Source organism: Ranitomeya variabilis, chromosome 5 (assembly GCF_051348905.1).
Source record: "Ranitomeya variabilis isolate aRanVar5 chromosome 5, aRanVar5.hap1, whole genome shotgun sequence".
Lineage (NCBI taxonomy): Eukaryota > Metazoa > Chordata > Amphibia > Anura > Dendrobatidae > Ranitomeya > Ranitomeya variabilis.
Genome location: NC_135236.1, coordinates 518211636 through 518283724, shown reverse-complemented (window position 1 = coordinate 518283724; position 72089 = coordinate 518211636).

The following is a 72089-nucleotide window of genomic DNA, read 5'->3' as shown; positions in this document are numbered from 1 at the left end:
CACCATAAGATGCAAAAACACCTTATTACCTGTTCCCTATCACTTCATCACTCAGGGCCATACCATTGCCCAGTTAAGATTCCAAGTGATCGAGCAGGTATCACAACCACGTAGAGGGGGAGATAGGGTAGGCCTCCTTAAAAAGAGGGAGGCCTACTGGATACATGAATTACAGACTTTAGCCCCAAGGGGCTTGAACAGAGACTACGATATCCAATCATTTCTCTCGTAACATATGATGAACTTATACCTGTGGAATACATCTAATGTGATCCTTACAGTGCTTTCTTTGCTTATGGAATATATCAAATGTGACCCTCGCAGTGCCATTTCTATTGTAATATATGCTCATGGAATATATCTAATGTGACCCCTGAAACGCTACCTCTGTTGTAATATATTGTGATATAATATGCTGATATCAATCTGTGTTTTTCCAGTCTAATTCCATTATCTTTCATTCACAGAATCGGCTTTATTAATATTGTCTGGAACATAGATCACTCCTGCTTATCCTCACTGCTTATGGTCACCAAGAACGATCACGTCTCACCATCTGACAGCTAGAACCACTTTTCACCACTTTGGAGGATCTGATTATGCATCCCAGAACGTCAGGACACCCCTCCACTGCGCATGCCCGCAGTGGAACGCACGGCCCCACCTACTCTAACAATAGTGGAACGCAACTTAGCCATACCCACGCTGCCGGGTCACTTCCGGTTAGGCACTTCCGGTAGCGCGTCTTTTAGCGCGCACTTAAAACGGCACAAGCACAGCAGCTTCCCCACACCGAGGACAAGCGGTGGACACCGCGTCCAGGACAGGAACTCCCTAGGTAAGCCAGATACACCTCTACCCACGGCTCACCCCCCTGAGGTTTAATGCAGGACTTCGGCATCAATTTCATTTCTCCCCACAGTACCTGATTAAGGGTATAGCCCAGAAATCATCACTACCAGATACTACAAGGGGTATGTTGATTTTGATTTCCCAACACCACTCAAATGTGCGTTACCACATGCCTCATGATCCTGAGATCCAGCATATATTTACAGGTCTATTCTCCTTAAAAATCATTCTACCAGACATTATCTCTGAGAGAGGGTAGGTCTTCTTGTTTCCTTCCCTCATTACTCTCACTCCAACGGTCACTATTTAATTAGTTTCCCTTCACAACCTGTGCATGATTATTGGCACGTTTCTTCATGATAACTGCATCCCACTAGAGACGGGTATATCCAGTACGTAACTTTCTTCTGAGCAGTTGTATTTTCTCAGCCATGTGTACTTATATGTGACCATGCATTCATATATTTATTGTATATACTTTATTTATATTATCATTTATCATTTTTTGTTTAGTACATTGAAGAAGGTCTATGACCGAAACGTTTGTATGTACTCTCTTTATTAAATCACAATAGCATCTGATCACGTGTGTGCCAAGTTACTTTACAAGATTATACGGTTTGGGCACCTACTTGTGCACCACTCACAATAGTAGTGCCTACGGTTACCTCTCATAGATTACAACCCTTACGTATGAGCACACTATTCTGGTCATGTCATCACTCACGTTTTCATACAATACAGAAGAAACGACTAATATCATTGCACAGTCCACAACATCCACTGAGTTCCTTAGAGTTCCTCCCAAAGAAACAAGGGGACGAGACCTGGAGAGGGAACTAAGACGGAGTACAAATTTGGAATTGCACTGTGCAACCCTTACGGAGTACCTCAAAGTTCAGAGGATTCCAAGGGGACTACGGGTCCCCCTCCGTCCTACCCTCTTCAGTGACTCTCCTGATTTTTGTTCTCGTTTTGAAAGAATCCTAAACAAATGTTCTTTTGATCTCATGACATTGACGCTGGAACATCTACACCAAGGGATCGCCCAGAGCAAAGAACGCATCACGAACATTGAACAACAGCTGACATCATCTTCCACTCTAGAAGAACTCCAGGACCTCAAAACTCGCATCAACACTACCATCGAGCAACATAGACGGGACACGGAAGCAAGGAAAAGGTCAAAATTTATCAGGGACGCAGACGACTACGAACAGAACAAAGTGTATAAATGGCGAGACAACTCGAACTCCGGGGCTTTCTCCACACGCTCCAACTACAGATCTACAACAGACATCTCGACGTCAGGATCGGATCAAGAACGACGCGAAAGACCATCAACAGGCCGTTTTTTAGGACGTGGAAGGAGACAACCGAGAAGAAGAGGACCCGTAGAGGAAAGAGACGGACAAAGAAACACGGACTTCACGCGCATAACCCGCTCTCAGGTACGAACCCCCTGGTAATAAATATTTCTTCCAAGTCATTAAGCATCGCAGAACACCAGGTGCTACAAAAAGGACTATCCTTCTGCCCAAGCTATAAACTAAGCACTTTCAACTTAGAGATGGATCTACAGAGATTTTACAGATCTCTTAGACTCAAGCTACACTTTGCAGATTCTGACACTAGTGATCCACCTCCTAGCATCACAGAGGACCGCCTCCTCACTTCAAGGAGTCTAGGCCTGAGGAACAAGAGCAATTATAGACCACCAACAGGTTCCCCGGCACTAGAAACATTCATCTCCTTTGTGAATGATTCATTTCACAAATTAAGGGATGACTTTGATAGAGGCAGACTACATGCTCCATCTAACCTCACTGCCCTTGATCTACAAGCACTCAACTCCCTACAGGCAGACAAAGATATAATAGTCAAACCGGCAGACAAGGGGGGAGCCATAGTCGTACTAGACAAGTCCGCATACAGACAAGAGGTCTACCGCCAATTGAATGATAGCTCCATCTATACACCCCTAGAGAGGGACCCGACCAACAATATCAGGGAAGAAATACAAAATACACTTACCAAATACAGAGAATTAAAAATACTGGACCAAAAAACATGTGAATATCTAACCAAACAAAATCCCATCACGCCAGTCCTTTACGTACTACCAAAAATTCACAAAAGCCTAGCCAATCCACCAGGAAGACCCATAGTGGCTTCAACAGATTCAATTCTCTCACCCCTATCGAAATATTTAGAAAAAATCTTGACACCCATGATTAAACGAACTCCCTCCTTCCTACTAGATACAGGAGCCTTTTTGAAATTGATAGATGAACTAAAAACCATTCCACCAGAGGCTTATCTTGTTACATTCGACGTAAAGGACCTATATACGTCCATACCACACATGGAAGGCATCGAATCGGTAAGGAAGTTACTTAGTACCTCGGACCTAGACCCTGATCAGGTCAACCTCTGCTGTGAGTTACTGTCTCTGGTACTCACCAAAAATTACTTCCTATTTGAGGACAAATTCTATTTACAGAGGAGGGGCACCGCGATGGGCAGTAACGCTGCGCCACCGTACGCTAATGCCTATATGGCGGATTACGAAATCAGCACCATTTACGTGAATGACCTTTTCCGCACACATGCTGTAGTGTGGAAAAGGTACATTGACGACATATTCTGCATCTGGAATGGCCCCGAAATATCATTGATATCCTTCTTTGGATTCCTCAAAACTTCCTGGCTAGGCCTAGACTTTACCATCACTTACGATCAGGACCAAGTACATTTCTTAGACACCACCATTCTCAAAAATAAAGAAGGCAAACTCTCCACAGATCTACACATCAAGCCAACAGACCGTAATAGCCTATTACACTATGACAGCTTCCACCCGAAAAAAATGAAAGAGTCCATCCCAAAATCCCAATTTCAGAGGGTCCAGAAAATAGTCTCTGATAAAAATCTACAAACCAAACGGCTAGAAGAGATGCGCACAAAATTTCAAGAGAGGGGATATCCCCCGCATACTTTAGACACCTCTACCACGAATCCTTCCGCCGTCAGGAAGAGAGGTACCAAAAATCGCATTCCCTTCATCCACAACTATCATCCCCTGGTCTACCTACTCCATAAGTCTATTAGACGCCACTGGCATATCCTAGGAGCAGCCCACCCAGGGGTCAAAGAATTTGTTGAACCTTTCCTTCCTTGTTTTCGCAGACCACGCAATATACGTGATAAGTTGGTAAGAGCAGACATAGGGAGTACTCAATCTATATCCAGACAGCGTTTCCTTACCAATCCTAGGACAGGCACATTTCCATGCCTACAATGCATACAGTGTAATAACATCCAAAGAGGCACCACTATATACCATCCACACAGTGGTAAAGAATACCCCATCAAAGGCTTTTTCACATGCGACTCGACGTATGTAATTTACTTAATAAAATGCCCGTGCGGACTTTATTACGTGGGGGAAACAACTCAACCCATTAAGCAAAGGATCTCGAAGCACAAATCCACCATAAGATGCAAAAACACCTTATTACCTGTTCCCTATCACTTCATCACTCAGGGCCATACCATTGCCCAGTTAAGATTCCAAGTGATCGAGCAGGTATCACAACCACGTAGAGGGGGAGATAGGGTAGGCCTCCTTAAAAAGAGGGAGGCCTACTGGATACATGAATTACAGACTTTAGCCCCAAGGGGCTTGAACAGAGACTACGATATCCAATCATTTCTCTCGTAACATATGATGAACTTATACCTGTGGAATACATCTAATGTGATCCTTACAGTGCTTTCTTTGCTTATGGAATATATCAAATGTGACCCTCGCAGTGCCATTTCTATTGTAATATATGCTCATGGAATATATCTAATGTGACCCCTGAAACGCTACCTCTGTTGTAATATATTGTGATATAATATGCTGATATCAATCTGTGTTTTTCCAGTCTAATTCCATTATCTTTCATTCACAGAATCGGCTTTATTAATATTGTCTGGAACATAGATCACTCCTGCTTATCCTCACTGCTTATGGTCACCAAGAACGATCACGTCTCACCATCTGACAGCTAGAACCACTTTTCACCACTTTGGAGGATCTGATTATGCATCCCAGAACGTCAGGACACCCCTCCACTGCGCATGCCCGCAGTGGAACGCACGGCCCCACCTACTCTAACAATAGTGGAACGCAACTTAGCCATACCCACGCTGCCGGGTCACTTCCGGTTAGGCACTTCCGGTAGCGCGTCTTTTAGCGCGCACTTAAAACGGCACAAGCACAGCAGCTTCCCCACACCGAGGACAAGCGGTGGACACCGCGTCCAGGACAGGAACTCCCTAGGTAAGCCAGATACACCTCTACCCACGGCTCACCCCCCTGAGGTTTAATGCAGGACTTCGGCATCAATTTCATTTCTCCCCACAGTACCTGATTAAGGGTATAGCCCAGAAATCATCACTACCAGATACTACAAGGGGTATGTTGATTTTGATTTCCCAACACCACTCAAATGTGCGTTACCACATGCCTCATGATTCTGAGATCCAGCATATATTTACAGGTCTATTCTCCTTAAAAATCATTCTACCAGACATTATCTCTGAGAGAGGGTAGGTCTTCTTGTTTCCTTCCCTCATTACTCTCACTCCAACGGTCACTATTTAATTAGTTTCCCTTCACAACCTGTGCATGATTATTGGCACGTTTCTTCATGATAACTGCATCCCACTAGAGACGGGTATATCCAGTACGTAACTTTCTTCTGAGCAGTTGTATTTTCTCAGCCATGTGTACTTATATGTGACCATGCATTCATATATTTATTGTATATACTTTATTTATATTATCATTTATCATTTTTTGTTTAGTACATTGAAGAAGGTCTATGACCGAAACGTTTGTATGTACTCTCTTTATTAAATCACAATAGCATCTGATCACGTGTGTGCCAAGTTACTTTATTAGGATAAAAGCCAAACCAGAATCTCAATTTGCAGACACTGTGTTTCGGGGTACTGCCCCTCATCAGTGCAAAGTGGAGATCTGGTTTGGCTGAGTGAAAGGAATTTGACCGATATCCAAGAAGTATCGTTTCTCCATGTGGAGATTGACATGCTAAGCATGCCGAGATGAGGAGACTTAAAGCCGCAATGCTCCTCTGGGAAAACTGCACTATTGCTTCTATCCAGGTGTTTCTCATTTTCCCATTCCCATTTCACTGCACTTCCTTGCTGGCTATACATCTTGGTGGATGTATGTACAAGAGTTCCAGCTCATCAGCTAAGGGGTTTAGCTTGCTGGGTAAACTCCAGTTGTATTCTTGAAGTTAGTCTGATTGATTTCCCTCCCAGCACCTTTTCCTTTTACCACTGTTAGGTTTCTGGGAGATTATATTTGTTACTTTTATCTTTGGTTCTTATTAGCTTTCCCTCTCCAGCAAATATTCATATTTCATATCTTACTTCACACTTTCCTCTCCGCTTGTTGATGGTGTGTTATGTCCTCCTCTCTGGTTCCTCAGGAGGTACGAGTAACCACTTACCGGCCACTTAAGGAGTTAGGTCTGAGGTGGTGTTTTTAGTTGTGCTTTCTAGTCTGTACAGGGACCACTTGGTTATAGGTATGGCATATACTATTTTTTAGGAGAATAACAAAAAATTCGGTCAGTCCAGTGTTTGCCATACAGGGTTCTGTTTCTTGAGACCTAGTTAGGGGTTCCCAGAGTACAGCAGCCTAAACAATTGTTACTTTTACTATATGCAAATTGTCTCTTCAGAGAGGAAGAGAACTAGAACTCTAGTGCCACCTATTGGAAGTAGCAATCCTAATAGTCAATGTCGACCCTTTAACGAGCCTTGTCACATGACTTAAGGTACCTTCACACTAAGCCACGCTGCAGCGATACAGACAACGATGCCGATCGCTGCAGCGTCGCTGTTTCGTCGTTGTGTGGTCGCTGGAGAGCTGTCACACAGATGGCTCTCCAGCGACCAATGATGCCGAAGTCCCCTGGTAACCAGGGTAAACATCGGGTTACTAAGCGCAGGGCCGCGCTTAGTAACCCGATGTTTACCCTGGTTACCATTGTAAAAGTAAAAAAAAAACCACATACTCACATTCCGGTGCCCGGCATCCGCTTCCCTGCACTCCTCCTGCATCCTGTGTCAGCGCCGAACATCTCCGGCATCTCCCACAGAGCAGAGCGGTGACGTCACCGCTCTGCTTTATGGCCGGCACTTACACAGGATGCAGGAGGAGTGCAGGGAAGCGGACGCCGGGCACCGGAATGTGAGTATGTGGTTTTTTTTTTACTTTTACAATGGTAACCAGGGTAAACATCGGGTTACTAAGCGCGGCCCTGCGCTTAGTAACCCGATGTTTACCCTGGTTACCAGTGAAGACATCGCTGGATCGGTGTCACACACACTGATCCAGCGATGTCAGCGGGAGATCCAGCGACGAAATAAAGTTCTGGACTTTCAGCAACGACCAGCGATCTCACAGCGGGATCCTGATCGCTGCTGCGTGTCAAACACAACGATATCGCTAGCCAGGACGCTGCAACGTCACGGATCGCTAGCGATATCGTTTAGTGTGAAGGTACCCTAAGGGTAATAGCCAAACCAGAATGTCAATTGGCAGACACTGTGTTTTGTAGACATTATTTAATTGAAGTCAAGGGTGGACATACCATTGGTTGCAACCTGTGCAGCCACACAAGGGCCCAAGGGGTAAGGAGGCCCACTGCTATCTCCAAAGCAGGTAGAATTGTGCATTTTGATGAGCTTCTAGATTGCAAAGGACCCATACATTGTCCAATGGCCCTCTTCAGTTTCTATCCACTTCTGGATGAAGTGTTTCCTTCAAATAGGAAAAATAACTTGTAGGTGTCACCACATGGTAATGATTTTTGGAATTAGTGGTTCTGGCTCTAGGTTTAGTTAATCATTTTTGGTCTTTACTGTTCCAATCATAATTTTGAAAAAATGTATTGAAGGAAACGTGTGGACTTTTTTTTTTACCACCATACATATTTGATCACACTGTTTCAGATTTGCACCTCTATCAGCAGATTAAGCTACAGGTAATGAGAGTTTGACTAAGGGTACCGTCACACAGTGCAATTTTGAACGCTACGACGGTACGATTCGTGACGTTCTAGCGATATCGTTACGATATCGCACTGTCTGACACGCAGCAGCGATCAGGGACCCTGCTGAGAATCGTACGTCGTAGCAGATCGTTTGAAACTTTCTTTCGTCGCTGGATCTCCCGCTGTCATCGCTGGATCGTTGTGTGTGACAGCGATCCAGCGATGAGTTCGCTGGTAACCAGGGTAAACATCGGGTAACTAAGCGCAGGGCCGCGCTTAGTAACCCGATGTTTACCGTGGTTACCAGCATAAAAGTAAAAAAAAAAAAACCGTACATACTGACCATCTGATGTCCGTCAGGTCCCTTGCAGTCTGCTTCCCGCTCTGACTGTGAGCGCCGGGCGGAAAGTGAGAGCAGATCACAGCGGTGACGTCACCGCTGCGCTCTGCTCTCAGTGTACGGCCGGCACTGTCAGAGCAGGAAGCAGACTGCAAGGGACCTGACGGACATCAGATGGTGAGTATGTACGGTTTTTTTTTTTTTACTTTTACGCTGGTAACCACGGTAAACATCGGGTTACTAAGCGCGGCCCTGCGCTTAGTAACCCGATGTTTACCCTGGTTACCAGCGAACCTCGGCATCGCTCCAGCGCCGTGATTGCAAAGTGTGACCGCAGTCTACGACGCTGGAGCGATATTCATACGACGCTGCGACGTCACGGATTGTGACGTCGCAGCGATGGAAATTTCACTGTGTGACGGTACCCTAAGTCAAATGTAATAGTTTAAAAGAGGACCAAGCACAAGTGATTTTCTGTCTGTAATATCATCTGAAGTCCAATAAGGGTTGACATTTTTTGCAGGAAAAATCTGACTCCAAAAAAATTTGTGTCACATAATGACTCCCAGACATCCACTTATTAAGTACAAAAGTTGTTTTGTCCAAAGAGACAATGAGGCAGATTTATTACTACTTTCCTAAAGTTAAGAATGAGACAAGACCAGACAATAAATTTAAGAAATTTAAACGACAAAAAATGTCTAAACCATAATGGTATTAGCTAACACCAAGTATGACACAAATTGATGTGGCATTATTTTTAGCAAATCATCCTCGATAACTCTTCTGTATTGATTTTCAGTGTCATTTTGGCAAGGCTACAGATAAAACATCCATTGAGGCAGATTGCCCCTGCCACTTTGGTTTCATAGTGACAGTATTTGTTATCTTTGTAGTGTAGGAGAGATCATTTCTTTGAAATGATATTTTGCAGAATTTCATTTACAAAATGAACATGGTTATTTCCTTCTATTCAATGAACATTCGCCCTATTGTATAATATTTTTTTACCTGTATTTATTTATTATACTGCACTATTTTTAGGGGGATATCTGAGACTATTTTATTTTTTGCTTATCGGCCTTGTTCCGAGCAATCACAGACCGCTCTTTCTGGTGGTTCTACTGCTTCACGTCAAAAGAGCATCTAGTTCTCTTGTGGGCTGCTCTGTCAACGGGGCTTAACTGCTAACTGCCCCTTAAGGAAAAAATAGTACCGGAAAACCCCTTTAACATACAGTATCAGACAGCTGTGGACATAAACCTCTCATACTGAATTACATTATATTTATAATTTGATGTGTTTATGTTTATCATCGCTGTTCTGAACTTTCCTTTTTTCATGTATTTTATTCTCCTTTTGATTGATACGACACATAGAAATGATGATACCAATTTTTTTTTTTATTTTTTTTTTGCTTTGACAGGCCAGGACTTGCATGCCATCTATTACAAATATAGACAGTGTTGATACAATATTGATAATAAATAAAAATAATTTTAAAGGGCACCTGTCACCCCGTTTTTTCCGTATGAGATAAAAATACTGTTAAATAGGGCCTGAGCTGTGCATTACAACAGTGTATTTTGTGGACCCCGATTCCCCACCTATGCTGCCGAAATACGTTACCAAAGTAGCCGTTTTCGCCTATCAATCAGGCTGGTCTGGTCAAAAGGGCGTGGTGTCTGCCCCCAGATCTTGCGTAGTTTTCCGTTGGTGACGTAGTGGTGTGCGCATGCCCAAGGTCCCGAATCCACTGCACAGGGGAGTGAAAAGATCGCGATGTGCGGTATTTCATTGGTGATCGGTGGGCGCGGCCATCTTCCTTTGGCCGCGCGTGCGCAGAAGTGGCGCTCTGCTGGCCGCGGCTTCAGGAAAATGGCTGCGGGATGCCGCGCGTGCGCAGATGAAGATCGCGGCGGCCATTTTCCTGAAGCAAAGTTCGCATCTCGACTTCAGGAAAATGGCCACCGCGATCTTCATCTGCATCCCGCGGCCATTTTCCTGAAGCCGCGGCCAGCAGAGCGCCACTTCTGCGCACGCGCGGCCAAAGGAAGATGGCCGCGCCCACCGATCACCAATGAAATACCGCACATCGCGATCTTTTCACTCCCCTGTGCAGTGGATTCGGGACCTTGGGCATGCGCACACCACTACGCCACCAACGGAAAACTACGCAAGATCTGGGGGAAGACACCACGCCCTTTTGACCAGACCAGCCTGATTGACAGGCGAAAACGACTACTTTGGTAACGTATTTCGGCAGCATAGGTGGGGAATCGGGGTCCACAAAATACACTATTGTAATGCACAGCTCAGGCCCTATTTAACAGTATTTTTATCTCATACTGAAAAAACGGGGTGACAGGTTCCCTTTAATTCTAAAGCACCAACGTATTCTGCAGCACTTTAGAATTAAGAGGGGAAATGTACAGACAATAAAGACATTACCAAGAAACACATAGTTCAACAGTTAGAGGAGAAGTGAAGTTCCTACTCACAAGCTTACAATCTATAAAGAAACATGGGGGGGGGGGGGGCAATAGGCAAAAATTGCTTGTCATGTATGTTCCTGCCATCATTATAATAAATAGGGGTTTTCAAACAATGCTGCATGAGACGGTGATCAGCCAGTTGCTTTATAAGTACAGTTACCAAGTGCTATGAGGTATATGGAGGAAGTAGAGAGAGCTGAATAGGTGGGATCAGGTTATGAAGCAAATTTAGTCAGTAACCCCTTCTCATGTACAGCACCATGAAATCAATGTTGCTCTAAAAATAAATAATAATAATAACAGGAAAGAGATAAGTGAAGTGAGGTGATTGCCCTGTCTAAAGTGAGGTTTTTAGAGAACTCTTTCAAAATTGTGGAGGCTAGACATTAATCAGATTTTCTGGGATAGTGAATCCCAGAAAACTAGCACAGCGTGAGAGAAGTCTTGGAGACAGAAGTGGCAGATTTGGATTATGGATTATGTTAGTCTAAGGGTACCGTCTCACAAAACGATTTACCAACGATCACGACCAGCGATATGACCTGGCCGTGATCGTTGGTAAGTCGTTGTGTGATTGCTGGGGAGCTGTCACACAGACAGCTCTCCAGCGACCAACGATGCCGAGGTCCCCGGGTAACCAGGGTAAACATCGGGTTACTAAGCGCAGGGCCGCGCTTAGTAACCCGATGTTTACCCTGGTTACCGTCGTAAATGTAAAAAAAACAAAAAACAGTACATACTCACATTCCGGTGTCCGTCAGGTCCCTTGCCGTCTGCTTCCCGCACTGACTGACTCCCGGCCGTAAAGTGAAAGCAGATCACAGCGGTGACGTCACCGCTGTTCTCTGCTTTCACTTTACGGACGGGAGTCAGTCAGTGCGGGAAGCAGACGGCAAGGGACCTGACGGACATCAGAAGGTGAGTATGTACTGTTTTTTTTTTTTTACATTTACGACGGTAACCAGGGTAAACATCGGGTTACTAAGCGCGGCCCTGCGCTTAGTAACCCGATGTTTACCCTGGTTACAAGCGAACGCATCGTTGGATCGGTGTCACACACACCGATCCAACGATGACAGCGGGAGATCCAGCGACGAAAGAAAGTTCCAAACGATCTGCTACGCCGTACGATTCTCAGCAGGGTCCCTGATCGCTGCTGCGTGTCAGACACAGCGATATCGTATGGATATCGCTGGAACGTCACGGATCGTACCGTCGTAGCGACAAAAGTGCCACTGTGAGACGGTACCCTTAGATCAATTGCAGAATACAAAGCACTAGTAGGGTGACAGTGGAGGGTTGCGATGTAAGGTGGTGCAGAACTGTGAAGAGCTTTATGGGTGAGAGTGATGCATAATTGTACTCTGTAGTGGATGAGTAACTAGTGCAAAGACTGGCACAGGGTGGAGGCATCGGTATAGTGGTTGGACAGGAGTATGATCCAATCTGTAACCTTCAGTATGGATTGGAGAGGTGAAAATTTGGTAAGTGGAAGACCAATCAATATAGAGTTGCAGTAGACTAGGCAAGAGTGAATAAGAGCAACAGTAAGAGTTCTTGAAGTTTCAAAGGTGAGAAAAGGTCAGATTCTGGAGATGTTTTCAAGATGCAGGTGATGTGAGTGATTGTTTAGATATAGGGACCACAGAAAAGTTCTTTGTCAAATATGACCCCAATACAGTGAGTGTGCTGATTGGGAAATATAGCTGAACCCCCCAAGGCAATTGGAATATCGGGTATAGGTAGATTAGTAAAGAGAGGAAACACGAGTAGTTTAGTTTTGGAAAGAATCAATTTTAGATAGAGCGACAACATCATGCTAGAGGCAGCAGATAGACAATCCCTGCTATTTTGTATTAAGGTGGGGGTGATGTCAGGAGAAGACGTACAGTATATAATGGGGTGTCAATAGAATATAGATGGAACTGGAAACCAAATATGCTGATGGTTTGCTACACTAACAACTTGATTCATCATTACTTTTCCACCATTTTTGGGCATGAATAAATATCAATTGGTGACTTTTTCATTTGCAACAAAATCATGAAATGATTTGCACGTTTATCTAAACTTGTCTTTTTGGCTTAGTTAATTTTTTGATTTTTACATTATTGTGACTTTTCTAGATGTTTTAGACTGATTCATCAAACACGGCTTTAAAAAGTCACAATTTTTTGCACAGATTTACTTCTGTTCCATATGGATTGATTTATAGTACAAAATAATTTTTTTGCTCACAGTTTGAGACATGATGAAATCTGTTCTCCTATTTTAGGTAAATCCACTTGAAATTGTATGGTGATGAGTGTTAGGTGTCGAGTTCCCGCCTCTGCACAGAGGAAATCTCAAACCACCTCCCCTGCGGTCTCCCATTCTTCTCCAGCCGCAGTGGAGCCTGCTCAGCAGAGACGTCGGTCCCAGCATCTGGCTCAGGCTGATACTGGGCGACTGGTTACTACTGTTCTTCCAGGCTCTGCCTTTGTAGCCAGTACTGGTCAGCGGCGAGCAGACGTCTCTGGGACTAAGTCCTGCTTTTCCCCTTCTGAGCATGCCCAGGGTAAGACCTCTCATTGGAGGTCGGGGGTCACATGCTCAGATACTGCAGCAGCTCCCATTGGTCCTCTAGGAAGGTCCTGAAGTTGCTCAGGTACTGTAGCAGCTCCCATTGGTCCTCTAGGAAGGTCCTGAAGTTGTTGCAGCTATATAAGGTTTGCATGGCCGCACGGCCATGCACTAGTATCAAACCAATGTCTATGAGCTCAGCGCCAGTGTGGTCATGTCTGGATGTGGTTAGGGTTTGGCTGAAATAAGCCCCTAGAATACTGGCACCTCCGGTGAGGAGTTTGTATAAGTGTATTCAGGGCCTTGGCTACAAAAAGCCTCTAGAATACCGGCACCTCTGGTGAGGAGTTGTTTGTCTATTTCCTCTGACTGCATGACCACAGTTTGCTCTGGTTGGTAGCTGTGTACCTCTGTGAGGTTAACAGGGCACAGCATCTTGTTCCTAGCAACTCTGTGGAGTTAACAGAGTTCGCTTATACCGCCATAAAGCGCCGCCATTTGCCAGCAGCAGGTTACTCTCCTGCACGGTGGACCCCGGGTTGCGAACGCACCTAATAATACATATACGGTATATATACTCTGTGCGTTCCGTCAACCCTAACATAACACTAGCACCAGGGTCTGGCTAGTAAATGGTGGATAAACAGCAATCCTTGTGGTACATCCAGCAGCTGGAGGGTAGGCTGGTGGCTCTCAAGCGCACAACCTCAGCTGTGGATGTTACCGTGGTTGCTGTTAAGGCTGCTAGCATGGCTGCAGCAACCTTGTCCACGGCCACCCCTGTTCCAACTCTATCTCGCCTCCCGCTGCCAGAAAAATTTTCTGGTGATAGTAAATCTTGTAGGGATTTTGTGAGCCAGTGCTCTATATATCTCGAGCTCCTGGCGGCACGTTTCCCCACAGACCGGACAAAGGTGGGATTTATTGTGCCTCTCCTGTCGGACAGGGCATTCGAGTGGGCTACACCGTTGTGGGAGCGTGGCGATCATGTGGTTCAGAGTGCTCCGCTGTTCTTGAGCACTCTGAAACAGGTCTTTTTAGGGCCTCGAGTCACCCATGATACGACGCTCCAACTGTTGGCATTGACTCAGGGCTCATCCTTGGTCAGCCATTTTGCCATCCACTTCCGCATCCTAGCATCTGAGCTGGAGTGGTCAGATAAAGCCCTTATCCCTATATTTTGGAGTTGGCTGGCTGACCACGTGAAGGACGCTCTGGCCACAAGGGAGATTCCCGCCACACTGGAGGAGTTAATAGCTGTGTCTACCCGTATTGACCTCTGTTTTCACGAGCGGAGGTTAGAGCGGGCCCTGTGTAGGCAGAGGTTTAGGTTGGCTCCCACCTTCGTCAAACCTTTGGAATCTTCGGTCCTGGTTCCTGAGTCACATGAGGCCATGGAAGTGTCACGAGCGGGATCTAAGTCCCGGACTGCTCATGCACTCAAGGTCTGCCATGTTTGCCAGCAGTCAGGACATCTTGCCACCAGATGTTCCCAGCAGTCAAGGAAATGTCAGCGTCCAGTGGTAGTAGGTGGAGGTACACTAGACACGGCGACGTTTTCCTCCAAATTGTCCTTTAAAGGGACAATTACAATAGGCTCATTCACTCACTTGGCAGAGCTCTGCATGGATTCTGGGGCGGAGGGCAATTTTATGTCTTCTGCCTTCGCCCAACATCATACAATACCCCTGGTAATGCTAGCTCAACCAGTAACTGTATGAGTGGTGAATGGGTCGACACAGCCCTCACAGATTACACACCAGACCATCCCTTTCACTCTCTGCTCGTCATTCCTGAGGGAATTGGTGAGGTCCTGTTAGAGATGCCTTGGCTACGGTATCACTCTCTTCATATTGAGTGGTCCACAGGCAGAATTTTGGGATGGGGTGAATCATGTGGGGGTAGATGTCAGAGGGAGAGGGTTCAGGTTGCTACAACTGAGGTACCCACAGATCTATCCTCTCTGCCCAAGCAATATTGGCCCTATGTGGATGTGTACTCCAAAAGGGCTGCGGAGACCCTTCCGCCTCACCGCACCTAAGACTGTCCTATTGACCTCTTGCCTGGTGCTGAGCCTCCCCGAGGTCGAGCCTATTTGTTATCTCTCCCGGAGACGGAGGCAATGTCTCAGTACATCCAGGAAAATATGTCAAGAGGATTCATTAGAAAGTCAGTGTTACCTGCAGGGGCTGGGTTCTTCTTCGTGCAGAAGAAGAACGGGGAACTACGTCCATGCATAGACTACAGGGGTCTTAACGCCATCACGGTTAAGAATAAATATCCTCTGCCCCTGATATCTGAGCTTTTTTATAGATTTCGGGGAGCAAGGGTGTTTACTAAACTAGATCTGTGGGGTGCTTACAGCCTGATTCGCTTCCGTGAGGGGGACGAATGGAAGATGGCTTTTAACACCAGGGATGGGCACTATAAATATCTAGTGATGTCCTTTGGGCTCTGTAATGCCCCAGCCATTTTCCAATTCTTTGTAAACGATATCTTCAGGGATATGCTCTCCAACTCGGTCGTAGTCTATCTGGATGATATTCTCATCTACTCTCCAGATATTGACTCCCACCGGAGAGATGTTTGCAGATTCTTCGACCTTTTGCAAACTAACTCCCTCTATTCCAAGTTGAAGAAATGTGTGTTTGAGCAGGAGTCCTTACCTTTTCTGGGCTATATCATCTCCACCCAGGGATGGCTATGGATACTGCCAAACTAAAGGCTGTGATGGACTGGCAAGAACCCCATTCTCTTAAAGTGGTGCAGCACTTTATGGGGTTCATTAACTATTATCGCCAGTTCATCCCTCATTTCTCAACTTTGGTAGCTCCCTTGGTAGTCCTCACCAAGAAGGGAGCAAATCCCAAATTGTGGTCTGAGGAGGTCTCCAAGGCCTTCACTTCTATTAAATCTCATTTTGTTAGCGCTCCCATCCTACATTGCCCCGATGTAGATAAACCACTTATAATGGAGGTGGATGCCTCATCTGTTGGTGCTGGAGCAGTCCTCTTCCAAAAGGATGCTCAAGGTCAGAAGCATCCTTGCTTCTTCTTTTCCAAAACCTTCACACCAGCGGAGAGGAATTATTCCATCGGGGACAGGGAGTTGCTGGCAATGAAGTTGGCCTTCTCAGAGTGGAGACATCTCTTGGAGGGGGCTAGCTTTCCCTTCCAAGTATTCACAGACCATAAAAATTTGGTTTATTTACAGACCGCCCAGCGGCTAAATTCTCGTCAGGCCAGATGGTCCTTGTTCTTCTCTCGGTTCCATTTCACCCTCCATTTTCTTTCCGGGGAGAAGAACATTCGTGCCGAAGCTCTCTCTCACTCCGTTGTATCATCTGAGGAGGAGGAAGAGGAGCCTTGGCTTATTGTCCCTTCCGAGAGCCTGAGAACTGTGGCCCCGGTTTCGCTAGAGTCTGTGCCTCCGGGCAAGACTTTTGTACCATCCAGTTTGCGTCCGGAGGTTCTCTCTTGGGCTCACTCTTCTAGGGTGGGTGGACATTTCGGGACCAAAAGGACATCTGAGCTACTGACGAGGACATATTGGTGGCCGCATATGGCCCGTAACATCGCAGACTATGTTCAGGCATGTGTCTCCTGCACCAAGAACAAGTCTCCTTGTCAACAGCCAGCTGGGTTGCTTCACCCCCTGCCGGTGGCAGACAGGCCCTGGGAGATGGTCGGGATGGATTTTGTGGTGGGCTTACCCAAGTCTCGTAGCTGCACCATTATTTGGGTGATCACCGACCATTTTTCCAAAATGGTGCACTTGGTGCCTCTTCCACGGCTACCTTCTGCACGGGCTCTGGCGGTGTTGTTTATCAAACACATATTTCGCCTACACGGTATGCCTGACAAAATTGTTAGTAACCAGTTTGCATCTCGATTCTGGAGAGAGCTTTGTCATCTACTCAGCATTGAGTTGAATCTCTTCTCAGCATATCATCCCAAGACGAATGGGTTGGTAGAGAGGGCCAACCAGACCCTGGTCACATATCTGTGACATTTTGTTTCTGCCGGGCAGGATGACTGGGCATCCTTGCTACCGTGGGCGGAGTTTGCGCTTAACAACACTGTAGCTGACTCCACCAGTCAGACTCCTTTCCTCCTTAACTATGGCCAGCATCCGCGGGTCCCTGTGCCTATGCCCATGTTTTCCGCCGACTCCAGGGTGGCAGACTGGGCTGTGGAGGCACGGGACATTTGGGACCGCACTGAGGATGCCATCTGGGCCTCCAAGGAGAGAATGAGGTCCTCCGCCGATGCACATCGGCACCCTGCTCCGAACTTTGCTCCTGGCGACTTACTGTGGCTCTCCACCTGTAACATCAGGCTGAGTCCACTAAGTTTGCACCTCGCTACTTGAGTCCCTTCAAGGTCCTCAAACAGGTTAACCCTGTGGTCTACCGTCTGGCACTTCCCCCACGCCTAGGTATCACCGACACCTTTCATGTGTCCCTCCTGAAGCCCGTGTACATGTCCCAGTTTTCCAAGTCATCTGCCGGGAGGGGGCCAGGGGGGGGCCTATGTTGTGAACTCCGTTTTCAGGCTCCCTCTTGTGGTCACAGATGGTATTGTGTGACTTTGGTTTTTTGGCTCCCCCTGGTGGTTTGGTTTATTATCCTGCGGGTCTGCTGGATCAGCTGCCTCGTTATTCACCAGGGAGGCTCCTATTTAGCTCTGCTTCACTTCCACTTGTTGCCGGCTGTCAATGTATTCAGTGCTATTCTGATTACTCCTGATTATCTCGTTTTCTGCCTCTTCAGGATAAGCTAAGTTCTGTTTGAATATTTTTTGCTCATCTGCCTGCAATATGATTTCTGTGTATGATGAGTCTAGTCCAGCTTGCTAACATGTGATTTCTTTTTGCTGGTAAGCTCTGGGGTACGGAGTTGCTTCCCCCGCACCGTTAGTTGGTGCGGGGGCTCGAGCAATCTCTGCGTGGATATTTTGAATAGGGTTTTTTATTGACCGCACAGTTTCCTTCCTATTTTCTGCTATCTAGTATTAGCGGGCCTCATTTGCTAAATCTGATTTCATCTCTGCGTTTGTGTTTTCCCCTTAACTCACCGTTAATATTTGTGGGGGGCTATTCTATATTTTTGGGGTCTTCCACTGAGGCAAGTGAGGACTTACTTTCCCTCCAGGAATAGTCAGTTTCTCAGGCCGTGACGAGACGTCTAGGATTTTTTAGGTAACGTTCCACGGCTGCCTATAGTTGTTTGCGGATAGGATCAGGTTGCGGTCAATCTAGTTACCACTTCCCCAGAGCTAGTAGTCTGTTCAGTTACTTAGCTAGTCCGACCTGTGATCCTTGCCACTAGGATCATAACAGTACAGCCGGCCCTTAGCTATTACATCAGCTGTCTCTGTCCCATGTTGCCTACTACGCTTCCTCCTCCGAGTTGGTTCCTCTGTTTTTTCAAAATGTGGTTCATTTGCACGGGATCCCTGAAAATATTGTTTCCGACAGAGGATCCCAGTTTGTGTCTAGATTTTGGCGGACCTTTTGTGCTAAGATGGGCATTAATTTGTCTTTTTCGTCGGCCTTCCATCCTCAGACGAATGGCCAAACTGAGCGCACTAATCAGACTTTGGAAACCTATTTAAGATGTTTTGTTTCTGCTGATCAGGACGACTGGGTGACTTTTTTGCCATTGGCCGAGTTTGCCCTTAATAATCGGGCTAGTTCTGCTACTTTGGTTTCGCCTTTTTTTTGTAACTCAGGGTTTCATCCTCGTTTTTCCTCGGGTCAGGTGGAGTCTTCTGACTGTCCTGGAGTGGATGTTGTGGTGGATAGGTTGCATCAGATTTGGAATCATGTGGTGGACAATTTGAAGCTGTCACAAGAGAAGGCTCAGTGCTTTGCCAACCGCCGTCGCTGTGTGGGTCCCCGACTTCGCGTTGGGGATTTGGTGTGGTTGTCTTCTCGCTTTGTTCCTATGAAGGTCTCCTCTCCTAAGTTTAAGCCTCGGTTTATCGGTCCTTATAAAATTTTGGAAGTCCTTAACCCTGTGTCATTTCGTTTGGACCTCCCGGCATCGTTTGCTATTCATAATGTGTTCTGTTGTGAATTTGGATTCTGGGCTCCCCCGGTGGCCGCTTGTGGAATTGGACTTGTCATCCTCTTTCCTGTTTCACCTGATTCCATCAGTAGTGGGTGTCGCTATTTAAGCTCATTTCTCTGGTGGTTTCTTGCCGGTCAACAATGTTATCTGATGCCTCTCAGTGCTTGTTCCTGCTTCTAGACTACTACTAGATAAGTTGGACTTTTGTCCATGTTTTGTTTTGCCTATTTGTTCCAGTTCACAGCTGAAGTTTTGTTACTGTGTCTGGAAAGCTCTCGTTGATCAGGGATTGCTACTCTGGCGTTATGAGTTAATGCCAGAGTTTAAGGTAATCTCTGGATGGTGTTTTGTTAGTGTTTTTCCGCTGACCATGAAAGTATACTATCTGTCTTCTGCTATCTAGTAAGCGGACCTCAAATTTGCTAAGACTATTTTCCTGCTGCGTTTGTTGTTTCATCTGAACTCACCGTCATTATATGTGGGGGGCTACTGTCTTCTTTGGAATATTTCTCTAGAGGTGAGCCAGGTCTTATATTTCCCTCTGCTAGCTATTTAGGTCTTAGGCCAGAGCTGGGCATCTAGCGATAAATAGGAAATGCTACCTGGCTATTTCTAGTTGCGCGGCAGGCTTAGTTCATGGTCAGTATAGTTCCATCTTCCGAGAGCTTGTCCCTCTATAGGCTTGCTATGATCTCTGCCTGCAGAGATCATGACAGTTTGACCGGCCTGTAAAGTGTTAAAGACCCAGGTTGAGATAGGAGAGTTATAAGAAGTCTGCTGAAATTTTTTTTTTTTTTTCCTCCAGTCTGCCTTGCTGCAGTCTTTTCTCTCTCTCTCCTCCTAATCTCTGTATGCTCTGTGTGCACCTGACAATAATGGATCTCCAGAGTGTAACTGCGGGTTTGAATAATCTCATCACGAAAGTACAAAATTTACAAGATTTTGTGGTACATGCTCCGGTATCTGAGCCGAGAATTCCTTTGCCGGAGTTCTTCACAGGGAATAGAGCTAGCTTCCAGAATTTCCGAAATAATTGTAAGCTTTATTTGTCCCTGAAGTCTCGTTCAGCTGGAGACCCTGCTCAGCAGGTTAGGATTGTGATTTCCTTGCTCAGGGGTGACCCTCAAGATTGGGCCTTCTCATTGCCAGCAGGGGATCCTGCGTTACGCGATGTGGATGCGTTTTTTCTGGCCTTGGGCTTGCTTTATGAGGAACCTCATTTGGAACTTCAGGCAGAAAAAACTTTGATGGCACTATCTCAGGGGCAAGACGAAGCTGAAGTTTTCTGCCAAAAATTCCGTAAATGGTCTGTGCTTACTCAGTGGAATGAGTGCGCCTTGGCGGCAACTTTCAGAGAAGGTCTCTCTGATGCCGTTAAGGATGTTATGGTGGGGTTCCCTTTGCCTGCAGGTCTGAATGAGTCCATGACAATGGCTATTCAGATTGATAGGCGTCTGCGGGAGCGCAAACCGGTGCACCATCTGGCGGTGTCTATGGAAAAGACGCCAGAATGTATGCAGTGTGATAGAATTCTGTCCAGGAGCGAGCGACAGAATTTTAGACGGAAGAATGGATTGTGTTTCTATTGTGGGGATTCTACTCATGTTATATCAGCATGCTCTAGGCGTACAAAGAAGCTTGATAAGTCTGTTTCCATTAGCACCATTCAGTCTAAGTTTATTTTGTCTGTAACCCTGATTTGCTCTTTGTCATCCATTGCCACGGACGCCTATGTTGACTCTGGCGCCGCTCTGAGTCTTATGGATTGGTCCTTTGCCAATCGTTGTGGTTTTGATTTAGAGCCTTTGGAGACTCTTATTCCTCTGAAGGGGATTGACTCCACCCCATTGGCTAATAATAAACCACAATACTGGACACAAGTAACCATGCGTATCAATCCGGATCACCAGGAGATTATTCGTTTCCTGGTGCTGTATAATTTACATGACGATTTGGTACTGGGATTGCCATGGTTGCAGTCTCACAACCCAGTCTTGGACTGGAGAGCAATGTCTGTGTTGAGCTGGGGATGTAAGGGTATTCATGGGGACGTACCTTTGGTTTCTATTTCGTCGTCCATTCCCTCTGAAGTCCCTGAGTTCCTCTCTGATTATCAAGACGTCTTTGACGAACCCAAGCTTGGGTCGTTACCTCCGCACCGTGAGTGCGATTGTGCCATAGATTTGATACCGGGTTGTAAATATCCAAAGGGTCGTTTGTTTAATTTGTCTGTGCCGGAACATGCTGCTATGCGGGAATATATAAAGGAGTCTTTGGAAAAGGGACATATTCGTCCATCCTCTTCTCCCTTGGGAGCTGGGTTTTTCTTTGTCTCAAAAAAAGACGGCTCTTTGAGACCATGTATTGATTATCGGCTTCTGAATAAGATCACTGTTAAGTATCAATACCCATTGCCATTGCTTACTGATTTGTTTGCTCGTATAGAGGGTGCTAAGTGGTTCTCTAAAATTGATCTTCGTGGGGCGTATAATTTGGTGCGGATCAGGCAGGGGGATGAGTGGAAGACCGCATTTAATACGCCCGAGGGCCACTTTGAGTATTTGGTCATGCCTTTTGGTCTTTCTAATGCCCCTTCAGTTTTCCAGTCTTTTATGCATGATATTTTCCGCGATTTTCTGGATAAATTTATGATAATATATCTGGATGATATTCTGATTTTTTCTGATGACTGGGACTCTCATGTCCAGCAGGTCAGGAGAGTTTTTCAGGTTCTGCGGTCTAATTCTTTATGTGTGAAGGGGTCTAAGTGCGTTTTTGGGGTCCAGAAAATTTCCTTTTTGGGGTATATTTTTTCTCCCTCTTCCATTGAGATGGATCCCGTCAAGGTGCAAGCTATTTGTGACTGGACTCAGCCCTCCTCTCTTAAGGGTCTTCAGAGATTTTTGGGCTTTGCCAATTTTTACCGCCGATTTATTGCTGGTTTTTCGGATGTCGTTAAACCACTGACTGATTTGACCAGACAAGGCGCTGATGTTGCTAATTGGTCCCCTCATGCTGTAGAGGCCTTTCAGGAGCTTAAGCGCCGTTTTGCCTCTGCCCCTGTGTTGCGTCAGCCTGATGTGAATCTGCCTTTTCAGGTTGAGGTTGACGCTTCGGAGATCGGAGCTGGGGCAGTGTTGTCGCAGAAAGGTTCCGACTGCTCCGTCATTAGGCCTTGTGCCTTCTTTTCTCGCAAATTTTCGCCCGCAGAGCGGAATTATGATGTTGGGAATCGGGAGCTTTTGGCCATGAAGTGGGCGTTTGAGGAGTGGCGCCATTGGCTCGAGGGGGCTAGACATCAGGTGGTGGTATTGACTGACCACAAAAATTTGATTTATCTTGAGACTGCCAGACGCCTGAATCCTAGACAGGCGCGCTGGTCTTTATTTTTTTCTCGCTTTAATTTTGTGGTGTCATACCTACCGGGTTCTAAGAATGTTAAGGCAGATGCCCTTTCTAGGAGTTTTGACCCGGACTCTCCTGGTAATTCTGAACCCACAGGTATCCTTAGGGAGGGAGTAATTTTGTCGGCCGTTTCTCCTGATCTGCGGCGGTCCTTGCAAGAGTTTCAGGCGGATAGACCGGATCGTTGTCCGCCTGATAGACTGTTTGTTCCGGATGATTGGACCAGCAGAGTCATCTCTGAGGTACATTCTTCTGCATTGGCAGGTCATCCCGGAATTTTTGGTACCAGGGATTTGGTGGCAAGATCCTTCTGGTGGCCTTCTCTGTCACGAGATGTGCGAGTCTTTGTGCAGTCATGTGACGTTTGTGCTCGGGCCAAGTCTTGTAGTTCTCGGGCTAGCGGACTGCTGTTGCCCTTGCCTATTCCTAAGAGGCCTTGGACACACATCTCGATGGATTTTATTTCAGATCTGCCTGTTTCCCAGAAGATGTCTGTCATCTGGGTGGTCTGTGACCGTTTCTCTAAAATGGTCCATTTGGTTCCTCTGCCCAAGTTGCCTTCTTCTTCTGAGTTGGTTCCTCTGTTTTTTCAGAATGTTGTCCGATTGCACGGTATTCCTGAGAATATTGTTTCTGACAGAGGTACCCAATTTGTGTCTAGATTTTGGCGGGCATTCTGTGCTAGGATGGGCATAGATTTGTCTTTTTCGTCTGCTTTTCACCCTCAGACTAATGGCCAGACCGAGCGGACTAATCAGACCCTTGAGACATATCTGAGGTGTTTTGTCTCTGCTGACCAGGATGATTGGGTTGCTTTTTTGCCATTGGCAGAGTTCGCCCTCAATAATCGGGCCAGTTCTTCCACCTTGGTGTCCCCGTTTTTCTGTAATTCGGGGTTTCACCCTCGATTTTCCTCCGGTCAGGTGGAATCCTCGGATTGTCCTGGAGTGGATGCGGTGGTAGAGAGATTGCATCACATTTGGGGGCAGGTTATGGACAATTTGAAGTTGTCCCAGGAGAAGACTCAGCGTTTTGCCAACCGTCATCGTCGTGTTGGTTCTCGGCTTTGTGTTGGAGATTTAGTGTGGTTGTCTTCTCGCTTTGTCCCTATGAGGGTCTCTTCTCCTAAGTTTAAACCTCGGTTCATCGGCCCTTATAGAATATTGGAGATTCTTAATCCTGTTTCTTTCCGTTTGGACCTCCCTGCGTCCTTTTCCATTCATAACGTTTTTCATCGGTCGTTATTGCGCAGGTATGAGGTACCTGTTGTACCTTCAGTTGAGCCTCCTGCTCCGGTGTTGGTTGAGGGTGAGTTGGAGTACGTTGTGGAGAAAATTTTGGACTCTCGTGTTTCCAGACGGAAACTCCAGTATCTGGTCAACTGGAAGGGTTACGGCCAGGAGGATAATTCTTGGGTCAATGCATCTGATGTTCATGCTTCTGATCTTGTTCGTGCCTTCCATAGGGCTCATCCTGGTCGCCCTGGTGGATCTGGTGAGGGTTCGGTGCCCCCTCCTTGAGGGGGGGGTACTGTTGTGAATTTGGATTCTGGGCTCCCCCGGTGGCCGCTTGTGGAATTGGACTTGTCATCCTCTTTCCTGTTTCACCTGATTCCATCAGTAGTGGGTGTCGCTATTTAAGCTCATTTCTCTGGTGGTTTCTTGCCGGTCAACAATGTTATCTGATGCCTCTCAGTGCTTGTTCCTGCTTCTAGACTACTACTAGATAAGTTGGACTTTTGTCCATGTTTTGTTTTGCCTATTTGTTCCAGTTCACAGCTGAAGTTTTGTTACTGTGTCTGGAAAGCTCTCGTTGATCAGGGATTGCTACTCTGGCGTTATGAGTTAATGCCAGAGTTTAAGGTAATCTCTGGATGGTGTTTTGTTAGTGTTTTTCCGCTGACCATGAAAGTATACTATCTGTCTTCTGCTATCTAGTAAGCGGACCTCAAATTTGCTAAGACTATTTTCCTGCTGCGTTTGTTGTTTCATCTGAACTCACCGTCATTATATGTGGGGGGCTACTGTCTTCTTTGGAATATTTCTCTAGAGGTGAGCCAGGTCTTATATTTCCCTCTGCTAGCTATTTAGGTCTTAGGCCAGAGCTGGGCATCTAGCGATAAATAGGAAATGCTACCTGGCTATTTCTAGTTGCGCGGCAGGCTTAGTTCATGGTCAGTATAGTTCCATCTTCCGAGAGCTTGTCCCTCTATAGGCTTGCTATGATCTCTGCCTGCAGAGATCATGACAGTGTTCCATCGGTCGTTGTTGCGGAGGTATGTGGTGCCTGTGGTTCCTTCGGTTGAGCCTCCTGCCCCTGTGCTGGTTGAGGGAGAATTGGAATACGTGGTGGAGAAGATCTTGGATTCTCGTATTTCTAGACGGAGGCTTCAGTATTTGGTTAAGTGGAAAGGCTATGGTCAGGAGGATAATTCCTGGGTTGTCGCCTCAGATGTTCATGCGGCCGATTTGGATCGTGCCTTCCATGTGGCTCACCCTGATCGCCCTGGGGGTTTTGATGAGGGTTCGGTGACCCCTCCTCAAGGGGGGGGTACTGTTGTGAACTCCGTTTTCAGGCTCCCTCTTGTGGTCACAGATGGTATTGTGTGACTTTGGTTTTTTGGCTCCCCCTGGTGGTTTGGTTTATTATCCTGTGGGTCTGCTGGATCAGCTGCCTCGTTATTCACCAGGGAGGCTCCTATTTAGCTCTGCTTCACTTCCACTTGTTGCCGGCTGTCAATGTATTCAGTGCTATTCTGATTACTCCTGATTATCTCGTTTTCTGCCTCTTCAGGATAAGCTAAGTGCTGTTTGAATATTTTTTGCTCATCTGCCTGCAATATGATTTCTGTGTATGATGAGTCTAGTCCAGCTTGCTAACATGTGATTTCTTTTTGCTGGTAAGCTCTGGGGTACGGAGTTGCTTCCCCCACACCGTTAGTTGGTGCGGGGGCTCGAGCAATCTCTGCGTGGATATTTTGAATAGGGTTTTTTATTGACCGCACAGTTTCCTTCCTATTTTCTGCTATCTAGTATTAGCGGGCCTCATTTGCTAAATCTGATTTCATCTCTGCGTTTGTGCTTTCCCCTTAACTCACCGTTAATATTTGTGGGGGGCTATTCTATATCTTTGGGGTCTTCCACTGAGGCAAGTGAGGACTTACTTTCCCTCCAGGAATAGTCAGTTTCTCAGGCCGTGACGAGACGTCTAGGATTTTTTAGGTAACGTTGAACGGCTGCCTATAGTTGTTTGTGGATAGGATCAGGTTGCGGTCAATCTAGTTACCACTTCCACAGAGCTAGTAGTCTGTTCAGTTACTTAGCTAGTCTGACCTGCGATCCTTGCCACTAGGATCATAACAGGCCTAGGAGGGGGGGTAAAGTTAGGTGTCGAGTTCCCGCCTCTGCACAGGGGGAATCTCGAACCACCTCACCTACGGTCTCCTATTCTTCTCCAGCCGCAGTGGAGCATGCTCAGCGGAGACATCGGTCCCAGCGTCTGGCTCAGGCTGATACTGGTGACTGGTTACTAAGGTTCTTCCAGGCTCTGCCTTTGTAGTTAGTACTGGTCAGCGGCGAGCAGACGTCTCTGGGACTAAGTCCTGCTTTTCCCCTTCTGAGCATGCCCAGGGTAAGACCTCTCATTGGAGGTCGGGGGTCACATGCTCAAATACTGCAGCAGCTCCCATTGGCCCTCTAGGAAGGTCCTGAAGTTGCTCAGGTACTGTAGCAGCTCCCATTGGTCCTTTAGAAAGGTCCTGAAGTTGCTGCAGCTATAAAAGGTTTGCATGGCCGCACGGCCATGCGCTAGTATCAAACCAATGTCTATGAGCTCAGCGCCAGTATGGTCATGTCTGGATGTGGTTAGGGTTTGGCTGAAATAAGCCCCTAGAATACCGGCACCTCCGGTGAGGAGTTTGTATGAGTGTATTCAGGGCCTTGGCTGAAATAAGCCGCTAGAATACCGCCACCTCCGGTGAGGAGTTGTTTGTCTGTTTTCTCTGACTGCATGACCACAGTTTGCTCTGGTTGGTAGCTGTGTACCTCTGTGAGGTTAACAGGGCACAGCATCTTGTTCCTAGCGACTCTGTGGAGTTAACAGAGTTTGCTTATACCGCCATATAGCGCCGCCATTTGTCAGCAGCAGGTTCCTCTCCTGCACGGTGGACCCCGGGTTGCGAACACACCTAATAATACATATATGTATATACTCGGTGCGTTCTGCCAACCCTAACAGTGAGATGCAAGTACAGTAGTGGGAGCTGCACTTACAGCTCTCATGCTCTATCCCTATTCCCCACACGGCCTTCTGTCTCTACATCACTCATTTTTCAGTTATTGCTTAGACAAAAACAGGAGTTAGGCAGCAGGTGAGGATTATGGAGATAGGCAGTAGAGGTGTAAGTGCTATTTCCACCCCACTGCACATGGAACTAATTACCACATAATACCAGTGATTTCTCTAAATCAGCAAAACAGTTCTGTACAAGTAAGGTAAGAATTTAAAGAGAATCTGTCACCACAGTTAAGCAAATTTACTTATTAAGATGGGCATAAAGGTTATAGACAGTTGAAACTAGTCATGCATGTATTCCTCATAGATGAGGCCTTGTTCACTAAAAATCATCTTTTTAGCGCTTTAAATTAATTGGTTCTCCCAGTCTATGGGGCGTATGCAGCCCGGAGGATAACGCTGCATCCCAGCTTCAATTTCCTTTCTTTCATTTCCCCTTTTTCACTGTGTCCCTGTAACGTCAGGTGCAAGGCCAAAATTCCCATGCCTTAGGTTAAAAATAGGTAAAATTGCTGAAATGTGATGACAGATTCCTAGCATTTGGGTCCAGCGGGTTTGGACGATCATTTATGAAAATTTGGTTCTGGTACCAGAACAGTACCCAAACTCGAACCCGATCCCTTACCCCATTCATCTGAATGGGGTGCCTGAACATCCGCTGTTTGCCATGCTGTCATCTGCATGACAGAGTAGCAAACACAGGCTCTGATTGGTGTAAGATTGTTACCGCCAGTCAGAGAGTTGCGATTCCCATGCTGTCAGATGACATGGGAGTCAGCAGCTGTGACCAACTGTAAAAAGGTTACCGCCGGTCAGAGGTGTCGGCTGATGAGAGTACTAATCTCATCAGCGTATGCCTGCTGTCGCTGATAGTAGCGAGAGCAGGAGAGTCTGATGAGAGTATTCATCAGCCGATGCCTGTGCAATAAATGATAAAGAAAATTACGTTGGGTCTCTTCAATTTTTGATGACCAGCGCAGGCAAAACTGATAGCTGCGGGATGCAACCTCTACCTTTCAGCTTTATCATGGCTGGTTATCAACTATAGAGGAGTCACAAGTCATTTTTTACATTATTTAAATAAATAATAAAAAGACCAACATGGCCCCCCATTTTTCACAACCAGACAAGCTAAAACCAGACAGCTGGGAAGGTGTCATGGATGTTGGCCCTCTCCAGCCTAAAAATAGCAGCCCACATCTGCCTTAGAAAAGGTGCATCTATTAAATGTACCAATTCTGGCATTTTGTACGGCTCTTCTGACTTGCCCTAGTCCAGTGGCAAGTGTGATAATAGTTGTGGAGTTGATGCCAGCTGTTTTTTGGCCGCTGACATCAATCCCAGAGGTTAGTAATGGAGAGGCATCTATAAGACACCCCCATAACTAACCCCATAGTTAGATTGTAAAAAAAACCCCAGCCAGAATAAAGTCTTTTATAAGAAATAAAGACACAGCTCCTTTTTATTTGAAATAAGAATAAAAAAACAAAGTTATACTCACCTTTACGCCTAATCCACTGATGCCCATGCCCCCTGTAAAAGGCAATAACTAATAAAACACCATATTCCTAACCTTTTTACCATCACTCACAGCTGCTGGCTCACTGCTGTCATCTGCTAGCATGTGAACCACAGCTCTCTGACCGGTTGTAATTATCTTACTATTGATAAGAGCCATCAGTGTTTCTCGAACTCTCACAGAGATGACAGCATGGGAAACACCCAATATTCGGGGTGACAAACCCAAATAGTAACATAGACTTCCTGGAGAAGTCCGTGTTTGGGGTCTGTGCACGTACACTAAATGCTCGGTACAGACCCCAAACTTTCCTGTTCGGGTTCGCCCATCACTAAAGATTCACTTGGGTATAAAATTCTGTTGACGGGTTCTCTTTAACCCCTTAACGACCGCCGATACGCCTTTTAACGGCGGCCGCTAAGGGTACTTAATCCACAGCGCCGTTAATTAACGGCGCTGTGGAAAAAGTGAATAGCGCCCCCCAGAGTCGGATTTTCTCTGGGGTCTCGGTTGCCGAGGGTAGCCGAGACCCCAGAGAACATGATTCGGGGGGTTTTTACCGACCCCCGAGTTGCGATCGCCGGTAATTAACCGTTTACCGGCGGTCGCAACAAAAAAAAAAAAAACGCGATTTGCCGTTTAATTTCTCTGTCCTCCGATGTGATCGCACATCGGAGGACAGAGAAATGTGGTCCCCGATGGCCCCCAATAGCCCCCCAATACTTACCTACCTCCCCCGGTGCTCCTCGTGTCTCCCCATGGGCGCCGCCATCTTTTTTCCGGGAAAAAATGGCGGGCGCACGCGCAGTGCGCCCGCCGCCCGGCACCCGGATGTTCTTTGGGGTCTCGGCTGCCGGGGGTAGCCGAGACCCCAAAGAACATGATCGGGGTCGGTTTGCACCGACCCCTGCTTTGCGATCGCCGGTAATTAACAGTTTACCGGCGACCGCAAAAAAAAAAAAAAAAGCGATCAGTTATTTCTCTGTCCTCTGATGTGATCGCACATCAGAGGACAGAGAAATAGGGGGATTCGGGGACCCTAACATACTCACCCGGGGTCCCTGGGTCCTCTTCTGTCTTCTCCTGCCAGCCGGCTTTTTCATCATGGCGGGCGCATGCGCAGTGCGCCCGCCATCTGCTGCCATCTGCCGGCCGGCAGGAGAAGACAAGTTGGGGCTAAAATTAGGGTTAGGGTTAGGGTTAGGGTTAGGGTTAGAGTTAGGGTTAGGGTTAGAGTTAGGGTTAGGGTTAGGGTTAGAGTTAGGGTTAGGGTTAGGGTTAGAGTTAGGGTTAGGGTTGGGGCTAAATTTAGGGTTAGGGTTAGGGCTAGGGTTAGGGTTAGGCTACTTTCACACTAGCGTTTTTTGGCTTCCGTCGCAATGCGTCGTTGGAGAAAAAACGCATCCTGCAAAAGTGCTTGCAGGATGCGTTTTTTCTCCATTGGCTTGCATTAGCGACGCATTGCGACGGATTGCCACATGTCGCATCCATCGTGCGACGGATGCGTCGTGCTTCGGCGGACCGTCGACACAAAAAAAACTACATGTAACTTTTTTGTGCGACGTGTCCGCCATTTCCGACCGCGCATGCGTGGCCGGAACTCCGCCCCCGCCTCCCCGCACCTCACAATGGGGCAGCGGATGCGTTGAAAAAACAGCATCCACTGCACCCGTTGTGCGGCGCTTACAACGCTAGCGTCGGTACGTCGGCCCGACACACTGCGATGGGCCGAGTACGACGCTAGTGTGAAAGTAGCCTTAGGCTTCTTTCACACTTGCGTCGGTACGGGGCGGTCGCAATGCGTCGGCCCGATGTACCGACGCACGTTGTGAAAATTGTGCACAACGTGGGCAGCGGATGCAGTTTTTCAACGCATCCGCTGCCCAGTCTATGTCCTGGGGAGGAGGGGGCAGAGTTACAGCCACGCATCCGTGGAAATGGCGGACGCGACGTACAAAAAAAAGGTTACATTGAACTTTTTTTGTGACGACGGGGGCTAAAGTTATGGTTAGGGTTGGGGCTAAAGTTAGGGTTGGGGCTAAAGTTAGGGTTAGAGTTGGGATTGGGGTTAGGGTTTGGATTAGGGTTGGGATTAGTGTTACGTTTGGGATTAGGGTTGGGATTAGTGTTACGTTTGGGATTAGGGTTGGGATTAGGGTTAGGGTTGGGATTAGGGTTAGGGGTGTGTTGGATTTAGGGTTTTGATTAGGGTTATGGTTAGGGTTGAGATTAGGGCTGTTTTGGGGTTAGGGTTGTGATTATCGTTAGGGTTGTGATTAGGATTATGGATCGGGTTGAGATTAGGGTTAGGGCTGTGTTGGAGTTAGGGTTGGAGTTATAATTTGGGGGTTTCCACTGTTTAGGTACATCAGGGGGGTCTCCAAACACGACAGCCAATTTTGCGCTAAAAAAGTCAAATGGTACTCCCTCCCTTCTGAGCTCTGCCGTGCGCCCAAACAGTGGTTTACCCCCACATATGGGGCATCAGCGTACTCGGGATAAATTGGACAACAACTTTTGGGGTCCAATTTCTCCTGTTACCCTTGTGAAAATAAAAACTTGGGGGCTAAAAATCTTTTTTGTTGGAAAAAAATATATTTTTTTATTTTCACTACTCTGCATTATAAATTTCTGTGAAGCACTTGAGCTTTCAAAGTTCTCACCACATATCTAGATAAGTTCCTTAGGGGGTCTAGTTTCCAAAATTTGGTCACTTGTGGGGGTTTCTACTGTTTAGGTACATTAGGGGTCTGCAAACGCAACATAACGCCCGCAGACAATTCTATCAAAGTCTGCATTCCAAAATGGCGCTCCTTCCCTTCCGAGCTCTGCCGTGCGCCCAAACAGTGGTTTACCCCCACATATGGGGTACCAGCATACTCAGGACAAATTGGACAACAACTTTTGGGGTCCAATTTCTCTTGTTACCCTTGTGAAAATAAAAATTTGGGGGCTAAAAAAATCTTTTTTGTGGGAAAAAAAATATTTTTTATTTTCACTACTCTGCATTATAAACTTCTGTGAAGCACTTGGGCATTCAAAGTTTTCACCACATATCTAGATAATTTCCTTGGGGGGTCTATTTTCCAAAATGGGGTCACTTGTTGGGGGTTTCTACTGTTTAGGTACATTAGGGGTCTGCAAAGGCAACATAACGCCCGCAGACAATTCTATCAAAGTCTGCATTCCAAAATGGCACTCCTTCCCTTCCGAGCTCTGCCGTGCGCCCAAACAGTGGTTTACCCCCACATATGGGGTACCAGCATACTCAGGACAAATTGGACAACAACTTTTGGGGTCCAATATCTCTTGTTACCCTTGTGAAAATAAAAACTTGGGGGCTAAAAAATCTTTATTGTTAAAAAATATATATTTTTTATTTTCACGACTCTGCATTATAAACTTCTGTGATGCACTTGGGCATTCAAAGTTCTCACTACACATCTAGATAAGTTCCATGGGGGGTCTAGTTTCCAAAATGGGGTCACTTTTGGGGGGTTTCTGCTGTTTAGGCACATCAGGGGCTCTCCAAACGCGACATGGCGTCCGATCTCAATTCCAGTCAATTTTGCATTGAAAAGTCAAATGGCGCTCCTTTGCTTCCGAGCTCAGCCATGCGCCCAAACAGTGGTTTACCCCCACATATGGGGTGTCGGCGTACTCAAGACAAATTGTACAACAGCTTCTGGGGTCCATTTTCTCCTGTTACCCTTGGTAAAATAAAAATTTGGAGGCAAAAAGATCATTTTTGTAGAAAAAATGTGATTTTTTTATTTTCACGGCTCTACGTTATAAACTTCTGTGAAGCACCTGGGGGTTTAAAGTGCTCACCACACATCTAGATAAGTTCCTTAAGGGGTCTAGTTTCCAAAATGGTGTCATATGTGGGGGGTCTCTACTGTTTAGGCACATCAGCGGCTCTCCAAACGTGACATGGTGTCCGATCTCAATTCCAGCCAATTCTACATTGAAAAAGTAAAACGACACTCCTTCTCTTCCAAGCTCTGCGGTGCGCCCAAACAGTGGTTTACCCCCATATATGGGGTATCGACGTACTCAGGAGAAATTGTACAACAACTTTTGTGGTCTAATTTCTCCTGTTACCCTTGTGAAAATAAAAATTTGGGGGCAAAAAGATCATTTTTGTAGAAAAAATGAGATTTTTTATTTTCATGGCTCTACGTTATAAACTTCTGTGAAGCACTTGGGGGTTCAAAGTGCTCACCACACATCTAGATAAGTTCCTTAAGGGGTCTAGTTTCCAAAATGGTATCACTTGTGGGGGGTTTCCACTGTTTAGGCACATCAGGGACTCTCCAAACGCGACATGGCATCCGATCTCAATTCCAGCCAATTCTGCATTGAAAAAGTCAAACGGTGCTCCTTCACTTCCAAGCTCTGCGGTGCGCCCAAACAGTGGTTTACCTCCACATATGGGGTATCGACGTACTCAGGAGAAATTGCACAACAACTTTTGTGGTCTAATTTCTCCTGTTACCCTTGTGAAAATAAGAATTTGTGGGCGAAAAAATCATTTTTGTGAAAACAAATGCGATTTTTTATTTTCACGGCTCTACGTTATAAACTTCTGTGAAGCACTTGGGGGTTCAAAGTGCTCACCACACATCTAGATAAGTTCCTTGGGGGGTCTAGTTTCCAAAATGGTGTCACTTGTGGGGGGTTTCCACTGTTTAGGCACATTAGGGGCTCTCCAAACGCGACATGGCGTCCGATCTCAATTCCAGCCAATTCTGCATTGAAACAGTCAAACGGTGCTCCTTCACTTCCAAGCTCTGCGGTGCGCCCAAACAGTGGTTTACCTCCACATATGGGGTATCGGCGTACTCAGGAAAAATTGCACAACAAAATTTGTGGTTAAATTTCTGTTTTTACACTTGTGAAAATTAAAAAAAATGGTTCTGAAGTAAAATGTTTGCAAAAAAAAGTAAAATGTTCATTTTTTTCTTCCACATTGTTTTAGTTCCTGTGAAGTACGTAAAGGGTTAATAAACTTCTTGAATGTGGTTTTGAGCAGCTTGAGGGGTGCAGTTTTTAGAATGGTGTCACACTTGGTTATTTTCTATCATATAGACCCCTCAAAATCACTTCAAAGGTGATGTGGTCCCTAAAAAAAACATGGTGTTGTAAAAATGAGAAATTGCTGGTCAACTTTTAACCCTTATAACTCCCTAACAAAAAAAAAATTGTTTCCAAAATTGTGCTGATGTAAAGTAGACATGTGAGAAATGTTATTTATTAACTATTTTTTGTGACATATCTCTCTGATTTAAGGGCATAAAAATACAAAGTTTGAAAATTGCAAAATTTTAAAAATTTTCGCCATATTTCCATTTTTTTCATAAATAATCGCAAGTAATATCGAAGAAATGTTACCACTAACTTGAAGTACAACATGTCACGAAAAAACAATCTCAGAATCAGCGGGATCCGATAAAGCGTTCCAGAGTTATAACCTCATAAAGTGACACTGGTCAGAATTGTAAAAATTGGCTCGGTCATTAAGTACCAAATTGGCTCTGTCACTAAGGGGTTAAAGGGAATTTAAAGATACAGTTCCACTATAGCATTGCATATTACTCTATTAACATATCTAACAAACCATGTCTGCAATGATAAAGTGCTATAGCAAGTGTTGTCAATGAGGTTTCCACAGTGCATTATGTGTATTGCCATGTGTTTCGTGGGTGATGAGAACCTTTCCAATGATGTAGTGCTGATCTTCTCCCATAGAATTTCCTTATCCTTCCTCCGCATTTATTCTGTAATCTGTTTTCTTGGTGTCTGTTACTGTATTTCATTATGAGAAAGATGTATAATATCACAAACATAAACTTACATGTGCCAGACACGATTGCATAAAGTTTACATGAAATACACATTTTTGCTGTAGGTAAAACTGTTTAAAGATCTTTGACAAGTTAACATTTCTGTGTGCTCACCAATATTAATTTCAAGCTTTTTGTTTTCTATTTACAAGTCATATAGTGCCACTTTTTTGGAGATACTGTATTTTTGAGTATATAATACAAATACTGATACCTTAGATATCTGCAATGGTTTGCAAAAGTATTCACCTCCCTTGGCTTTTTATTTATTTTGTTACATTATAACCTGTGTTTAAACATTTTTGTAATCCAATTTGTATGCGATACTAAATAGTCTAAGTTGGTGAAGTGAGAAAAATTTAGGCATAAATTAAATTTATGGGATCAAATAACTAAAAGTTGCATTCACCACTATTGCAATGAAGCCCCTAAAAATATCTGATGCAAGCACTTACCTTCATAAGTCACATGCTTAGTGAAAAGAACTCCACCTGTGTGCAGTTCAAGTGTCACCTGGTCTATCAGTATATACACACCTTTTCTGAAAGGCCACAGAGGCTGCAACACCATTACGCAATAGACACCACTTACCAAATGCCATGAAGACAAGGAGGTCTCCAAATGATTGAGGGACAAAGCTGTTGAGAAGTACAAGTCAGGGTTGGGTTATAAAAAATATCTCAATCTCTGATGATCCACAGGAGCACCATCAAATTCATTATCATCAAATGGAAAGAACATGGTGCCATAACAAACCTGCCAAGAGAGGGTCGCCCACCAAAACTCTCAGCTATGAAGGATGGCATTAATTAGAGAGGCAGCACAGAGACCAAAGGTAAACCTGAAGGAGCTGCGGAGCTCCCAGAGACTGGAGTATTTATACATATGACCACAATAAGCCGTAAATTCCTTTTTAATTTCTCAGAGGAGGATTGAATGGCATATAAATCCCCTTATGCCAATTTGGCAGTCCCCACCATCAAACCTCTTGCTTTGCACTGATGAGGGGAAAACACCCCAAAACACCTGACTGCAAATAGAGTGCATTGGGTATCATAGTAGGGTGCTATGCACTGCCATGTGTGTCATAGTGCCCTACCATGATACCCAGAATATCCCTGGTTTCTTATATACTCTGCAACATTTTTAAAAAGATTACATGATTCGAAAAGTCAAACTCTTACCGTCGCATTTAAGAACAATCAAAAACAATGAATGCACGACCACTACAGTATGTCCAGTAAATAAAATATATCTTGTCTGCTTGACCAATCAAGTGTGCAGCGAATAATTCTCTGGATATATCCTGAGACCCTACTCCCTTTCCACTAGCACAAAGAAAGATTGTGTGTACACTTCGATAAATTCTACAATATTGGTGTTGAAACAGCATCAAGCTTCAAGCACAGCTGCCAAACATGGCATGGAAGGAACATGGCATGAACATGGCATGATCACTTTTCCCAAGAAAACCCCAGGTCAAAGAAGGTGGGTGCAGCAGCCAATAGTGATCAACTTTTTTATTATGGTTATTGAATTACAAGTACAGATACAGGCAGAAAAGTTTTTTGACGCTTTGTATAAATCTAGGCCTGTGTCAGCTGTTACTTAAAAAATGTCAGCCTATCACTAGGCTCAGTGGTCATAGTTAAAACTGCAACCTTTTAGGATTTTTTTAATAGGATTTTCAAGAAAAAAACATTACAAAAAAATTCTACAATTTTTTACAATGGGTCATTTTTCTTATTATGTATACTTTTTAAGCCAAAAGTATGTATTTGGCGGCATTGAACTAACAGTATTGTCTGTATAAATATATGCCATATAGATTGTACATGTGTAAGTGTTATTTTATTTAAGAGGGAATAATAATATGTTCTTGCATCAGTATTCCTAGGAAACATAATGGGGAGATTTGCTAAACTAAATTTAGAGTAAAAAAAATTTTCAACTGGTTTAAGATTAGTAATGAGCGAATATACTCGTTACTCGAGATTTCCCGAGCATGCTCGGGGTCCTCTGAGTATTTTTTAGTGCTCGGTGATTTAGTTTTCATCGCCGCTTCTGGATGATTTACAGCTACTAGCCTGCTTGATTGCATGTGGGGATTCTCTAGCAACCAGGCAACCCCCACATGTACTTATGCTGGCTAACAGGTGTAAATCATTTCAGCTGAGGCGATGAAAACTAAGTCTCCGAGCACTAAAAAATACTCGGAGGACCCCCGAGCGTGCTCGGGAAATCTCGAGTAACAAGTATATTCACTCAACACTATTTAAGATCTATGATGTAGAGGAATCCAAGCAAGAATAGTGAATGTAAAACCACAACTATAAGGATAACGACCATCATTCATAAGTAAACTGAATAATGAAATAAGTGTTGGGTACTTTTCCACCTACTTCATGTTTGGAGGCAGTATTTGGTTCCTACATAATTAATGTGTCACTTGCCACTTTTTGTATAATACTTCTCAGCAATCAAGGTACATTATTTGTTTGTTCACTATTGCCTTCTATTTATGATAGATATTCGTTATACAATAGTGGACGAAAGTTTTGAGTCTGACACAAATTTTGGTTTTCACAGAGTTTGCTGCTTCATTGTTTTTAGATCGTTCAGTAAGATGTCTCATGGTTACAAAAGTACAATGATAAGTATTTCAGATATTTTTACACTTATACTGACAAATGCATCGGGTGTATGCAAAAACTCAATATTTACAGTGTTGACCTTTTATTTTCAAGACTTCTGCAATTTGCCCTGACTTGCTGGACATCAGTTTCTGCACCAAATCCTGACTGATGACAACCCATTCTTGCCTAATCAGTGCTTGAAGTTTATCACAATTTATGGGTTTTTGTTTGTCCATATGCTCTTCGAGCTTTGACCACATGTTATCAATAGGATTGAGATACAGGAATTTTCCTGGCCATGGACCCAATATTTCAATGTTTTATTCAGCTAGTCACTTTAGTTATCAGCTTTTGCCTTGTGATATGGTGCTTCATCTTCCTGGAAAAAGCATTGTTCTTCACTACGTTGCTGCTCCTAGATCACTGAGAGAAGTCTCTTTTGGAGGATGAAAATAACTTTACCAGTCCTTTGCAAGTTTATACTTCTCGCAGAGTTATTTTCTCTGATGAAACCCCACTCAGAATGCTTGGGACATCTGAAAAAATAATTGTCCAGTGAACAATAGGTAAGCTTTACCTTGAGTCCTGCATCATGCCAACATTAAACCATCTTAAGACCATTCATGTTTTGGGTTGCTTTTTTTTTAAGGGAGTGGGTTCATTGACAATTTTGTTTAAAAACACGGCCTTGAATAAAGAATGGTTTGTGAACATCCTCCAAGAGCAGCTTCTTCCAGTGATTCATGAGCAATTTGGTGATGAGTAATTATTTGTCCAGCATCATGGAGAACCATGTCACAAGGCAAAAGCGAAAACTAAGTGACTATGTGAACAAAACATTGACATTTTGGGTCCATGGCCAGGAAACTCCACAGATCTCAATTACTTTGAGAACCTGTGTTCAATCCTCAAAAAGTGGATAACCAAAAACAGAAATTGTTATAAAATCCAAGCACTGATTAGGAAAAATGTGTTGACATCAGTCAGAACTTGGCTGAGAAACTGATATCTTGCATGCTAGAATTGCAGAAGTCTTAACAATTAAAGGTCAACATTAGCAATTGATTAGCATTTGCATAAACTTGATATATTTATCAATAAAAGTTAAAAAATGTATTAAATGCTTATAATGTACTTCAGTAACCATAGAAACACCTGACTAAAAAGACTGAAAAGCACTGAAAAGCACTGAAACAGTAAACTTTGTAAAAAACAAAATTCGTGTCAGCATTAAAACGTTTGATCACAACTGTAATTGTGATGATATATTCTTTATTCTTGTGTGGATCTTTGTCCTATTAACACTTTGTGAACAGATGATTATATCTCTCAATTCTTGTTAATGGTACAACAATCATTCATTATGAAATTAAGGCCTTTTTCCCTGCTTGATTTCAATAATTTTCAGTAGTAGGTTGGCAAGACTTATTAAATGGTTGTCCAGTCCAGGATATGGTAATTTGTAACTGTTTTAAAATCTTTTTTGTGCATGCAATATACAGTTGTGCTCAAAAGTTTACATACCCCAGCAGAATTTTTGCTTTCTTCGCCTTTTTTTCAGAGAATATGAATGATAACACCAAAACTTTTTCTCCACTCATGGTTAGTGGTTGGGTGAAGCCATTTATTGTCAAACTACTGTGTTTTCTCTTTTTAAATCATAATGACAACCCAAAACATCCAAATGACCCCGATCAAAAGTTCACATGCCCTGGTGATTTTGGCCTGATAATATGCTCAGAAGTTGACTCAAATGGGTTTGAATGGCTACTAAAGGTAACATCCCCACCCGTGACCTATTTGCTTGTAATCAGTGTGTGTGTATAAAAGCGTAGTGAGTTTCTGGGATCCAGAGAGATTCTTGCATCTTTCATCCAGCCACTGACATTTCTGGATTGTGAGTCATGGGGGAAACCAAAAGAATTGTCAACGGATCTATGGGAAAAGATAGTTGAACTGTATAATCCAGGAAAGGGATACAACAAAATATCCAACGAATTGATAATGCCAGTCAGCAGCATTCAAACTTTGATTAGCAAATGGAAAATCAGGGGCTCTGGAAAAACAAAACCACGGTCAGGTAGACCAACAGAAATTTCATCCACAACTGCAAGGAAAATTGCTCGAGATGCAAAGGAAAACCCACAAAATAACATCAGCTGAAATACAGGACTCTCTGAAAACTAGTGGTGTGGCTGTTTCAAGATTCACAATAAGGAGGCACTTGAAAAAAAATGGGCTGCATGGTCAAGTCACCAAAAGAAAGCCATTACTGCGCAAATGCCACAAAGTAACTCTCCCACAATACATAAAACAGCACAGAGACAAGCCTTAAAACTTCTGGAACAAGGTAATTTGGAGTGATGAGACCAAAATTGAACTTTTTGGCCACAACCATAAGCGTTACATTTGGAGAGAGGTCAACAAGGCCTATGATGAAAGGAACATCATTTCTACTGTAAAGCATGGAGGTGGATCGCTGATGTTTTGGGGATGTGTGATCTACAAAGGAACAGGAAACTTGGTCAAAGTTGAAGGAAAGATGAATGCAGCAAGTTATCATCAAATACTGGAGGCAAATTTGCACTCATCATCTCGGAAGCTGCACATGGATGTTCCAACATGACAACAATCCAAAACACAAGGCCAAATCAACCTGTCGTTGTTTACAACAGAACAAAGTGAAGGTTCTGGAGTGGCCATCTCAGTCTCCTGACAATATCATTGACCCACTCTGGGGAGATCTCAAGCGCGCAGTTCGTGCTAGACAGTCCAGGAATTTACAGGAACTGGAGGCTTTTTGCCAAGAAGAGTGGGCAGCTTTACCATCTGAGAAAATTAAGAACCTCATCCACAACTACTACAAAAGACTTCAAGCTGTCATTGATGTTAGAGGGGGCAATACAGGGTATTAAGAAATGAGGTATGTGAACTTTTGATCAGGGACATTTGGATGTTTTGGGCTGTCATTATGATTTAAAAAGAGAAAACACAGTAGTTTGACAATAAATGGCTTCACCCAACCACTAACCATGAGTGGAGAAAAAGTTTTGGTGTTATCATTCATATTCTATGAAAAAAGGCCAAGAAAGCAAAAATTCTGTATGTAAACGTTTGAGCACAATTGTATATTGGACTGGATTATTTTGTTAAATCAATAATAGTATGGCCCTAAACCAGTAAAGTGCCACAAAGCTTGTATGTAAATCAAAAAAGTGTCATCTGAAGAAATGTGGATGAAATGAACCTCAGGGCAGTGAGACTCGTGACCCTCCCAGTCATTCACACAACCCATATGGTAAGTGACACTATTTACATTAGGTATTCATGTCGCCTGTATTTTTTGTACAGCTGTTACAACTTGCATCTACTTGGTATAGTAATTCTGTTCTATAAAACCACTTTCACTCCTTTCTCTTCCCATATAATCAGCACAGGCTGATCCCTTTTCCCTGGTATGCACCCTGCAAGTGCATTAAACCTTATGTAGCAAGTACATTAACTTTTCCCAGTGCCCTTACCATAGGACAAATTTATTACACTGTAGAATATTCTTGCTATGCACCTCCATGCACTACGCACTTTAAACATTTGTTCAACACATAAGCTTACACACTAATTCCCTTCTTCATTTCAAGAATATATGAATTTTTGACGTGTAATTATTAGCACCTAGCACTTTAAATTTGTCTACAATAATATACTGTAGATACAGATCTCCTTTTCTGTTATGTGAAGTGTTAATACTCCATATATTTACTGTATATTGGATACAACGGTATGTTTACATAGGGCTATGAAAGGAGTTCTTTCATATGATATACTTGGGCCTTGTTTTTCTCCATTGGAATACAGGTACTTGTGTCTCTCACTCTAGAAGTATACAGAAAAAACCTGACCAGCACCTCCTAAGTGTGAACATGTGCAAGCTACGAGTCTGCATTATATAGAAAAAGGAAAACACAGCAGCACTATGCATAAGTTTAGGCCATATGAAAACACAGAAAAACATTAAAAACATTGAATATAGCTTTACTACTCAAAAAGATGTACTTACAAAAATGAATGAAAATGGAGGTTCTAAGCGCATAAATTGGCCAAGTCATGTATGCCCATCAACCATGACAAGGTGACCTCTCTCTGATGGGTCCCTGTTCTACTCTATATGCCACTCTCGTGCTATCAACCTACAGTTAAATGAACACTCATGTCTCTCCTGGATTTATCCTACAATTTATGGGCAGGTAGAACTGATTACGGTCACCTACAGGTCATTGGGAGGAGTGCAGAATCAGGCTGGAGGCAGCCAACATCCAATAGTTAAATATACAGAAAAAATTGAACAGCACCTCCTAAGTGTGAACACGTGCAAGCTGCGAGACTGCATTATATAGAAAAAGGAAAACCCAGCAGCACTATAAGTTTAGGCCATATGAAAACACTGAAAAACATTAAAAACATCGAATTTAGCTTTTACTACTCAAAAAAATGTATTTACAAAAATGAATGAAAATGAAGGTTCACTGTCGAGTAGTGTTGAGCGATACCGTCCGATACTTGAAAGTATCGGTATCGGAAAGTATCGGCCGATACCGGCAAAGTATCGGATCTCGCCGATACCGATACCCGATACCAATACAAGTCAATGGGACTCAAGTATCGGAAGGTATCCCTGATGGTTCCCAGGGTCTGAAGGAATGGAAACTCTCCTTCAGGCCCTGGGATCCATATGAATGTGTAAAATAAAGAATTAAAATAAAAAATATTGATATACTCACCTCTCCGACGCAGCCTGGACCTTACCGCTGTGAACCGGCAGCCTTCTTTGCTTAAAATGAGCGCGTTCAGTACCTTCCATGACGTCACGGCTTCTGATTGGTCGCGTGCCGCTCATGTGACCGCCACGTGACCAATCAGAAGCCGTGACGTCATCCCTCAGGTCCTAAATTCCTAGAAGGGAATTTAGGACCTGAGGGATGACGTCGCGGCTTGTGATTGGTCGCGTGGCGGTTACATGAGCGGCACGCGACCAATCAGAAGCCGTGACGTCATGGAAGGTGCTGAACGTGCTCATTTTAAGCAAAGCAGGCTGCCGGTTACTACCAGGGCGCGTCAGAGGGTGAGTATATCCCTATTTTTTATTTTGATTCTTTATTTTTTACATGGATATGGATCCCAGGGCCTGAAGGAGAGTTTCCTCTCCTTCAGACCCTGGGAACCATACACTGGGAACTTCCGATTCCGATTCCCGATACCACAAAAGTATCGGATCTCGGTATCGGAATTCCGATACCGCAAGTATCGGCCGATACCCGATACTTGCGGTATCGGAATGCTCAACACTACTGTCGATGTATCCATTTTTATTGGTTGATTAAATCCCTTTTTTGTTATGATTTAACAAAAGATTATATTTTCATACAGTTCTTCAAAGTTTTCACTGTGTTCACTCTATTTGAAGGCTGATACCTCATTAGATGACACTTTTTAATTTACATGGATTGGATTATTATATATTTTGTCCATAAATTGGGCAGCACGATGGCTCAGTGGTTGCTCATGGTGGCTCACTGCAGCCTTGAAGTGCTGGGTCCTGGGTTCAAATCCCACCAAGGACAACACCTGCAAGGATTTTCTATGTTCTCCCTGTGTTTGCGTGGGTTTCCACCGGCTTCTCCAGGTTCCTCCCACATTCCAAATATCTACTGATAGGGAATGTAGATTGTCAACTCCAATGGGGACAGTTCTGATATTGACTGTAAAGCACTGTGAAATATGATAGCACTTTATAGCCAAAGCATACTAAATAAATAAAGTCTCTCTAACAGTTCAGGCATTCTTTACCAGAGTAATTAGTTACAGATGACTCTAGAGAGACAGTTTCTTCATTATAGTGGAGAGCTACTGTAATTTGCACACCTTTTCCAGGGAACATGGCTTCTAATGCTGCCTTCACTAGTTCAGTTTCTGTGGCAATTTGCAAAACAGATAATGTGTTAAACAAGTAGAATAAGTTCATAAATGTTATCTCCACAGACTATGATGACTTGATGGAAGAAAAAGATAGCTGCCAGTGGCGTAACTAGAGTCCAATGGGCCCCGGTGCAAAATTTGAATTTGGGCTCCCCCGCCCACCCAAGCATGTTGGACAGATGTGTGGGTCTGTGTAGCATTCTAAACCCTATAAAGGCTTACAAGTTGCCTCCCCTCCTTGCACATCCTGGTATGTTCCCCATACTGGTATATATGTCTCTTAGTCTGGACCTTATCCTGGTATACTGTATGTATCCTCCATCCTGATATATATGTCGCTTATCAAGAGTCACATCCTGGTATATGTGTCCCTTATCCTGGGTCCCATCCTAGTATATATACAGTATGTGTATATATATATGTATATATGTATATATATATATATATATATGTTCCCCATCCTGATTTATATGTTACCCATCCTAGGCCTATTGTGGTATATAGTTCCCCCATCTTGGTATATAGATCCCTCATGCTGGTATATACAGTTTGCTCCCCATCCTGGTACTTGTCTTCCATTCTGCCGCTGTTCTTTAAATAAACAATTATACTTACCGAATATACTCGAGTATAAGCTGACCCGAGTATAAGCCGAGACCCCTAATTTTGCCACAAAAAACTGGAAAAACTTATTGACTCGAGTAGAAGCCTAGGGTGGGAAATGCAGCAGCTACTGGTAAATTTCAAAAATAAAAAAAATATCAATAAAAGTAAAATTGATTAAGACATCAGTAGGTTAAATGTTTTTGAATATCCATATTGAATCAGGAGCCCCATATAATGCTCCATACAGTTCTTGATGGGTCCCATAAGATACTCCATACAAAATACGCCCCATATAATACTCCATAAAGTTCATGATGGGCTCCATAAGATGCTCCATACAAAAATATGCCCCATATAATGCTGCACAAAGGTTAATAATGGCCTCATAAGATGCTCCATATTAAAATATGCCCCATATAATGTGGCACAAAGGTTAATAATGGCCCCATAAGATGCTCCATATTAAAATATGCCCCATATAATGTGGCACAAAGGTTAATAATGGCCCCATAAGATGCTCCATAGAATAATATGCCCCATATAATGCTCCATAAAGGTTGATGGCCCTATAAGATGCTCCATAGAATAATATGCCCCATATGCTGCTCCATAAAGGTTGATTGCACAATAAGATGCTCCACAGCATAATATGCCCCACATGCGGCTCCATAAAGGTTGATGGCCCCATAAGATGCCCCATATGCTGCTGCTGCTTTAAAAAAAAAGTCACCACTGGCTCAGGCCCCCGGTACTTGCAATATTCACCTGTCTCCATTCCAGCACCACACGCCGCTGTGTCTTCAGGATCTCTGCGCTGACTGTTCAGGCAGAGGGCATGCGCTAAACACGTCATCGCACCTGAACGTCACAGCCAGAGGACGTGGAAGACACAGCGCGGTGGTGGAACGGGGACAGGTGAATATTGCATGGCTCACCCTCCCCATCATACTCACCCTCTCCTGGCACGGTCTCTGCAACTCCCTGCTTCTTCGATGGTCTCAGGCGCGTGCCGGCAGCTTGCTCCTGTGTTCATCGGTCACTTGGTACCACTCATTAAAGTAATGAATATGCGCTCCACTTCCTAAGGGAAGAGCTGCAGGTGTCCGAAACCATCTGAGAAGCAGGGACATGCAGAGACGCATCAGGTGGGGGTGAGTATGATGTGACAGCCGCCACTCCTGCGGCTCCCCTTCCCCTGCCGACCCCTGGGACAATGACTCGAGTATAAGCTAAGAGGGGCACTTTCAGCCTAAAAAAATGGGCTGAAAATCTCAGCTAATATTTGAGTATATACGGTACCTTTCCCTGCTCTCCTGCAGGGCAGCATTATCTTCTGAAGTTGGTAGCTGATTTCAGCGTGCAAGCGGTGGAAGCGCATGACATAATTATTATGCGACCCAGTCACGTGCATGTCAACATCAGCTGCTTGCCTCTGATTGGCTGGCAGAGCATATTGCAGCCCACAGATCCCTCCTGATGAGGGTGCTGGTGCCTTCCAGTAGATGTTGCCATTCCTCGAGCACAATCTTAATGGCCAGAAGTTCACAGTACCCAGAGGCATAGTTCTGTTCGGATATCAAAAACAGTTTGGAGAAAAAAATGCAAAAGAGAGATTTCATTGAAGAAGTTCTTTGCAGAAGAACTGCCACAGCACCGATAGCTCAGGTCTCTACCTCCGAGAGAAACTGCTTGTTGGGATCGGGGTGATGCAGCTTTGAAGCACTAGTGAAGTCCTCTTTCAAATGATAGAAGGCCAACATGGCCGACTCAGACCAGACTCTGGCATTAGTCCCATTCTTGGTTAAGGCAGAGATAGGTGCCATAAGGGACGAGAAGTGAGGAATAAATTACTTGTAGAAGTTGGCAATATCCATTAAGAGCTGAATGGCATGCTGACCTTGAAGACAGGGCCAGGAGCGAACCTGGTTGGAAACAATGTTGCCGAGAAAGGACAAGGAAGTTTTTTCAAAGACACAATTGGACAACTTGGCAAACAAATTGTTCTTTCAGAGATGCTGCAGAACTTGACAGACGTGTTTTCTGTGGGTAGGTAGATCAGAGGAGAATATCAGGATACTGTCGAAATACACATCCACGGAAACATAGAGGAGATCCCGGAAGATGTCATTAACAAACTCCTGAAACACAACGGATGCATTACACAGCCCGAAGAGCATAACGACATACTCGTAGTGTCTGTCACGGATATTAAAGGCCATTTTCCATTCATCCTATCACAGTAACAAAAATAAAAAACATAGTAAATCAAACTCCCCTTTGTCATGCCCTTAGTTAGATAAAAATTATAAAATATATATATATATTTTTCCATTCTTTTCAGTTGGGCTTAGGGTTGGGCTTAGGGTTAGGGTTACGGTTGGGGTTAGGGCTGTATTAGGGACTAACTGGAGTAACAGACACTTGCGCTCAACACTAATGATGACATATTCAATATGACAACCTAATGTTATCAAATTCTGTATCGTACCTTTGGATTCAAAATGCTCACTATACACCTGGATAAAATCCTTAAGGGGAGTGGTTTCATTAATGGAGTCACTTGTGGGGTATTTCCACTGTTTAGGCACATCAGGGGCTCTGCAAACACGGCATGGCATCCACTAATTAGATTTCCCCCACAAATAATGGATCAGTGTATTAAGGAGAAATTACACAACAAATTTAAAAAAAATAAATAAGTTTGGGTCCTTGTGAAGCACCTGAAGGGTTAATAAACTTCTTGAATGTGGTTTTGAGCACCTTGAGGGGTGCAGTTTTTAGAATGGTGTCACTTTGAGGTATTTTCTGTCATGCAGGCCCCTCAAAGTCACTTCAAATGTGAGGTGGTCCTTAAAAAAATGGTCTTGTAAATTTTGTTGGAAAACTGAGAAATCGCTGGTCAGCTTTCAAAGGGAACCTGTCAGCAGATTTTGCCACCAAAAGATGCGGCCACTGCCTTTCAGGGCTTATCGATAGCATTCTGTAATGCTTAGGTGTTAATGATGGCTTTCGTTTAGATTTCTGTATGCAAATCCCCTTTCCTTTACGCGGTTTCTTACAGTTCGGTCACAGACGTTCTTAAGTTCGGTCACCCATTCGTTCCTCATTTGTTTTGTTGTGCATTTCCTGTTTTGGAGACATATTGCTTTAAGTTTCCGGTCTTGACACTTTGATGTCTTCCTTGGTATACCAGTATGTTTGCCTTTAACAACCTTCCCATGTTGTTTGTATTTGGTCCAGATGTTAGACACAGCTGATTGTGAACAACCATCATCTTTTGCAACAGTGCGTGATGATTTTCCCTCTTTTAAGAGTTTGATAACCGTCTCCTTTGTTTCAATTGACATCTCTCGTGTTGGAACCATGATTCATGTCGGTCCACTTGGTACAACAGCTCTCCAAGGTGCGATCACTCCGTTTTAGATGCAGACTAACGAGCAGATCTGATTTGATGCAGGTGTTAGTTTTGGGAATGAAAATTTACAGGGTGATTCCATAATTTTTTCCCTCATAATTGAGTGACTCCATACTTTTTACCCTATGCTTGGTTACAAAAAGTAACCATTACTGACTACCACATTTTTTGTTCTTGATTTCTTTTACTGCTTCCTAAAGCCAGTAAGTTGCCATTTGAAATGACTTTAGTTTTGTGCCATGTCTGTGATCTGCTTTTTTCTACAAAATTAAACAACTGAATGAACATCCTCCAAGGCCGGTGATTACATAATTTTTGCCAGGGGTTGTATTATCAGTTTAACAGATGAAAATTTACCATTGATGAGGGAAAATTTACTTTTTTCATTTAGTTCCATAATTATTCTGTACACTAATACTTGCCCAATAATTATGCACATATAGATATTTTCCTAAGAAATAAAAAAAATCCCTTTTTCTGTCTTATATATTCAGGTTTCCAGATTATTAACCTTTTAAATTGACCAACAGCACTAAAGTGGATCAATAATAACATTAATCATCCAAAATACAAATTGCCTGCTAATTGTGCACAGTGTAGCAGATTAGGACCTGTTTTAATACGCATTTAATCATAATGTATCTGCTTTAACTGCCTGCATAGATAAACAAGTACAAACCCAGCAAAATAACACAACTCTCCCAGATAATCCATATGCATATGCTTATTATAATAATATGTGCAGTAAATCTAATATAATTACAACTCTGTCAACTATGAACCAATCTCTAAAGTAAACTTATACTTCCCTGCTGTACATCTTTATAATATAACCAACTTTTTTCCTAGAACTGATGTAAATTATTGACCATGGGCAGCTACTCTCATAGACACATTAAAGTGTATAACGGGGATGGCGGGATCTATTTGCTGTGATCTGAGGAGAGCCTGGAGTGGCGTGACTAGGTGAACACCTGACTTTTTGCAGGAGCCCCTGTTGGTGAGACTTGGCTCCAGATTGGCACCAGATGCTACTCCAAGCAGACCTCGGACACATGACAGCTGCCCCCCAGAGGGCCAGGTAGATATAATGGCCAAGAGTAGATGGACTTAATAAGTACAGGCAGGCGTAGACAGATAGGTACGGCTAGTATACAGACTGGAACGGCAGGTGCGAATGGTATACAGACTGGCATCATAAGTGCAGACAGGTATGACTGGTATACAGACTGGCCCGATAGGTGCAGACAGGTATGACTGGTATAGAGACTGGCACGATAGGTGCAGACAGGTATGACTGGTATAAAGACTGGCACAGCAGGTGCAGACAAGTGCTGGTGGGCATGGCTGATATACAGGCAGGATGGTGCAGGTGGACACGGATGATATATATGCAGGCAGGTGCTGGTGGGCACGGCTGACATACAGGCAGGCAGGTGCTGGTAGGGACATCTGATATATAGGCAGGCTGGCACCGGTGAGCACAGCTGTAATACAGAGACACAAGGCAAATATGGGCAGAGACTTACAGGACAGGTAAACTGACTGGCTGGTACTGGGGACCTGACAACTTAGCAAGCGTGCAGACAAGTGAATTTACACCTTGCTCAGGCACCTTCATTCAGGTTTCAGTTCCTTAAATAATGAGTGTCTCCAAGTCATTGACTGGGGACACTTTAGGACAGCGCGTGCTGTCCATTCGAGAAGGAGGTAGCACGCACAGACCCTAAGCACAGTGCCCGCGGATCTATGAGCTGTGCGCAGACCGTGGGCAGCAATTGGAGGAGGAAGAAGTGTGGGATGGATGCAGCGGTCGTGAGTGAGTTGGCGTCCCTGCCAGGTGAGTGATAAGTCTGTGGGGACGCCGGCTCTACAAAGTGACTAATCTGCTGTGTAGTTTTACATCATTAGTTGGTTATACAAGAACGCAACTGTCCAGCACTCCTCCACAACATCAGTGTAGAGTTGTGTTTGTTGCCTGCTGCAAACAGATTAGTAATGCAAAACTGCAAATGCTGCTCTATTGAAGCATGTAGCAGAATATATTTATTTGTCATGTGCATCAATAGTGTCATTGACAGTTTCACATCACTGATCTCTCAGCAGTAGGCAACAAACAGCTCAACTAATCTAAGGCACTGTACACAGAGAACCTTACTATAGTATACCTCTCTTCTCAATCCTCTTTATACAGCCCATCCTGCAGTATATTTCTCCTTTCTGTCCCCTGTATATACAGTAGGTCTCTCCTTTCTGTCTCTTCTATTTCCAGTCCAACAAGCAGCATATTGCTCTGTTTTATTCCTTGCATATATAGTCCCATCTTTCCATATATCATTCCTGTTAGCAGTATATAAGTACCGGTACATCCTGTGCTGCACACAACTGCAATGAGATCATCTATCACAGAAGAAGCTCTGTTCTAGACACAGCACAGCCAAGCTGGCAGGATGCCAGTTAAGAGAGAGACTACTCTGTGTAGGATTGACAAGGGTCCCTAAAACTACAGGATAATTCCAATCATAAATGAAGGGTAATCAGAACCTGGAGAGGCATCCTTTGGAATGATGATATATGCAAAACATCGTAGATTTAAAAGTGGGTCATATTGGCACAATATATAATAAATGTGTAAATTATTATAAGACCACATTGTGATTTTGAGAATACCCATTTAATTGCTTGTATAAGAAACAAGCAATACTTACACCCAGAATGTATCTCCACATCCACTCACACCAATGCCCACGCCAGAGCTTTGCTGCTCCGATGGTCTAACCCTGAACAGCAGTATTGATATTGATGTCCCTGCCTGCAACAAAATAGTTGCCTCAGTAATACGTTTACTTGTGGCCAAGGCATCCTCACTTCTGCTCAGGGAGAGACAGATGACGTTTTGAGTGGAAAATGCCTTTAAATTTTGCCATGCACCAATCTTGAGTCATGAGCACTGTCTTAGTTCATACCCAAATTCTCAGTCACTTACATTTACAAATGGATTTAGAGGTCAGGCATTTACAGGTCATCCTGGATGTTTATTAGCCTCTTTTCGATGAGGCCATCAAGTTTTCGATTAAGGACAACACTACTAGATAGAGTTTCTCCTGTATTCATTTTAGTTGTGTAACACTAAGCACATACACTTTTTTTTGTACAGGTAGCATAGAACGCTAGAGCTGGCTTTGTCATGAGCTTACTGGATTTGCTCATGCTTTGATAAAGTTCAAATTATGCACCAGGAAATTTCTTGGGTCCCTGTTGATTATATATGTGTTGGCATATCCTTATTTCTGGAAATACAATAGGATGAGGGAAAAAAGAGATCTCAAAAAAGCCTGAAACAGTGGTTTAAAGTCAATCATTTTCCAACATGTGTCTTTTCCATGCTTAGGAAAGAAAACCATGTGCACAAAAAGTCTAAAAGGGAACTAAATCATGTTAAGTCCAAGAGGAAGAGTGTCTCTGTGTCCGACAGTGAGAGATATCCATTGTGCAAAGAAGGAGACTACAGAAAATAATTTTATAGACTATAGAAAATATATTCTAAGTTTATTAACTATATATATCAATTAATAATGCCTAGCCTCAAAGTTGATTCTCAAACATTAAACAATTTTTGTTAATTTGGTATGTAAAAACTGTACCTAAAAAACAGTGAGGCTAGACTGGTTAGTCTGCATCCACACCTAAGTTCGGAATGCTATATGCGTAGGTGTTATCAATACAAAGTCATCAAATGCTCTGTTTTGTTTACCACCAGGTAATAGAGCTACAGAACTTATTCATTTTGCATTATACTTCACGTGAGTCAAAGATCTAAGGACAAAATACCGGGAATGGATGTCGTGTGCACAGTGCACCCACAGAAATAACATTAGCACATGATAATGAATACAAACACACCATTTATTCTTGAAAATGAAGTAGTCACATGCCTACCGTATGCTAATTTCTAGACATTGCGGGAAAGAAGTAGTAGGGAGTGTCATTAGATGGTTGAGTGAATGTCCTTCTCTCACTTCCTTGTTTCCTTCTCTTTGATTCTTTCCAGGGATCCTTGTTCATGTTCTATTCTATCCTATCTATTGTATATTGTAAAATAGGACATGTCTTATTTTTTTCCTTAACTTATGCGTAAATTGAGCTACCTAGGTCCACGCCTGTATTCACTCACACACTGTCTGAAAATGGCTTGATGACCTCCCATGGACAGGGTACATATTTGGTACCTCTAGGATATTTGACCAGTAGATGTGGCATAATTTCTTCCAGAACACAGCAATATGCCTGAGTTATGTGTGATTCGGTGAGAGCTCAGATATGGAGCCATTTTTTGCAATGTGAGCAATCACAAAGTTTGGACATTTTGGGTTATTAATAGCAAATAAACTTTGATCCCTGAAAACCTCATAAACTGGTTGTGCATATTTTCTAGCAATTTCCATTCATGTGTCATATGAAAAAATAATAAATACAGTGCAAAAATGCATAAAATTAATAAAATTGGTGTTTTGAACTTCTGGCCATTATATGTCATGCATTCTGCATTTTTAACAGTTTTTTCCACTCCCTTATCCCTTACAAGGTTCAGCAGGTTATTTTTGTGTGCTCTGCCTTTTCTCCCTCTAGTGTCTCTGACCTCCCATCTTTAATCCTCTAAAGGCTAAGGGTTCATTTACACTGTCTATTAAACTAACGCTGAGCAGCTACATTCAATCTGATTGGAGGATTGAGGCTGACCACAATTCAATGTAAACAGAGCGATCATTAATAAGATTTTTAATTCAGTGAGCTTGTTAGAGCTATCCATTCTTTCACAAATATTTGTCATGGGAGACTCCATGGATAGGTACTTGATTTTATTAGGAACAGGCAAATCTGTTGACACTCGAATCCGGCAGATCATTCGAATTCAGTTGGAAAATTCGATGAGAGTCAAAATTATTTGATGTGAATTGAATGTTCCTTGTTATATTTTCCAGGACCCAGAGCATAATAAATACAGTATATGGTGGAAAAAAAATAATACACACCTTGATTCTCACTTGCCATGTCCCCTCCACAGCCCACCATCCAGTTCTCTGTGCAATCCAGCCTCCTCTTTTAACTTTCCTCCAGTGCACGGCCCACCCATTTGCTTTTTTTCACTCTGTGTCCAGTCAACCTTGGTTGTCGCATCACAGCTGCCCAATATAATTCAGAAAATTGGGGGCCAGCTGGCTGTCTTTTTGCTGAATTCTCACAACGCCCAGGAGAATCTGATTTTTTTGGGTCAAATTTACGGTGAAATCAATTCAACTAAAACAAATGTACTCATCTCTATATATAATTGTCTAAGGGGTACTTCCATCTTTCTGTCGGCAACTTCCGTCACGGATATTCATTCGCTGATTGGTCTCGCCAGCTGCCTGTCATGGCTGCCGTGACCAATCAGCGATGGGCACAGTCCGATTAGTCCCTCCCTACTCCCCTGCAGTCAGTGCCCGCTCCATACTCCCCGCAGTCATGGCTCACACAGGGTTAATGCCAGCCGTAATGGGCCGCTTTATGCTGCGGGTAACTCACTCCGTTACCGCCGCTATTAACCCTGTGTGACCAAGTTTTTACTATTGAGGCTGCCTATGCAGCCTCAATAGTAAAAACATCTAATGTTAAAAATAATTAAAAAAAATAACAAATCATTATATACTCACCTTCCGCCGCCTTTCCGACGCTCCAGTGACCGGTCCATGCAAGCGGCAGGTTCCAGTGCTAAGGTTGGTGTGCGACAAGGACCTGCCATGACGTCACGGTCATGTGACCGCGACGTCATCACAGGCCCTGCGCGCCTGCGCGAGAAGGACCTGCCATGATGTCACAGTCATGTGACCGCGACGTCATCGCAGGCCCTGCGTGCCTGCGCGAGAAGGACCTGCCGTGACGTCACGGTTATGTGACCGCGACGTCATAACACCCTCGAACCGGAAGCTGCCGCCTGAACCGAACACAGTCGACAGAACTACAAGGGGCCCCTCGGAAGGTGAGTATGTGTTTATTTTTTATTTTTTAACCTGTGACATACGTGGCTGGGCAATATACTATGTGGCTGGGCAATATACTACGTGGCTCTGTGCTGTATACTATGTCGCTGTGCAATATACTACGTGGCTGGGCAATATACTTCGTGGCTCTGTGCTGTATACTATGTCGCTGTGCAATATACTACGTGGCTCTGTGCTGTATACTACGTCACTGGGCAATATACTACGTAACTGGGCAATATACTACGTAACTGGGCTATATACTACGTCACTAGGCAATATACTACGTCACTGGGCAATATACTACATAACTGGGCAATATACTACGTGGCTGGGCAATATACTACGTCACTGGGCAATATACTATGTAACTGGGCAATATACTACGTAACTGGGCAATATACTATGTGGCTGTATACTACATCGCTGTGCAATATACTACGTGGCTCTGTGCTGTATACTACGTAACTGGGCAATATACTACGTAAGTGGGCTATATACTACGTCACTGGGCAATATACTACGTCACTGGGCAATATACTATGTAACTGGGCAATATACTACGTGGCTGTGCAATATGCTACGTCACTGGGCAATATACTATGTAACTGGGCATTTTACTACATCACTGGGCAATATACTATGTCACTGGGCAATATACTACGTCACTGGGCAATATACTACGTCACTGGGCAATATACTACGTCACTGGGCAATATACTATGTAACTGGGCATTTTACTACGTCACTGGGCAATATACTACGTCACTGGGTAATATACTACGTGGCTGGGCAATATACTACGTGGACATGCATATTCTAGAATACCCGATGTGTTAGAATCGGGCCACCATCTAGTCTTTAATATCAAGCCATCCATTCAAAAGGAGGACCATTTAACAAGTATAGAGGGACAGATACACTTGAGTTAAAAAAAGAGATCATTCAGAAGGACACCAGAGGTATGCTAATCAGCAAAGCACTTCTAGGAACTTAGATAGAAGGCGTAAGTCTTCTGTGGCATTCTGACAATGAGTAGCACTAGGATCATAGGCCAATATCTTATATAACAAAGTTGTATCATGTGTCACATAATATGAAACAAAACTCCGGATCAGCTATTCAACTTTGCCTTTTTATGATACTGTTTTATATTTAGTGAAGCATAAAATACATCAATCATTTTAGGAATAGGGAGAAGATACCGTCAATCAACAAAAGGATTATTGTTTCTCTAAAATAGCCTAAAGATGATAAAAAGCTCACATGTACTAGGTCAGAATTTAGCATGTGGGTTATCTTGTGTGTCTGCGTAGGAGACAGTACCCTTGGTCTGAGAGACATCTTGATGCGATGAGCTTATGCTCTAGGTATGCATTGTGTGTCTGTATTTGGCGGTGAGAATGAAAATAACTGTGTGGGAGCTGAGCAAAATTAGTTCTTCACATTGACTAATAGTGGAAATGATTGTTGCTCTTTGTTCAAAGAGCAAGGACAACGATGTACACTTAATAGACCTGACCATTTAATGCACCACTCCAGCATTTTTTTGGAGCGCTGGATTACAGCCACTAATGTAACTTCCCTGACCTTAGAATTATTCTCACCAACTTCTGACTGAACAGAAATCAGGGGTAACGGTCACAAGCTCTAAATGTAAGTCTATGAGAGACTCGCTCTGACCTAGTTCTGGCTCCCATAGACTTACAGTAAGTAGAGACTTCCGGCTTGCCCAGCAAATACTGGAGCAATCCAACTTGTTACAATCTGCAGGAGACTACGGGAGCAGCACGGATAACAGATGAAGATGGCAGCTGGTAAGTAAAATACTAGGGGCATGGAACTTACATTAGTGGTACCACTCCAGCACTGAAATACAAAAATAAAAAAAATCTGGAGTGGTGCTTTAAACCTGGCCATACATTAGTTTGGCAGACAGAAGATCTTAAAATTAGGTAAATCCAACCTCAGATGAGCAACGGCACATGTATCGAACAAAACTAGACTTACATGCTGGACCAGTGTATGAAAAATAAAAGGTCATGCCGGATCACAGATGTCCAGCTGGGCAATTGTGAGAATACGTCCATATTCCACTGCACTAATTTCTGAGCCTCCGGTCACTGCTGTTTCAAGACACTTTTGCTAATCTTTGCCTTGTTTGCAGCCTCTTCCCATGCCTGGTCAGAGAGACCATAGAAGATAAGATCAGAGGCAGTTCTGTAAACATACATTCCTGTTCTTCCCATACCTTTAATAAATTGCCATGGTAAATACAATATGTGTTGGTGGCCATGGGCTGATTTCACTTTTGGTCCTACCAGATACATAGCAATCTGCTGAAAAGGCACCTCTATAACAGGCAATGGAACCAGTGGAAAAGGGAAGTTTGCTGAGGGTGCAGTAATTTGACACTCTGGGCACGGCTCACAAAACCTCTGAACCTTGGCATAAATCCTGGGACAAAAGAACCGTTGCAGAATCTGCTCTTGCATTTTTTAACTCCCAGATGAGCCATCTGAAGCACTGCCCGGTGGTATGATTGGGGCACTACCAACTGAACCATTATTTAGTTGCGGATTTTCTATAACAACTCCTGGTTGACTGTCATGTGAAGAAAAACCGCCTCTGCCCCAGGTTGCTGTGTCACCACATTTATCATTGTTACCCATTCCCGTGCCCGGGCTAGTCTGGGGTCCTGGAGCTGAGCTGTCCCAAAATTACCCCGGGATACTTCGTGCTTCAAAATAGATGTTGTCTCTTCGACCTCTCCTGCCAAGACTTCTAGGAGAACCAATTAGGATTACACTCTTTCCCTATGATGGTGACTTCTACAGCAGGTAAACCTGACTTCAGATTCTGCACCCCAATATATCTTTACCATGGGAGGATTAGTTTTAGTTTCCCATAGAGACCAGAACACAACAAGTCTCTTCCCAAAACAGTCCCTGTTATGGTCTGGTGATTAAGGAGCGACATGCGACTAGCTCTGAGCAGGTGGTAACTATACCGACCGCAGTTCCTAATCTTAACACAGACACTAGCAGTAGCTGTGGGATGTTCCTGTCACTCCCTGGACACCTCGTCACAGCCGGAGAACTAGCTACCCCTAAAGGTAGAAACAGGAAAGCTATCTTGCCTCAGAGAAAATCCCCAAAGGATAGGACAGCCCCCCACAAATAATGACTGTGAGAGGAGAAGGAAATGACATACGTAGTATGAAACAAGATTTAGCAAAGGAGGCCACTACTAGCTAGACAGAATTAGTACAGAACAGAAAACTATGCGGTCAGTAATAAAAACTAGAAAAAGTCCACCGCAGAGAAATGCAAAAATCTCCACACCTGACTAAAGGTGTGGAGGGCAAACTCTGCTGCCCAGAGCTTCCAGCTTAGCTAAATAGATCCATACTGATAAGCTGGACAAATGAGCAAAACATAGAAAATGCCAAACAACAAAGTCCACAACAAGTGAACTGCAAAAAGACAAGCAAGGACTTAGCTTGGCTGAAATGGTCAGAGTGGCAGGGAAATCCTCAGAGAGCCATGACTCCAAGCTCAACAATTGACAACTGGCATTGAATTAGGGATAAGGCCAGACTAATATAGCCGAGCCAGAAAGACGATCAGTGAGCACAGCTGCTGATGCTAAATCCAAGAAGCAGCCATACCACTCAAAACCACAGGAGGGAGCCCAAGAGCGGAATTCACAACAGTACCCCCCCCTTGAGGAGGGGTCACCGAACCCTCACCAGAGCTCCCAGGCCGATCAGGATGAGCCAAATGGAAAGCATGAACCAAATCGGCGGCATGGACATCGGAGGCAACCACCCAAGAATTATCCTCCTGGCCATAACCCTTCCACTTGACAAGATACTGAAGCCTCCGCCTCGAAAAACGAGAATCCAAAATTTTCTCAACCACATATTCCAACTCCCCCTCAACCAACACCGGGGCAGGAGGATCAACAGATGGAACAACGGGTACCACATATCTCCGCAACAAAGATCTATGGAAAACATTGTGGATGGCAAAGAAGGCTGGAATGGCCAAATGAAAAGACACTGGATTGATAATCTCAGAAATCTTATAAGGACCAATAAACCGAGGCTTGAACTTAGGGGAAGAAACCTTCATAGGAACATGACGAGAGGATAACCAGACCAAATCCCCCACACGAAGCTGAGGACCAACACACCGACGGCGGTTAGCAAAACGCTGAGCCTTTTCCTGGGACAATGTCAAATTGTCTACCACATGAGTCCAAATCTGCTGCAACCTGTCCATCACAGAATCCACACCAGGACAATCAGAAGGCTCAACCTGCCCTGAAGAAAAATGAGGATGGAAACCAAAATTACAAAAGAAAGGCGAAACCAAAGTAGCCGAACTGGCCCGATTATTAAGGGCAAACTCGGCCAACGGCAAGAAAGCCACCCAATCATCCTGATCAGCAGACACAAAGCATCTCAAATAGGTTTCCAAGGTTTGATTAGATCGCTCAGTTTGGTCATTTGTCTGAGGATGGAACGCCGAAGAAAAAGACAAATTAATGCCCATCTTAGCACAAAAGGCCCGCCAAAACCTGGAAACAAACTGGGAACCTCTGTCAGACACAATATTTTCTGGAATGCCATGCAAACGAACCACATGCTGAAAAAATAATGGAACAAATCAGAGGAGGAAGGCAATTTAGGCAAAGGTACCAAATGGACCATTTTAGAGAACCGGTCACAAACCACCCAGATAACAGACATCCTCTGGGACACAGGAAGATCCGAAATAAAATCCATGGAAATATGCGTCCAAGGCCTCTCCGGGACAGGCAAAGGCAAAAGCAACCCACTAGCACGGGAACAGCAAGGCTTAGCCCGGGCACAAGTCCCACAGGACTGCACAAAAGATCGCACATCCCGCGACAAGGAAGGCCACCAAAAGGACCTAGCAACCAAATCTCTGGTACCAAAACTCCCAGGATGACCAGCCAACACAGAACAATGGACCTCAGAAATTACCTTACTTGTCCATCTATCAGGAACAAACAGCTTCCCCACAGGACAGCGGTCAGGTTTATCAGCCTGAAATTCCTGAAGCGCCCGCCGCAAATCAGGGGAGATGGCAGACAGAATCACCCCTTCCCTAAGAATGCCAACCGGCTCAAGGACTCCAGGAGAATCAGGCAAAAAACTCCTAGAGAGGGTATCCGCCTTAACATTCTTAGATCCTGGAAGATATGAGACCACAAAATCAAAACGGGAGAAAAACAGGGACCACCGAGCCTGTCTAGGGTTCAGCCGCTTGGCCGACTCGAGGTAAATCAGATTCTTATGATCGGTCAAGACCACAATGCGGTGCTTGGCTCCCTCAAGCCAATGTCGCCATTCCTCAAATGCCCACTTCATAGCCAACAACTCCTGATTGCCGACATCATAATTGCGTTCCGCAGGCGAAAACTTTCGGGAAAAGAAGGCACATGGCTTCATCAAGGAACCATCAGAATTCCTCTGTGACAAAACGGCCCCTGCCCCAATCTCAGAAGCGTCAACCTCAACCTGAAAAGGAAGAGAAACATCCGGCTGACGCAAGACAGGGGCAGAAGTAAATCGGCGTTTAAGCTCCTGAAAGGCCTCAACAGCCTCAGAGGACCAATTAGTCACATCAGCGCCTTTCTTCGTCAAATCGGTCAGGGGTTTAACCACACTAGAGAAGTTGGCAATGAAACGGCGATAAAAATTAGCAAAGCCCAAAAATTTCTGAAGGCTCTTCACAGATGTGGGTTGAATCCAGTCATGAATGGCTTGGACCTTAACAGGATCCATTTCTATAGACGAAGGAGAAAAAATAAACCCCAAAAAAGAGACCTTCTGAACTCCAAATAAGCACTTAGACCCCTTCACAAATAGAGCATTATCACGAAGGATCTGGAATACCATCCTGACCTGCTTCACATGAGACTCCCAATCATTGGAAAAAATCAAAATATCATCCAAATACACAATCAAGAATTTGTCAAGATAATTGCGGAAAATATCATGCATAAAGGACTGAAATACAGAAGGAGCATTAGAAAGCCCGAAAGGCATCACCAGGTATTCAAAATGGCCTTCGGGCGTATTAAATGCAGTTTTCCATTCGTCACCCTGTTTAATACGAACAAGATTACATGCCCCTCGAAGGTCAATCTTGGTAAACCAACTAGCCCCCTTAATCCGAGCAAACAAATCAGAGAGCAAAGGTAAAGGGTATTGGAATTTGACCGTGATCTTATTAAGAAGACGATAATCAATACAGGGTCTCAAGGAGCCATCCTTCTTGGCAACAAAAAAGAATCCCGCTCCCAATGGTGACGAAGACGGCCGAATATGCCCCTTCTCTAAAGACTCCTTTACATAGCTCCGCATGGCTGCATGCTCTGGCACAGACAGATTGAAAGTCGGCCCTTAGGGAACTTACCGCCAGGAATCAAGTCAATAGCACAATCACAGTCCCTATGTGGAGGAAGGGAACTGGACTTGGGCTCATCAAATACATCCTGGAAATCTGACAAAAATTCAGGAACATCAGAAGAGGGGGAAGAGGAAATTGACATTAAAGGAACGTCACTATGTACCCCTTGACAACCCCAACTAGTCATAGACATTGATTTCCAATCCAGCACTGGATTGTGTACTTGTAACCATGGAAAACCCAGTACAACAACATCATGTAAATTATGCAACACCAGAAAACGACAATCTTCCTGATGTGCTGGAGCCATGCACATAGTCAGCTGAGTCCAATACTGAGGTTTATTCTTGGCCAACGGTGTAGCATCAATACCCCTTAAGGGTATGGGACTCTGCAAAGGCTGCAAAGAAAAACCACAGCGCCTAGCGAATTCTAAGTCCATTAAGTTCAGAGCAGCGCCCGAATCCACAAATGCCATGACAGAAAAAGATGACAATGAGCAAATCAGGGTCACAGACAGGAGAAACTTAGACTGCACAGTACTAATGGTAACAGATCTAGCGACCCTCTTAATACGCTTAGGGCAATCAGAAATAGCATGAGCAGAATCCCAACAGTAAAAACACAGCCCATTATCACGTCTGTATCCCCTCTGTTCCACTCTAGTCAAAATCCTATCACATTGCATGGGCTCAGGACTCTGCTCAGAGGACACTGCCATATGGTGCACCACTTTGCGTTCGCGCAGGCGCCGATCAATCTGAATGGCCAGAGACATAGACTCGCTCAAACCAACAGGCGTGGGGAACCCCACCATAACATCCTTAAGGGCTTCAGAAAGACCCTTTCTGAAAATTGCTGCCAGAGCATCCTCATTCCATTTAGTGAGCACAGACCATTTTCTAAATTTCTGGCAGTATAATTCTGCCGCTTCCTGACCCTGACACAGGGCCAACAGTGTTTTCTCAGCATGCTCTACAGAGTTAGGTTCATCATACAATAATCCGATCGATTGAAAAAATGCATCTACATTAAGCAATGCCGGATCCCCTGACTCAAGGGAGAATGCCCAGTCCTGAGGGTCACCACGCAGCAGAGAAATAACTATTTTTACTTGCTGAATGGGGTCACCAGAGGAACGGGGTTTCAGAGCAAAAAACAATTTGCAGTTATTTTTAAAGTTCAAAAACTTAGTTCTATCCCCGTAAAACAAATCCGGAGTAGGAATTCTAGGCTCTAAGGCCGGAGTCTGAACAACATAATCTTGAATACTCTGTACTCTTGCAGCAAGCTGATCCACACAAGAAAACAACCCCTGAACATCCATGCCCGCATCCAAATCCTGAATCACCCAGAGATTAAGAGGAAGGAAAAAGACAAAACAGACTAAAGAAAAAAAAATGGCTCAGAACTCTTTTTCTTTTCCTTCTTTTGAGATGCATTCAGCTCATTTTTGGCCAGTTGTACTGTTATGGTCTGGTGATTAAGGAGCGACATGCGACTAGCTCTGAGCAGGTGGTAACTATACCGACCGCAGTTCCTAATCTTAACACAGACACTAGCAGTAGCCGTGGGATGTTCCTGTCACTCCCTGGACACCTCGTCACAGCCGGAGAACTAGCTACCCAAAAGGTAGAAACAGGAAAGCTATCTTGCCTCAGAGAAAATCCCCAAAGGATAGGACAGCCCCCCACAAATAATGACTGTGAGAGGAGAAGGAAATGACATACGTAGTATGAAACAAGATTTAGCAAAGGAGGCCACTACTAGCTAGACAGAATTCGTACAGAACAGAAAACTGTGCGGTCAGTATTAAAAACTAGAAAAAGTCCACCGCAGAGAAATGCAAAAATCTCCACACCTGACTAAAGGTGTGGAGGGCAAACTCTGCTGCCCAGAGCTTCCAGCTTAGCTAAATAGATCCATACTGATAAGCTGGACAAATGAGCAAAACATAGAAAATGCCAAACAACAAAGTCCACAACAAGTGAACTGCAAAAAGACAAGCAAGGACTTAGCTTTGCTGAAATGGTCAGAGTGGCAGGGAAATCCTCAGAGAGCCATGACTCCAAGCTCAACATTTGACAACTGGCATTGAATTAGGGATAAGGCCAGACTAATATAGCCGAGCCAGAAAGACGATCAGTGAGAACAGCTGCTGATGCTAAATCCAAGAAGCAGCCATACCACTCAAAACCACAGGAGGGAGCCTGTTGTGAATTCCGTTCTCGAACTCCCTCCTGTGGTCATGAATGGTACTTCGGTGAGTTCTGTCCTTGGACTCCCTCTGGTGGCTGTGAGGGGATCTGCTGGTTCTGAGATTCCTTCCCCAGCTGCCCTCGTTTAGGGCTAGGCTAGGATTCTCTATTTAACTCCACTCAGATCGTTACTCCATGCCAGCTGTCAATGTTCTAGTACTGGTTCAGATCTCTCCTGGATCTTTCTGAGGACCTGTCTACTCCAGCAAAAGCTAAGTTCCGGCTTGTTCATTTGTTACTTATGGTTTTTCTTGCTAAGTTCTAGTCCAGCTTGCTATCATGAAACTGCCTGGCTAGCTGGAAGCTCTGGGGGTGCAGAGTGGCACCACCGCACCGTGAGTCGGTGCGGGGGTATTTTTTGCACACTCTGCGTGGTTTTTGTAGTTTGTTGTGTTGACCGCAAAGATCCCTTTTCTATCCTCAATCTGTTTAGTTAGATTGGCCTCTCTTTGCTAAAGCCTATTTCATCCTGTGTTTGTGATTTCCTCTTAACTCACAGTCAATACTTGTGGGGGGCTGCTTTTACCTTTGAGGAAATTTCTCTGAGGCAAGTGAGGCTTTGTTTCCTTTCTTTAGGGGTAGTTAGCTCTTAGGCGTCTAGGCAGAGTCAGGCACGCTCCACGGCTATTTCTAGTTGTGTTGATAGGAGTAGGGTTTGTGGTCAGCAGAGTTCCCATTTCCCCAGAGCTCGTCCCGATTCCGTGTTTAACTATCAGGTCATTCCTGTTTCACCTAACCACCAGGTCCATAACAGTACAGCTGGCCCACAAAGTGTTAATGCATCTCAATAGAGGGAAAAGAGAAGTTCTGAGACCATTTTTTTTTTCTCTGCAGTGTGTTTTGCCTTTCTTTTCCCCTTAAACTCTGGGTGGTTCAAAACTCAGGTGTGGATATGGACATTCAAGGTCTGTCCTCTAGTGTAGATCAACTCGCTGCAAGTGTACAAAACATTCAAGATTATGTAGTTCAGAATCCTATGTTGGAGCCTAGAATTCCAATTCCTGATTTGTTTTCTGGGGATAGATCTAAATTTCTGAATTTCAAAAACAATTGTAAACTGTTTCTTCCTCTGAAACCCCGCTCTTCTGGTGACCCTATTCAGCAAGTGAGAATCATTATTTCTTTGTTGCGTGGCGACCCTCAAGACTGGGCATTCGCCCTGGCGCCAGGAGATCCTGCATTGCGTAATGTAGATGCGTTTTTTCTGGCGCTGGGATTGCTTTATGATGAACCGAATTCTGTGGATCAGGCAGAGAAAATTTTGCTGGCTTTGTGTCAGGGTCAGGATGAAGCGGAGGTATTTTGCCAGAAGTTCAGAAAGTGGTCTGTGCTTACTCAGTGGAATGAGTGTGCCCTGGCAGCAATTTTCAGAAAGGGTCTTTCTGAAGCCCCTAAGGATGTTATGGTGGGGTTCCCCACGCCTGCTGGTCTGAATGGATCAATGTCCTTGGCCATACAGATCGATCGGCGCTTACGTGAGCGCAAAACTGTGCACTATTTGGCGGTATCCTCTGAGCAGAGGCCTGAGCCTATGCAATGTGATAGGACTTTGACCAGAGCTGAACAGCAAGAACATAGACGTCAGAATGGGCTGTGTTTTTACTGTGGTGACTCCACTCATGCTATCTATGATTGTCCTAAGCGCACTAAGCGGTTCGCTAGGTCTGTCACCATTGGTACTGTACAGCCTAAATTTATTTTGTCCGTTACTCTGATTTGCTCTTTGTCATCCTATTCTGTTATGGCATTTGTGGATTCAGGCGCTGCCCTGAATTTAATGGACTTAGAGTTTGCCAGGCGCTGTGGTTTTTTCTTGGAGCCCTTGCAGCATCCCATTCCTTTGAGGGGAATTGATGCTACGCCTTTGGCCAAGAATAAGCCTCAGTACTGGACCCAGTTGACCATGTGCAAGGCTCCTGCGCATCAGGAGGATATTCGCTTTTTGGTGTTGCATAATCTGCATGATGTGTTCGTGTTGGGTTTGCCATGGCTGCAGGTCCATAATCCAGCATTGGATTGGAAATCAATGTCGGTGTCCAGTTGGGGCTGTCAAGGGGTACATGGGGATGTTTCATTGTTGTCAATTTCTTCCTCCACTCCTTCTGAAGTCCCTGAGTTTTTGTCGGATTACCGGGATGTATTTGATGAGCCCAAGTCTAGTACCCTACCTCCTCATAGAGATTGTGATTGTGCTATTAATTTGATTCCTGGTAGCAAATTTCCTAAGGGACGACTTTTCAATTTGTCTGTGCCAGAACACGCCGCTATGCGGAGTTATATAAAGGAGTCCTTGGAGAAAGGGCATATCCACCCGTCGTCGTCACCATTGGGAGCAGGATTCTTTTTTGTGGCCAAGAAGGATGGTTCTCTGAGACCTTGTATAGATTACCGCCTTCTTAATAAAATCATGGTCAAATTTCAGTACCCTTTGCCTCTACTGTCTGATTTATTTGCTCGGATTAAGGGGGCTAGTTGGTTCACCAAGATAGACCTTCGAGGGGCGTATAATCTCGTGCGTATTAAACAGGGCGATGAATGGAAAACAGCATTTAATATGCCCGAGGGCCATTTTGAGTACCTGGTGATGCCATTCGGCCTTTCTAATGCTCCCTCTGTGTTTCAGTCCTTTATGCATGACATCTTCCGAAAGTATCTGGATAGATTCATGATCGTATATTTGGATGATATTTTGGTCTTTTCGGATGATTGGGAGTCCCATGTGAAGCAGGTCAGAATGGTGTTCCAGGTCCTTCGTGCTAATTCCTTGTTTGTGAAGGGATCTAAGTGTCTCTTTGGAGTTCAGAAGGTTTCCTTTTTGGGCTTCATTTTTTCCCCTTCTACTATCGAGATGGATCCTGTTAAAGTCCAAGCTATTTATGATTGGACTCGGCCTACATCTGTGAAGAGCCTTCAGAAATTTCTGGGCTTTGCCAATTTTTACCGTCGCTTCATCGCTAATTTTTCTAGTGTTGTTAAACCGTTGACTGATTTGACCAAGAAGGGTGCTGATGTGGTGAATTGGTCCTCTGCGGCCGTTGAGGATTTTCAGGAGTTGAAACGTTGTTTCTCTTCGGCTCCTGTGTTGTGTCAGCCAGATGTTTCGCTCCCTTTTCAGGTCGAGGTTGATGCTTCTGAAATTGGAGCAAGGGCTGTTTTGTCTCAGAGAAGTTCTGATTGCTCTGTAATGAAGCCATGTGCTTTCTTTTCGAGAAAGTTTTCGCCTGCTGAGCGTAATTATGATGTTGGCAATCGGGAGTTGTTGGCTATGAAGTGGGCATTCGAGGAGTGGCGACATTGGCTTGAAGGAGCCAAGCATCGCGTGGTGGTCTTGACAGATCACAAGAATCTGACTTATCTCGAGTCTGCCAAGCGGTTGAATCCTAGACAGGCTCGTTGGTCGCTGTTTTTCTCCAGTTTCAATTTTGTGGTTTCGTACCTTCCGGGTTCTAAGAATGTGAAGGCTGATGCCCTTTCAAGGAGTTTTGTGCCTGATTCTCCTGGGGTTCCTGGGCCGGCTGGTATTCTCAGAGAGGGGGTAGTTCTGTCTGCCATCTCCCCTGATTTGCGGCGGGTGCTGCAGGAGTTCCAGGCTGATAGACCTGACCGTTGTCCAGCGGAGAAACTGTTTGTCCCTGATAGATGGACTAATAGAGTTATCTCTGAGGTTCATTGTTCGGTGTTGGCTGGTCATCCTGGGATTTTTGGTACCAGAGATTTGGTGGCTAGGTCCCTTTGGTGGACTTCCTTGTCGCAGGATGTGCATTCTTTTGTGCAGTCTTGTGGGACTTGTGCTCGGGCTAAGCCCTGCTGTTCTCGTGCCAGTGGGTTACTTTTGCCCTTGCCGGTCCCGAAAAGGCCCTGGACGCATGTTTCCATGGATTTTATTTCAGATCTTCCTGTTTCTCAAAGGATGTCGGTCATCTGGGTGGTTTGTGATCGCTTCTCTAAAATGGTCCATTTGGTACCCTTGCCTAAATTGCCTTCTTCCTCTGATTTGGTTCCATTATTTTTCCAACATGTGGTTCGTTTGCATGGCATTCCGGAGAGCATCGTGTCTGACAGAGGTTCCCAGTTTGTTTCAAGGTTTTGGCGGTCCTTTTGTGCTAAGATGGGCATTGATTTGTCTTTTTCTTCGGCTTTCCATCCTCAGACAAATGGCCAAACCGAACGAACCAATCAGACTTTGGAAACTTATCTGAGATGTTTTGTTTCTGCGGATCAGGATGATTGGGTGACCTTCTTGCCATTGGCTGAGTTCGCCCTTAATAATCGGGCCAGTTCGGCTACTTTGGTTTCGCCTTTTTTTTGTAATTCTGGTTTTCATCCTCGTTTTTCTTCAGGGCAGGTTGAGCCTTCGGACTGTCCTGGTGTGGATTCTGTGGTGGACAGGTTGCAACAAATTTGGACTCATGTGGTGGACAATTTGACCTTGTCCCAAGAGAAGGCTCAACGTTTCGCTAACCGCCGTCGCCGTGTTGGTCCCCGACTTCGTGTTGGGGATTTGGTTTGGTTATCATCTCGTTATGTTCCTATGAAGGTTTCTTCTCCTAAGTTTAAGCCTCGTTTCATTGGTCCTTATAAGATTTCTGAAATTCTTAATCCTGTATCATTTCGTTTGGCCCTTCCTGCTTCTTTTGCCATCCATAATGTGTTCCATAAGTCGTTGCTGCAGAGATATGTGGCGCCTATGATTCCCTCCGTTGATCCTCCTGCTCCGGTGTTGGTCGAGGGGGAGTTGGAGTATGTGGTGGAGAAGATTTTGGATTCTCGTATTTCGAGATGAAAACTTCAGTACTTGGTCAAATGGAAGGGCTATGGTCAGGAGGATAATTCCTGGGTTGTTGCCTCTGATGTCCATGCTGCCGATTTAGTTCGTGCCTTTCATTTGGCTCGTCCTGATCGGCCTGGGGGCTCTGGTGAGGGTTCGGTGACCCCTCCTCAAGGGGGGGGGTACTGTTGTGAATTCCGTTCTCGAACTCCCTCCTGTGGTCATGAATGGTACTTCGGTGAGTTCTGTCCTTGGACTCCCTCTGGTGGCTGTGAGGGGAGCTGCTGGTTCTGAGATTCCTTCCCCAGCTGCCCTCATTTAGGGCTAGGCTAGGATTCTCTATTTAACTCCACTCAGATCGTTACTCCATGCCAGCTGTCAATGTTCTAGTACTGGTTCAGATCTCTCCTGGATCTTTCTGAGGACCTGTCTACTCCAGCAAAAGCTAAGTTCCGGCTTGTTCATTTGTTACTTATGGTTTTTCTTGCTAAGTTCTAGTCCAGCTTGCTATCATGAAACTGCCTGGCTAGCTGGAAGCTCTGGGGATGCAGAGTGGCACCACCGCACCGTGAGTCGGTGCGGGGGTATTTTTTGCACACTCTGCGTGGTTTTTGTAGTTTGTTGTGTTGACAGCAAAGATCCCTATTCTATCCTCAATCTGTTTAGTTAGATTGGCCTCTCTTTGCTAAAGCCTATTTCATCCTGTGTTTGTGATTTCCTCTTAACTCACAGTCAATACTTGTGGGGGGCTGCTTTTACCTTTGGGGAAATTTCTCTGAGGCAAGTGAGGCTTTGTTTCCTTTCTTTAGGGGTAGTTAGCTCTTAGGCTGTGAAGAGGCGTCTAGGCAGAGTCAGGCACGCTCCACGGCTATTTCTAGTTGTGTTGATAGGAGTAGGGTTTGCGGTCAGCAGAGTTCCCATTTCCCCAAAGCTCGTCCCGATTCCGTGTTTAACTATCAGGTCATTCCTGGTGCACCTAACCACCAGGTCCATAACAGGAGCCCAAGAGCAGAATTCACAAAAATGCTACTTATAACCACCGGAGGGAGCCCAAGAGCGGAATTCACAACAAGTCCCATATGGAAGGGTCTTTACCATTCCCACTGTATGTTTTATCTCCCCTCACAGGGTGGAAAATGTAAACTCCACCATCAGATACTCTTGGAGATACCCATTTATATAAATAAACCTGATTTTCCAACCATTAGGGTTTTCCCCAGGAACCAATGACCCATGGATAAGTGGACTAAGATCCGAGTCCAAGAGAGCATTCGTCTGACATACACCCGTTGACATATAGCTGGCAATGATGGGGTTGATTTTGTGTAGTGTCTGTGTCCGCAGTGCAGAAAGTCTAGGCATACATAGATGCCTGTTGAGTACACTCGCAGTTCATAGACTCAGCAGTCATGGGGCAGTTGGCAGCCACATGCCTGGTCTTTGGCACCACCAGCATCTGATAGTGGTGGCACCTCTGGTCCACAAGTATGATTTAGGGAAAACTTGGCCCCTCCCCTCAGTTTTAGCAGGGTTCAGACTAACCACAGCAGAGTGTGATATCACTTTTGAGCTTGTAGGGCCCGGCGTGATACTCACAGTGTGGCAGAGTCTTGTACGAAATCCTTGGTGGCCACATAATGAACAGGCTAACCACCTGATCTTGGTTGCCCGGGTCCCCTTTCCCCACCCAGCACTGTACGGCTGCTAGCAGAGTCCGCACCAACCATTCAACTACCTTCTCTACCATTTAGGCTTGGCTTGAGGTCTCAGGCTGGAGCCATTTTTTGACTAACTGCAACAAGTCATATGCCTGAGACATAGTGGGTCAGATCTCTAAAAGTAACCACTGGTACACTCGTTGTGCCTATGCCTAAGTATTAACCCCCAGTCGAGCAAGGATCTCACCTTTCAGTTTCACATAGCTCTGGGCATCTTCCCATCTGAGATCAAAGTAAACCTTCTGGGGATGTCTCTTGCAGGGTTGCAATTTGTTGTTAGGCTGCTGCTGGTACAGCTCCTGTTGTTGCCGCTGAAACTGCAGCTGCTGCTGATGCTGCTCCTGCTGTTGCCGCTGTGTGAGGACCAACTGCTTTAGTAGCTCCTCCATATGGTCCTTGGGCTTGATTTGTAATTTTTGCAGGCTTAATCACAGGCATGCAGTTTTCTTCAGGGTATGACTGAATTCACACTGCCCGCATTCTCCGCCATATGTAGAGCAGCATTTCTGCCAATGAATTTAGTGAGACAGTAACCCAGTCAAGTTCAGCAAGCATCCTTTAATGTCCAAAAAACTGAACACAGGAAATTGCTCACCTCCGTATTGCAGCTGGGAATGCATAAATAAAGTCCAGTGCCGCTGGCACTTGCACCCCTGTAAGGTGCTGTCATGGATGCTTACGTCGCTGACTTTTGTCTGTGTTAGATTCACACAGCCAGGCATATATCCATAGCACCTTCAGCTCTGCTACATACTCTACTATGCCTAACTGTTGGTAGGGTGTTATTTTTCTGATAAGCTTCATTGCGTCATCTGTAAACAAACTATTGCTTTACATTGCCAAAAAACTCTATTTTTGTTTCATCAGTCCACCGAACATTTTCCCAGAAGGATTCTGGTTTGTCAAGGTACTTCCTTGGCCTTCACCCATAAAGTTCTGCTTAGTTTAGAGTTCCGGTGTATGGTACTTGTTGAAACCATAACCCCAGACTGTTCTAGGTTGGCCTTCAGGTCTTTAGATGTTTGACGTGGTGTATTTTCACACCAACTTTCAAAGACATCTCTTGTCAATTTTCCTCTTTCCCCCTCATCTTGGGAGGTTCTTAACGGTTCCATGCTTGACAAACTTCTTAATAGCATTGCGCACGATTGAAAATGGGATACCAAGGTCTTTGGAAATAGCCTTATACCCTTTGGAAGTCTAGTGTTTGCTAATAGTAACAGTTCTGATGTGCCCAGACAGCTCCTTTGTATTCTCCATTGTGACAAAGGAAGAGGGCTTACCATGTGTCAGTTCAAAGGCAAGCTACTAGATTAATACAGGGAAGGCCTCTCATATGATGAGAGGTTGAAAAAGTTGGGCTTGTTTAGCTTAGAAAAAAGACGTCTCAGAGGATATCTAATTTACATGTATAAATACATGTGTGGTCAATACAAAGGACTGACACATTACTTATTCCTTCCAAAGACTTTGTGAAGATGATGGCAGAAGCTGGTTAGAGTGTGTCAATATTTACAGTGAAAAGAGTACTGTATCAACATGGGCTGAAAGGACACTATGCCGGGAAGAAGCCATTACTCCAAAAGAAACATAAAAAAGCCAGATTAATGGTACCAAATACTAATGAAATATTTGTAAACTTTTGACTTTGCAGTAAGTAATAAAAATGCCTTAAAACTAGTGTTGAGCGATACCTTCCGATATTCAAAAGTATCGGTATCGGATTGGATCAGCCGATATCCAAAAAATATCGGATATCGCCGATACCGATACCCGATACCAATGCAAGTCAATGGGACACAAATATCAGAACGTAAATAAGCCCTTTCTGCCCTTCTATATGCTGTTCCGGAGGGGGGAAGAGTGTGGGCGGTGCGTGGGCGGTGCGTGGGCGGACACTGAGTGTCTGTGTGTGCGGGCGGGGTCTGTGCGGGCCTGCCAGGGATCTGTACGTGCCCTCCGGGGCTGTATGCGGTGTGCAGGGGATCTATGCGGCGTGCCGGGGCTGCCCAGGCTCTATGCGGCGTGAGGGGGTCTCTGTGTGGCGTGGGGGGTCTCTGTGCGGCGTGGGGGGGGTCTCTGTGCAGCGTGTCTCTGTGCGGCGTGCGGGGTCTCTGTGCGGCATGCGGGGTCTCTGTGCGGCGTGTGGGGTGTGTCTGTGCGGCGTGCGGGGTGTCTCTGTGCGAGGTGTCTCAGTGTGGGCATCGTCCGATGGGACTACAAGTCCCATCGGACGATGCCTGCTACACTGACAGTGATTGACACATTAGCCAATGATGGGACAGTAGTAGTCCCATCATCCGGCTAATGTGTTGAATGAAAAAAAAAAAATACTCCATACATACATACATGCTACATACATGCTACATACATGCTACATACACACATGCTACATACATGCTACATACATACATACATTAGAACACAGCTTTGAAGCACATGACCACACCAGGTAATGATAAAATAAATACCTTTATTATAATTCATTTAAAAATACACAAGAACAGTGCCAAGTCACACGTTGACTAACAATAATTTATAACATAACCAGAGTACAAGTAATGAGGAGAAATGGGTGCACCCACTAAAATGTGCTGCACCATGGAAGCAGCATGGGTCTCTGAACGGGGGATATCAAGGAGTCATAGGTAATAAATAAACTGCTAAAGTGCTTAGTGCATAAAGTGCCAATAATAATAAGGCTACCTCATTGCAAGGTGAATATACCAATGTCCCATCAAAAAACCGTGTACCCATCAAAGATCCTTACCCATACTCGAATCCACGTGCACGCACCCGGGGCACGGGTGCGTGCACGTGGATTCGAGTATGGGTAAGGATCTTTGATGGGTACACGGTTTTTTGATGGGACATTGGTATATTCACCTTGCAATGAGGTAGCCTTATTATTATTGGCACTTTATGCACTAAGCACTTTAGCAGTTTATTTATTACCTATGACTCCTTGATATCCCCCGTTCAGAGACCCATGCTGCTTCCATGGTGCAGCACATTTTAGTGGGTGCACCCATTTCTCCTCATTACTTGTACTCTGGTTATGTTATAAATTATTGTTAGTCAACGTGTGACTTGGCACTGTTCTTGTGTATTTTTAAATGAATTATAATAAAGGTATTTATTTTATCATTACCTGGTGTGGTCATGTGCTTCAAAGCTGTGTTCTAATGAGTTATTTGGAAGTATCACTTTTCTAGTTTTTGAGTAGCTTTAAGGGGTGGTCCCAAAGTCTACTATGGTACTGGTTTCTGAGATTGTGTATCTCATACATACATACATGCTACATACATACATGCTACATACATGCATGCTACATACATGCTACATACATACATGCTACATACATACTGCATACATACTACATACATACATACATACATACTACATAGATACTACATACATGCTACATACATGCTACATACACTCATACTGCATACATACTACATACATACTACATACATGCTACATGCATACATACTACATACATGCTACATACATGCTACATACATTCATACTGCATACATACTACATACATGCTACATACATGCTACATACATACATACTACATACATGCTACATACATGCTACATACATGATACATACATACATACTACATACATACTACATACATGCTACATACATTCATACTGCATACATACTACATACATGCTACATACATACTACATACATGCTACATACATGATACATACATACATACTACATACATACATACTACATACATACTACATACATACATACATACA